Source organism: Paramisgurnus dabryanus, chromosome 6 (assembly GCF_030506205.2).
Source record: "Paramisgurnus dabryanus chromosome 6, PD_genome_1.1, whole genome shotgun sequence".
In the NCBI taxonomy this organism is placed as follows: Eukaryota; Metazoa; Chordata; class Actinopteri; order Cypriniformes; family Cobitidae; genus Paramisgurnus; species Paramisgurnus dabryanus.
In genome coordinates this window covers 11,935,203-11,996,150 of record NC_133342.1, presented here as the reverse complement: position 1 = coordinate 11,996,150, position 60,948 = coordinate 11,935,203, and the positions used below count along the sequence as shown (strand labels likewise).

Below are 60,948 nucleotides of genomic sequence, written 5' to 3'. Positions count from 1 at the left end.
AGATATATTTAGTTTCATTTTGTGCAGCTTGCTGGATACTTTGGAGCTTAAAGCATCAGTTTATAATTTATGTAAATTTAGCATACAGTTATTTTAATGTGTGTCATTTAACTCTGTTATGCAGTTCATCTATACCTAGCACAGATAATAAACAAAGCTTTTTCTGTATTGTTGAGTTGTATTATTTATTTGTATTAATACAAATAATGTAATGCCCGAGTAAACACAATGGGTCTGAAAATAAAACAAAAGCAATTGGTTTGAAAATGCTTTATTTCTTATCAATATTGGGAAATCCCCTACAGTAAACACAAAGCTTCCTTTTATAACATGTTATAACTACTGTACATTTATTCAAAATAAAAACCTGAAGCACCACACTGATATTCAGGCCGTTTGCTATTATGTTTTTTTTTGTCAAGATCGTTCAGATGTACAACTTGGCTGAAGTCTACCAATGGTAATTTCATAAATGTATTTGTCCTAAAAAGCAGACAGCCATCTATGAAAGGTCTGAATGCCTATGATATCGTAATATTTTTAGTTTTATACTGTATACGTTTGCACATAACTTAATTATTATCACTTTATCATTATAGTGTACTGAGCATAGAATGTGTAAAGCCAATGTATATAATTCATTTTAGCCTTAAACTGCAAAGACTCACTCCACCGCCTAAACCTAAACTAGCTAAAAGTATTCGTGTTAAAGGACTTTCATTTACTTGGATGACACATTATCTTAAAGAACTGACAAAGAGTACTCACAACAGACATAAGTGTATTTCTGTCAAACACTAACAATATTTTGTTTAATGATATTTAATTGTCTAATATTTGCCAGCTGACGGTTATCCATCCTCTCCTGCACGACTATGCAGCCGGGAGTCGCACTGGAGTGACGTCAACTTCCTCTTCAACTGATTGGCTAAAGGAGCTGTCAATCTGCAACTAGCGGACCAATGGTGACGCTTAAGTCCGCCCTGATTTGCATGAAACTCTAACGGCAACTTTTGGAAAAGCAAGCGCAGAGTGTGGAAATAAGAGCGAGAGAAAAAACAGCACAAGCATACAAAACAAATAAATATGAGCAGAAAATATTAGAGAGAAGAAATAAAGGAGTAATATAAACAAAGAAAATGTCATTTTGTATGCAATTTGGATAACTTTGCATTTGTTTTTCAGTTTTGTGCAATTTAATTTTAATTCTGTTTAAAGATTAAATTTGCGCTTATTATTTTTTCATTCACGCATATTATTTTTTGATCCGTGACCTCAATACATTAGGCGGGAAATTTATTCCATACTATTCAATTGGTGGCCCGTGGGCCAAACCCGGCCCTCAATGTAATTTGATCCAGCCCTTTATGTAGTCTGTAAAAAAGACATCTCAAGAATAAATTTAGTTAGTTAGACAACGGGACCTACAGTTACGAATTGATGCCTGTGGGTCTGTTACAGGTATGCACTTGCTACGTTATAAGCCTATCTATGTGCTGGTTGGATTGTGAATAAAGTTAAAAAAGGATAATTGGACTAAAAGCTTGTTTGTGTATTTCATAGGCTTTTACTGAGCCGCCAAACTCATCCTGTTGAGACGCTAACATAAATACAGGGAGAAGCAGGGAAATCAAAATTCAACATTATGTAATGGGGTGACCCTTTTTCTTATTGGGGTTTTCTTTTTCGTTCTTGGTGGATGGAGTTGGGCGGAAGTTAAGCTCACGGCCCCTTTAAAACCGTGGAGTTTTCCTTCCATTTCCGTTTATCCTCTGGCATGGTATGCGGGTTGCGTTCGTTTGTGTCGCAAGAATTATTTATTATGCGTTAAGGATTGAGCGCTGATTCAGTGGCATAGACCTGCATAAGGGGGAAATTCCCTTTACCTCTCGGCTTGGCAGAGGTGTAAAGTACTTGAGTAATTTTACTTGATTACTGTACTTAAAGGACAAGTTCGGTATTTTAGACTTAAAGCCCTGTTTTCAGATTGTTTATGATGAAATAGAACGGTTTTGACTGAAATTTCGACATTTTCGGCTGCCCTGAGAATTTTCGCTTGTTTGTGTTTCAGCTCAGACCTCTACAATGGATTTAATGGTGCACTGGAACAATCCTTCCTAAAATGCATAAAACTTTCGTTTACAAAGACGTGAAATTCACCGAGTGGTCAGGGGTGTTCACTGGTATGCTCACACAAAAATCGCTCCAAAAGACGCATTCCAACAGGTTTTATCGTAGTTTTTACCACCTCCATTGACATGTATTAGATGTGCTGTGAGGTACGGTATTACTCCGCGACGGGAACTTTGTTTCTATTCTTGCAATTGGCAAAGGCGGATTAGCGCCACCACCTGGGCTGGAGTGTTTATTATTCAAGCTCTAAGCGGAAGAATGTACGGGTGTGAGGCGTTTGGGAAAATAGGTCCACAAGTTAACAACGAATGCTAAAACAGCTGTTGGAAAGCATCTTTTGCAGCGATTTTTGTGTGAGCATATCAGTGAACACCCCTGACCACTTGGTGAGTTTCACGTCTTTGTAAACGAAAGTTTAATGCATTTTAGGAAGGATTGTTCCAGTGCACCATTAAACCCATTGTAGAGGTCTGAGCTGAAACACAAACAAGCGAAAATTCTCAGGGCAGCCGAAAATGTCGAAATTTCAGTCAAAACCATTCTATTTGACCATAAACAATCTGAAAACAGGGCTTTAAGTCTAAAATACCGAACTTGTCCTTTAAGTATTATTTTTGGGGATTTTTACTTTACTTGAGTACAATTTAAAATCAGTACTTTTACTTTTACTTAATTACATTTTTTAAGGAAAAAAAGTACTTTTTACTCCTTACAATTTTATGTACAGTCAAAAGTACTTATTTTTTAGAGATCACCTCATTCTATTTTCCCTTGCTCTTACCAAAACAATTGAATTGGGCTGATGGCCAGTTTAACTTAAATGTATTTCATTCTGGATCCTTTGGACCATTCTAAGGAATTGGCCAACAGTTCATCTGATAATGAAGATTTTTTCGCTTCTTTGAAACCGTCAACACATGAAGTGTGTTCCCGTGTGACACGTTCCCTGCTATTTGCAGCCTTTCTATCAAGACTAAGACCTTGTTCACACGGTCAGTCCAAATCTGATTTTGGTGCATATCCAATTTGACAGATTCACTGTCCATATTGTGTATCACAACTGTTGAGATCTGATCTGTGCATCCTGCAGCGTTCTGCCGTTTTCCAGATAATCTGCACTATGGCAATGACGTCGCACTGGCTCGGCAATCTGCCTCGACGTCTGATGTGTTTACATGACGCAACAGCATGACATAACCAAAAAGCTACACAAATGTGATCAGGGCGGTCAGACTGAAATGGATTTCCGGAAACGCGATTTGAAAAACAATTTCAAACTACCACTGGATGTAGCCTGAAACGGATTAGAAAAAAAAGTATTTCATGTGGTTTTTGGCTGTTCACACGTTCTAAATGTGATTGGATTCCTATCGGATATACCCCAAAATCGGATTTGGACTGACAGTGTGAACAATGTCTATAATACACATCTTCCTGCATCGGCTGCCTGTGAGAGACTTGATAGAGCTTGAATTTTGAAAATAAGCTGCTGCTTAAGTTAAATTTGAGGTTTTACAACTTTGAGTAGCATGTTGCATACTGAAATTAGGTCTTATAATGTAGTTCGATAAGTAAGGAATAATTGACGACGGGCTGTTGAATTATGAGAAAATAATGCGCACCCTAGGTGGTAATGCGTTACACCGCGGGTGTGCATTATTTTCGAATAAATCAAAGGACCGGAGCCATTTATTCCGCTTATACCATGGTTACCACAAACATTGCTCTGATGCCTATTTTTAAGACATTTTAAAGGTTAGGTGTGCGGTTATTAAAAAATAATCAACACCCATGGAATATTTCTCAGCCAATCAGAATCAAGCATTCAACAAACCCGTGGTATAAATAAATACAATTAAATACAAACAGTTGTAAAGTAGGATAAAACCTTGTGTTTCATTCACATGTTTTTAGAGATTAAAAGCTTAAACAAGAATCTCTTCCTGATACTTTTACTTTTTTAATACTCAAGTACAATTTTTATGTGGTACTTTTTTACTTTTACTCAAGTATGATTCTCACCAGATACTTTTACTTTTAATTGAGTAAAATTTACACTCAGTACTTGTACTTTCACTTGAGTAACATTTTTGAGTACTTTTTACACCTCTGCGGCTTGGGCCTGTGGAAGTGCAACTGCATAAATTAAGGTACATTATTATACTGATATGATGCTGCATGGGTTTTTTAGTAGTGCCGTTTAATGATGATTCATAGTGTGATCAAGGCAGTATTGGTGGTTTGTTCACCGTGTGATCAAGGCAGTGTTGGTGGTTTGTTCACCGTGCTTACCGAGGGTCAGTCAATTGTGCTGCAGGTACACAATTGAGTTTCCTCAAGTCCAGCCATCTTCCAAAGAACAATTGAGGGGGTGTTGCAAGGCATTCCACATGTAGCAGTGTTCCTGGATGATATTCTGGTGACTGGTCGGAATAGTGAGGAACATTTACAAACACTTGCCCTCGTATTAAAGAGATTACAGGAAGCTGGATTAAGATTGAAGCAGAGTAAATGTAACTTTATAGAGAAAGAAGTAATGTTCCTGGGCCATAAAGTGGATGAAACTGGTTTGCACCCTGAGAAGCTAATGGCTATTCAGAATGCCCCTACACCAAGAAATGTGACACAGCTGAAGGCCTATTTAGGACTTTTAAATTACTATAATAAGTTCTTACCCAAATTGTCTACTATTCTGGCTCCTGTATACAGGTTGTTATGCAAAAAATGTAAACTGGAATTGGGGTGTAGAACAAGAGGTATCTTTTACTCAGTCTAAGAAGATGATTCAGTCTGTACAAGTTTTGGTTCATAACGACCCACAGAAAGATGTACAACCCCAAATCATAAAAAGTTGGGACACTGTAGAAATTGTGAGTAAAACAAGAATGGAATAATTTACAAATCTCATAAACTTATATGTTATTCAAAATAGAATATAGATAACAAATCAAATGTTGAAAGTGATACATTTTGAAATGTCATGCCAAATATTGGCTCATTTTGGATTTCATGAGAGCTACACATTCCAAAAAAAGTTGGGACAGGTAGCAATAAGAGGCCAGAAAAGTTAAATGTACATATAAGGAACAGCTGGAGGAGGACCAATGTTTAGGAATAGGAATGTTGTCCTATTCTTGTCTAATGCAGACTTCTAGTTGCTCAACTATCTTAGGTCTTCTTTGTCGCATCTTCCTCATTATGATGCGCCAAATGTTTTCTATGGGTCAAAGATCTGGACTGCAGGCTGGCCATTTCAGTACTCAGATCCTTCTTCTACGTAGCCACGATGTTGTAATTGATGCAGTATGTGGTCTGGCATTGTCATGTTGGAAAATGCAAGGTCTTCCCTGAAAGAGACGATGTCTGAATGGGATCATATGTATCTAGAACTTGGATAAACCTTTCAGCATTGATGGTGCCTTTCCAGATGTGTAAGCTGCCCATGCCACACGTACTCATGCAACCCCAAACCATCAGAGATGCAGGCTTCTGAAATGAGCGCTAATAACAACTTGGGTTGTCATTGTCCTCTTTAGTCCGGATGAAATGGCGTCCCAGTTTTCTAAAAATAACTTCAAATTTTGATTCGTTGGACCACAGAACAGTTTTTCACTTTGCCACAGTCCATTTTAAATGAGCCTTGCCCAGGGAAAACGCCTGTGCTTCTGGATCATGTTTAGATATGGTTTCTTGTTTGACCAAAAGAGTTTTAGCTGGCAATGGTGGATTGTGTTCACTGACAATGTTTTCTGGAAGTATTCCTGAGCCCATGTTATGATTTCCATTACAGTAGCATTCCTTTATGTGATGCAGTGCTGTCTAAGGGCCTGAAGATCACAGGCATCCAGTATGGTTTTCCAGCCTTGACCCTCACGCACAGAGATTGTTCCAGATTCTCAGAATCTTTGGATGATATTATGCACTGTAGATGATGATAACTTCTAACTCTTTGAAATTTTTCTCTGAGAAATTCAGAAAACTATTTTTCGCTGCAGCATTGGGGGAACTGGTGATTCTCTGCCCATCTTGACTTCTGAGAGACACTGCCACTCTGAGAGGCTCTTTTTATACCCAATCATGTTGCCAATTGACCTTATAAGTTGCAAATTGGTCCTTCAACTGTTTCTTATATGTACATTTAACTTTATATTACATTATATGTACATTTTAACTTTTTTTACTTTTTTACTCACAATTTCTACAGTGTCCCAACTTTTTCTGATTTGGGGTTGTAATTCTCTCATGTGATGCTTCTCCTTACTGTTTAGGTGCCGTTCTTTCACACAAAATGCCAAATGGCAGCGAACGGCCCATTGGGTTCATGTCACAGACATTGAATAAAGCTGAACGAAATTACTCTCAAGTGGACAAAGAAGGGCTTGCCATCATGTTTGGTTTACAGAGATTTCACAAGTATTTGTATGGTCGGAAATTTACTATTGTTACAGACCATAAACCTTTGCTGTATTTGTTTAATGAACTGAAAGCTGTTCCACAAATATCCTCTCCTAGAATTCAACGCTGGGCTGTGACATTAAGAGCATATGAGTATAACATCATCTACAACCCCAAAACAGAAAAAGTTGGGACACTGTAGAAATTGTGAGTAAAAAAGGAATGGAATAATTTACAAATCTCATAAGCTTATATTTTATTCACAGTAGAATATAGATAACATATCAAATGTTGAAAGTAAGCTATTTTGAAATGTCATGCCAAATATTGGCACATTTTGGATCTCATGAGAGCTACACATTCCAAAAAAGTTGGGACAGGTAGCAATAAGAGGCCAGAAAATTTTAATGTACATATAAGGAACAGTTGAAAGACCAATTTGCAAGATGGGCAGAGAATCACCAATTCCCCCAATGCTGCAGCGAAAAATAGTTTTCTGAGCTTCTCAGAGAAAAAATGCAATGAGATTGAAGTTATCATCATCTACAGTGCATAATATCATTCAAAGATTCAGAGAATCTGGAACAATCTCTGTGCGTAAGGGTCAAGACCGGAAAACCATACCCGGATGCCTGTGATCTTCGGGCTCTTAGATGGCACTGCATCACATACAGGAATGCTACTGTAATGGAAATCACAACATGGGCTCTGGAATACTTCCAGAACACATTGTCAGTGAACACAATCCACCGTGTCATTCGCTGTTGCCAGCTAAAACTCTGTAGGTCAAAAAAGAAGCCATATCTAAGCATGACCCAGAAGCGCAGGCGTTTTCCCTGGGCAAGGCTTATTTAAAATGGACTTTGGCAAAGTGGAAAACTGTTCTGTGGTCCAACGAATCAAAATTTGAAGTTCTTTTTGAAAAACTGGGATGCCATTTCATCCGGACTTAAGAGGACAATGACAACCCAAGTTGTTATTAGCGCTCTTTCAGAAGCCTGCATCTCTGATGGTTTGGGGTTGCATGAGTGCGTGTGGCATGGTCAGCTTACACATCTGGAAAGGCACCATCAATGCTGAAAGGTTTATCCAAGTTCTAGATACATATGATCCCATTCAGACGTCGTCTCTTTCAGGGAAGACCTTGCATTTTCCAACATGACAATGCCAAACCACATAGTGCATCAATTACAACATCAAGACTGCATAGAAGAAGGATCTGAGTACTGAAACGGCCAACCTGCAGTCCAGATCTTTCACCCAAAGAAAAGATTTGGTGCATCATAAAGCGAAAGATGCGACAAAGAAGACCTAAGACAGTTGAGCAACTAGAAGTCTGTATTAGACAAGAATAGGACAACATTCCCATTCCTAAACATTGGTCCTCCTCCAGCTGTTCCTTTATATGCACATTTAACTTTTCTGGCCTCTTATTGCTACCTGTCCCAACTTTTTTTGGAATGTGTAGCTCTCATGAAATCCAAAATGAGCCAATATTTGGCATGACATTTCAAAATATCTTACTTTCAACATTTGATATGTTATCTATATTCTACTGTGAATAAAATATAAGTGTCATGGTTCTGCCCTCCTGTCCTTTATTTAATCTAGTCTTGTGGCAGAATCATGACAGACCCTTGTTTTGTGTGAAAGCACTGGCCTTGTTTATTTAGGCCATGTGCTTTCTGTCTCGTCTCCTGACCCCGCCTACTTGTTTCCCCATTAATCATCCCATTATCATTTGATTCATGTCACCTGTTCCCCCCTTGATTTGCTCCCTTATATAATCCTCTTGTATTCCTTGTCCAGTGCTTGTGCATTTGTATCACTACCTGTGAGTAAAGCTGTCAAGTCTTGTCAAGGTCTTTTGTATATTTAGTGTGAAGTAAAGTTTATTGTTAAGTGTATCCAGTTTAGTGTAGTTTGGTATCTTGTCCTGTTTAGTGTTTAGTCCATCTGTCTATAGTTATCCTGTTTATGTTGTTTTGCCCCCTCGTGGGTTTTGTTTTCTGTTTTATTTTATAATAAAAGTCTTCAGTGTTCATCCCTTGTCTGCTTTTGGGTTCGTCCTACATCACCATCATAACAGAATGCACAAGCCAACTATGAACCCAGCAGACAGAGTGGACCCGGCGGAGCGAGCTCGCCAAGCCCATCGTCTTTTTGGCCTCCGCCAGAAGGAGGCAGAGGTCTTTCCCTTTGCGGTGGACTTCGTGCGAGCAGCTAGAGACTCTAATTTCACGGAGGACGAGTTAAAGGTCATCTTTAGTCGTTGCCTCAATGAGCCTCTCAACCCCGGCGAGATGAGGATGGTGAGGTACCTGGGCTTCGAGGACATGGTGCGGTTTATCAGTAACCGGCCGGAGCCCAGGGCCTCAGTCAAGGCCGTACCCCCACCTCCTTTGTCCCCTATACCGGAGGGTCTTGTCATCGGAGTGGTGACGCGGGAGGACCCAGCGCTCACCACTTCGGTCCCCGTAAGTTCTGTCCAGCCTGCTGACCTTCGAGGGAAGCGCGAGCGGAGGATCTCGTGGGAGTCGGCGTCCGAGGGGTCCTCCACAGATCTTGCCACTCCCACCACGGCGCTCATCCCACCTGCCCCGTTCACTGCACCACGCCCGAGAAAGAAGAGGAGGAGAAGGGGGTTGACCTCACCTCCGCTGCAGCCCCTGCCGTCTGCGCAGCCACCGCTGCAGCCCCTGCCGTCTGCGCAGCCACCGCTGCAGCCCCTGCCGTCTGCGCAGCCACCGCTGCAGCCCCTGCCGTCTGCGCAGCCACCGCTGCAGCCCCTGCCGTCTGCGCAGCCACCGCTGCAGCCCCTGCCGTCTGCGCAGCCACCGCTGCAGCCCCTGCCGTCTGCGCAGCCCGTCACAGCGCCCCCTGTCACGGACCCTGTCTCGTCTCCGCTGCCGGACGCAGCGCCCCCTGTCACGGTCCCTGTCTCGTCTCCGCTGCCGGACGCAGCGCCCCCTGTCACGGTCCCTGTCTCGTCTGCGCTGCCGGACGCAGCGCCCCCTGTCACTGACTCTGTCCCTGTCTCGTCTGCGCTGCCGGACGCAGCGCCCCCTGTCACTGACTCTGTCCCTGTCTCGTCTGCGCTGCCGGACGCAGCGCCCCCTGTCTCTCCAGCTCCTTCAGTTGCTTTCTCCCCTGCACTGTCATCCAGTTTGTCTGCCTGTTCCCCTGTTACTGTCTCCATGTCCTCCCTGAACTCTCTCCCCTACCCTGTGAGTCCTGGCTCGTCCCCTTCTGCTCCCTCATCTACCCCTACCACGCCCTGGAACCCTGCCGTGCCTCCGTTTGTACCCCTTACCAAGTCTGCATCCCCCACCAAGCCTGTTGCCTCCAAGCTCCCCACCAAGCCTGCCCGGACTCCTCGTCCTAAGCCCTCCACTACCCCTGAACCCAAGACCCCTTGCCCACCCAGCTCCACCCTACCTGGACTTCCTCCCTTTGTGAACTCTGTTTTGCCTCCGCCCCCCCTCCCTTGTTTGTTGTTTTTATTGTGTCACCCCAACCCCTTTGTAGTGTACTCTTGTCTGCCCCTCTGCATGTTTGTCATGTTTTCTTGGTTTTTGTCTGCCTGTCAGTCTGTCTTGTCTCCTGTCTAGTGTTCCCCTGGGGAGCGTCTGGTAGCCGCTCCTTTAGGGGGGGGATTCTGTCATGGTTCTGCCCTCCTGTCCTTTATTTAATCTAGTCTTGTGGCAGAATCATGACAGACCCTTGTTTTGTGTGAAAGCACTGGCCTTGTTTATTTAGGCCATGTGCTTTCTGTCTCGTCTCCTGACCCCGCCTACTTGTTTCCCCATTAATCATCCCATTATCATTTGATTCATGTCACCTGTTCCCCCCTTGATTTGCTCCCTTATATAATCCTCTTGTATTCCTTGTCCAGTGCTTGTGCATTTGTATCACTACCTGTGAGTAAAGCTGTCAAGTCTTGTCAAGGTCTTTTGTATATTTAGTGTGAAGTAAAGTTTATTGTTAAGTGTATCCAGTTTAGTGTAGTTTGGTATCTTGTCCTGTTTAGTGTTTAGTCCATCTGTCTATAGTTATCCTGTTTATGTTGTTTTGCCCCCTCGTGGGTTTTGTTTTCTGTTTTATTTTATAATAAAAGTCTTCAGTGTTCATCCCTTGTCTGCTTTTGGGTTCGTCCTACATCACCATCATAACAATAAGTTTATGAGATTTGTAAATTATTCCATACTTTTTTACTCACAATTTCTACAGTGTCCCAACTTTTTCTGTTTTGGGGTTGTATAAACCTGGTAAAGATCACGGGTGTAACATCTGGCTGGACGTCCACTGGAGGTCTCTTCAGTCTGGGTCGTTAACGGTTTCATGCTGTGACCTTAGAATGAGTTTTGTCACCAGGTCTGCTCGGACGCTTTCATCAGAAGATCCTGATAACGCACATTTCCAGACCTATTGACTCTCTCTCTGGCTGTTTTATTGTGCCAATCTAAGCAAATTAACACCTCAAAGCAAACTTCAAACCGTGAGTAGAGACGAAGCAGCCATGACACAAAAATGTGTCTGTCTCACAGCTAAGACCAAAATAAATTGGTTTAAATTGTATATATTATATATCCTTGTATTGCATGTTTGTATCTGTAATGAACCACTTTCTTGTAACACTATAGGGACGCTTTGTTCATCTTAGCATGTCTCATAATTCACATTCATGAGATTACTATTTGATGTGTGTTTCAAACCATACCTTGTTTACACTCTTAATAATCCCCTTTTCCTTTCCTGATCAATGATGTGCATCATCTTACCATAACTGATATCAAACTTGTTAAATATTAATCCAAATTATTACAAAATCTTTAGCATAGTCCATCTATGCAAATGAGTCTGGTAAAACAAAGACAAAGTTTTCCTACTCTATCAACACCCTTTTGGATTGGTCATCTGAACTTCAAGGGGTTGGTCTAAACTCAGGTTAAGAGGCCCGCACCCCAATTCATCGATGCTCACAGCACACAGCTCACACACAGCACGCCACCCGGCTGTTCAACAGTGAGGCCACGGCGCCCAGCCGGGCTCGCTGTGAGACCTGTCCCTCTCTCGGATAGTTTTCACGGGCACCCTGACACTTGGACAAACTTTAACAAATTGGACAAATTAATCGCCACAGATTAACCAGACCGACGGATTAACCCAAAAAGGAACAACTCCTACGGACACCTCCAAGGACTCCGTCACGTGACCACAAACTCAGGAACTCTCTTCCTCGCATACGCGCCCATACAGCTGGACGTACACACGTGCCTCACAAAAGCCAAACGCAAGTATCGCTTGTTCATTCGCTGTAAAAAGTTATTGCCCCTTTTAATTAAGGTGATTCTTAGAGTTCTGATGATTTGTGCAGAAGTTAAGTCTATAGTGATATTGCCCTTCTTTTACTCTCTCTCTCTCTCTCTCTCGCTCTCTTAATTTTCCATTCTTTCTCTTTCATATATGTTTCTTGTTTGTATGTATAGTTAGTCTTGTGTGTTTTTGTAGTGTAACGTAGTTTAATAAACCGGTTTTGCATTTCACAATTGAATTGTTTCTGTGTTCAATGCTCATGAAATAAATGTCACTCAATCTGCCGTTAAGATCTTAAAGCTACATGCTTAAAAATACTTTATAGCAGTAAGAATGTTATTTTCTAAAGGCCACGGAATTAACTTCTTAAATGTACAATTATGAGTATTTGCTGGACAAATACATTAATTAATTGTTATTATTATTCTGCTAAATCAGTTTAAAATCTTAATAATTTGTATAATAATAATTTGTATAATTAATTACAGTTAATTGTACTTATTATTCCATTTGAGCTAAATATGGAAATTTCCCCAAATTCCCTTAAATTCCCGTAGTGTTTCGGTCGGAGGTTTATGGTGTTTTAAATAACGCCGTTCTCCTCCTCCCGCTGATTCGCTACACGGGAATGCTGACGCTTTAAGTCGCTTACCATTACCTATGGAATCTAGCATCGAGCAAGAGGAAAGAGTCCTAATGTTGGAGAATGCCGATGTAACATTGCTTACAGCAGAACAGGTGAGAGGATGGACCCAAAAGGATCCTGTATTGTCAAGGGTAAGAGAAATGTTGCAAAGAGGATGCTTGGAGGAATTAAAGGGGATGGAATTTGAACCATTCATATCAAAGAAGGATGAACTAAGTGTACAGGATGGTTGTTTGCTTTGGGGAGCCCGAGTAATCATCCCTAGTTCAGGTAGACCAGGAGTTCACGAACAATTACACCAAAGTCACCCAGGGGTTTCCAGGATGAAAGCTCTGGCTCGTAGTTATGTGTGGTGGCCTAAGCTCGATCATGATGTAGAAATGGTTGTGAAGACTTGTCAGATTTGTCAAGAACATAGAAATGTTCCAGCTGTAGCTCCATTACATCCTTGGAATTGGCTAGAGAGACCATGGCAAAGATTGCATGTTGATTATGCAGGACCATTCATGGGGAAGATGTTTTTCATCTTGATTGATGCTCATTCAAAATGGATGGATGTGTATCCAGTGAACTCAGCTACATCTGCTACAACTATAGCTTCAGCAACCATGGATTACCTCAATTGATTGTATCTGACAATAAACTTGTTTCTTGAGTGCTGAATTTAAAGAGTTCCTGGATAAAAATGGAGTTCAACATGTAACTTCTGCACCGTATCATGCTTCTAGTAATGGTCTAGTAGAAAGAGCTGTGCAAATTTTCAAAGGGATGATGAAAAAGATGATGGAAGGAACGGTGGCAACAAAAACAGCACGAGTTTTATTTAGTTACAGGATAACTCCTCAAACTACTACAGGACTTTCTCCAGCTGAAATGCTTAATGGACGGAAACTGCGTTGTTCTTTGGACTTTATACATCCTGATTTAACTAGAAAAATTCAAGCACAACAACAAAAGCAAAAGTTTTATCATGACAAAAAGGCTAAGGAACATAGTTTCTGTGTTGGAGATCCAGTACTTATTCGGAATTTCAGCTATGGACCAAAATGGATTCCTGGATTCATGGATACACTTACAGGTCCACTTTCTTATAAAGTAATACTGGGTGATGGAAATGTAGTCAGAAGACATGTGGATCAAATCCATGCAAGACAGGAAGGAGTGGATGAAACCCGAGAGAAAGTTAAGGACAGTAAAATTCCAGATTTTGAATTCTGGGGTAATCCCCCATCTTCCCTGACAGAAGTAAGTGAGAACCCAAACATGGAGTGTAAGTCTAATGAAGGGATGGAGTAGTATGAGCACAAAAGGAATGGAGACACCTAGTAGTCCTACTCAGGTAGCTCTTGAGAATGCCACTGAATTAACTGAACAATCAACTAAATCTGTCAGTCCTGTGGTGCTTCCCTTACGAAAAAGAAGTTTATTCAAGTGTGCTATAAGTGTACTTCTTTTAAACTTAAAATAAGAACGTATATGTAACACTTTCCAATGTATAAATGATAATTCACAGTGGGGGTTGCATATTTATTGTATTTTCTTTTAAATCTGTAACACAGATAAACACAACCATCAATGGCAGTCGCACATGTGACCGTGAAAATCACTCACAGAAGGTCTCATTTCACAAAACACGTTATATGAAATACATTTATGCATACAACTAAGTCACCCAATCTATTTGATCAAATATTCAAACACATCAAAATCAGACAAGATACTATTTACTTGCTGCATAGCAATATGATAGGATAGTTTAACTTTCACATGAACTCCCATTAAACTCATCCAACTTTGGATTGCAACACCATTGTTCAACTATGTGCATTTAATTTATCTCTCTCAAAGTTACTTTAATATATGACACAATATAATCAACAGAACGATTAAAACATTAGAATAAACTTCCATCAGCTTACCTGTAACACAGATAAACACAACCATCAATGGCAGTCGCACATGTGACCGTGAAAATCACTCACAGAAGAGGCTTGTTCGACTTCCTGCGGCGCTGCGCAGACCGATCGGCGGCTGACTTGAAGCAGTGCATTCCGGTTAGTATTTTTGTCCGACTTCAGCTGGCGCTGCATGCACGTGACTGTGTCATATGGTTTTTAAGTACCGCGAGAGCGTTTCGAGAGTAGCCGGCTATCTCAGCCGGTGCAGCTTCTCCAGAGCGGCTGCCCGGAGTTGTGATAACGTAACAGCTTTACGTAATTGGTCGCCTCATTGATGACAACGATCACGTGCGTTTCAAGTTTAATCCAACCTTTAGTTCCACTAGGCTTGTTTCCCGTTATTTTCGGGTATACAGTATAGGCAGCAATTATAATATTCAATATAAAATGTTTCTGGTTGCAACTTTTATTAAAAGGTTTGTTTTTATCAAATTCAGCTTTTAATTCACTTCATTTGCGATTAAAACAAGGAAACACGCCGCACATGTCACTACGGCAAGCAGCAGGTGTCCGGCTTAACGGCTCCGTCTTCAGTTCCTCCCTCGACTGCAAGCGGCAAACCTCGCCGATCGGTCTGCGCAGCGCCGGATGATCTCGAACACACCTATTGTCTCACTTCACAAATCATGTGAGACCTCGCGAGAGTGCGGTTTCACGACAGACACAGCGCTGCTGCCATCTACTGGCAAACACTTCAAACTGCAGCCCTTTAACATTATGCTCTAATATGCTATATCAAACACTTTTATTCTTCTATTAATTACCAATGTATGTAGTGCAAATACTGAACACATTTATTGCGCTACACTCTCCCCTACTAATTTCAAATGTATACAACATTTTGGATTCAAACATTGTTTCATCCTGAACAACTCTGACCTTTTAAAAGTTATTAGTGACTTAAATTTCAAAGTGATTAAAATTCACCCTCTGCATAAGGTCAAAATAACCATTACTTCTATTATATATTGTCACGTAGATACTTTCAACAACAGTAAACAGTTATCTAACTAATACTCCATTGTAATAGACTCGCAATTCCCGGCCAGACAATTCTTCAGTCCATTACCAATCTTTGTCGTTTACCTTACAGAGTTAATCAATGATGTTTAGTTTTTTTTCTTCAACCAAAGAAACAAATCTTATTGAAACATTAACTTTCACTCACGATTTGTCCAGTGTTTTTATGAAGGGTCATTTCAACGGATTGCCTCTAAAATTGCCCATGGTCTCCATAGTCCCTGTGCTATTGGAGCATTACCCATGTCCAGTCTATCCACATCAATTTCCACTACAGACGGCTGACCCAGCGATTCATAAGTTAGAATTTTTGATTGAAGGAGGGGAGGTCAAGCCCATTATCCTCTAATGCTTGTCCTTCTGAAAATTCGGACTGTTCCTCAGATGTTTCGATATCCTCCTCAATTTGTTCCTCAGGTAAGTCCTCCTCTGTCTCCTCAGTTTGTTCCTCTGGTAAGTCCTCCCCTGTCTCCTCTGCAATTCCTTGCTGAAGTCTTTCCGACTGTTGTTCCATTGCTGGTGTAAATGGATCTGCTTCAGGGTTTAGACCACTAGGAGTTTTGCACTGATCAAGGTAAGAAGGAAACTGTAACACCAGATCAACATCTTGGAAGTCCTCACCCTCTGCCATGTCATCATTTTTTCTTGGTGTCCTTTCTTTAACTGCCTTTTGTTTCAGGTTTGCTTCCGAGCTCTCCAGTGGCAAGCTATCACAAGGGAGAAGGAGATTTCGATGGAGCACCCTCATCTTACCCCCTTTTTCTGGTATCACCTCATACACAGGGCTATCATTACTCCTCCTTTTGACAATGACATAAACTCTGTTTTCCCAATAGGATCTGAGTTTTCCGGGTCCCCCTCTTTGTGACAGATTGCGAACGAGAACCCTTCCACCAAGTTGAAGACCTACTCCATGGATTTTCCTGTCATACCCCTGCTTACTTCTAGATGATTCTTTGCCAGCTGTTCTAGAGGCAATTTCATAAGCCTGACGCATTCGACCTTGCCACTTCTCCACATACTCTGCATGACTCTCATTTCCTTCTGTTGGTTGCAGGTTAAAAAGCAGATCAACTGGCAGGCGAGGAGAACGACCATAAAGCAGGTAAAAGGGAGAAAAGCCTGTGGCCTCGCTACGGGTACAGTTGTAGGCGTGAACCATCTTCTCCAATGACCTTTTCCAGTCTGTCTTTTCTGTGTCAGTGAGTGAACGCAACATTGACAGTAGAGTTCTGTTGAAGCGTTCGACCTGTCCATTTCCCTGTGGATGGTAGCAAGTAGTATGAGATGCTTGAACATGACAGCACTTTTGCAACTGGTTCATCAACTGATTCTCGAACTCTCGACCATGTCATGGTGTATCTTTTCTGGGAATCCAAAGCGTAGAGCAAAATCATTTAAGATTTTTTCCACCACTGTCTTTGCTGACTTGTTTTTAGTGGCATACGCTTGTGCAAAACGAGTATAGTGATCAATGATGACCAGAATGTACTCATACCCTTGTTTGCAAGTCTCAAGGTGTAAAAAGTCTATAGATATCAGCTCAAATGGGCGATTGGTTACAATCAGGGTTCTAAATTAACACCCGCCAACCCGCCAAATGCGGGTTAAAATTCATTTTGGCGGGTGTTAATAAAAACTTACTAGCCAGTTTGGCCGGTGATGCATGAGGCATTGCATGCATGATACATTAAGCTCTGTTCTCGGTCATTTATCCCTCTGGCAGTACTTATTACATGAACACTGTGCCGTAATGCTACGTGATGATGTTTAATACGGCAATTGCCTGCGCGCAGTTTGCAGCGAAACCAGCACGAGAAACCATGGAAACGAACTGACCGCGTCCACCAGAAAACTAAAGGATGAAGGAGAACGAACGGGCAGAGCAGGGAGGATATACTGAGACACAGGGGTGGGGCATGTGCTCCGGTGTAAATCTTTCGTGCCCATGTGTAAATCTCAAGTTTAAATTTTAGCAGTTAACTAATGTATTCCTTTACAAAGATAATAGCGGCAAAACAGATCTATATGCAATGTAGTTACCCAATTTACGCTTGTAAAGCGACGAAGCAGTCGCACTGACGCGTGCACGCATGTATCCATGTCCACGCGCTTCTTTGCGTTCATCCGCGCACGCAACTGCATCCAAAAGCGTACGCCACGCGAATGAGTATTTATGAAAACATGACGAGAAGTATGTTTCTTAATAATACTGATAATCTTATTTTGACTCGATCATTATTGGCTTCTGTAGATGTACATCAAAAATGTTTTGTGCAAAGCAGGGAAATGGAAGAAGAAAGGAGAGATGATGAGTTAAAGGGAGGTAAGACAAACAACATCCTCAGCCTGTCAGGTCTCAAACATTAGAGGAAAAATCTCAGGAAACCTCTTGTCAAGTCTATAGAATTGCATTGTTGCTGAGAAAATCAACAGATTTATGTGTTATACTGTTCTATATTTTCAGATATGAAATTAATATTTAGTTTACTAGGACACTAACTTACATAACAGTTAGCAGTAACTAAGACTGAAATTATTTAATATAGCAGTCATAAAATGACTGGTTTCTTAAAATATTCTTGTAAAAATAAGCTATCAATCATTGCTATCATTGTATAATGTAGAAAATATTTCTCTGCTGTCATTATTACCAAACATGTTATGCCATTTATGCCTCCAAACATGTTAATAATGTTAGGTATGTTGAAGATTACACTTAAATATTTTTAACAACATATTTATCTTTCGCAGTACCTGTTGCACTGTAGAATAGTGGGTTAAGCAAAGGACATTGTAAAGAAGTGTTGCCCCTTTCTTGCACACAGCAGGCTTTCAAAAAAGTCAGCAAAAAATGGGGGGCCTGTGCCCCAGTAAAGCTTTATGTCTATCAACAGAGAAATGAAGAAAGCTTATGTTTCATCACAAAAATGTTGTCATGTTTTGTCAGGATTGTTGCATGCATTTGAAAGAAAAAATAATCATTGTTGCATTCAGTGGCACTCTAAATTTCTTTTATTTTCACCGGGAAAAATTTGGCTAGTGGAAATACTGATTGGCTGGTAACTTTAAAAAGTTACCAGCCACTTTGGCTGGTGGTCAAAAAAGTTAATTTAGAACCCTGGTTACAATGGGAACGAGAGGGGCTCTGGTTGGCTTATGTGGTTTCTTACGCATTAAGCACTCACATTCATTAGCAATGAACTGTTCTGTGTCCCTCTGCATATGAGCCCAATAGAACCGGTCACGAATCAAGTTTACTGTCCTTTCTACCCCTAGGTGTCCCATCTCTTTATGCAGTTCTTTGAACACTGTTTGGCGATACTCTTTTGGCAACACCAGCTGATCTCTTTCACCTGTTTTTCTGTAAAGTATGCCATGGTCATTCATGTATAATTTTGGCCATTGTCTCAACAGAATTCTTACATCTGGAGGTTCTGTTTTAAATGTCTGTTTGGATGGCTTCTGATTCTTCACTATGTATTGCAGAACTCGACCTATGACAGGATCTTTTCTTTGGCTTTCTAGAATCTGTTCCAGTGTGAGAGGTTTGCCTAAAGAGGACACCATAGCATCGCTAATCTGTATATCTTGCATTTGCATTGCAGTGACCCAGGCGAATGTTGTGTCTTTTCCTACCAGCACTCCTTGGATAGATGCACCAATGACCTCTTGACTCACACTGCGCGTGCACTCCTCCATCAACTGACTGATATCGACTGGCATTCGAGAAAGACCGTCTGCATCTGCATTGCTTTTCCCAGGACGATATTTGATGGAGAAGTTGAAATCTGCCAGCTCTGCAACCCACCGATGACCTGTAGAGTTCAGCTTAGCTGTTGAGAGAACATAAGTCAAAGGGTTGTTATCAGTATAAACAGTAAAATGGGGGGCGTGATATAGATAATCACGAAAACGTTCACATATTGCCCATTTTAAGAGATGGTCCTCACTGCGGAACACAAGATCCAGGGGGAGGAGTTGGATCCAGATTATTATATCCCCTCCCATTATATATACTTCGCCCTGCCGCCGCCCCCATCACCACATGGTGTGAAGTTGTAGCCTGCGGTCGCCATTTTGTTCTCATCAATGTAAGTCTGCATTTTGATTAATAATATAGTCGATAAAGATTAAAAATTTAGTGTGTGTTTTTAAGTAATGATTACAGTTACATATATGCTAAAGTTTTGACAATGTCCTGTCCATACTTTTTTGATAACGCCAAGACATGTTTAATTAACGTTAGTCTGCAAACTGCCACCCGTTAACGCTTTTAAACGCGCTAACGTTAAAACGCACATGTAACTTAGAGGTGGCTTATCTAGTTAGCTAAACTAATTATCTTTGGATAATACGTATGTTCATATGTTTATAGCTAGGGTAAGCTAACATGTTGTATTGTTACTCGGGTAGCTTATGCCCACTAGCCAGGTTAGGCATCGCTAACTTGGCAATAAATAACATTTGAAATGCATTTAACGTTCTTTATAGATGCACAGAACAGTATTGCGACATGGGCAGATTGTCCTTCAGAGATGCCAGAGCTGTTGCTCTAATTATCATTGCCCATTCTGCGGACCAAAAGTGTTCAAACCCACCACGAACTTTCACATGGTTAAGAATCATGTCTCCAACCACTTATCTTTGGCAGTACAGCATGAAGGCAAGTTGGCATTGTTTTTTATTAGAAGTCATTGTTAACATTATTCATTATTATAAATGTTATTAATGATATTATTTAACTGACGTTATCGGTTGCTTATTATCCTAATTTGGTTTATGTAACCCTTATTGGGGTGGTTTCCTGGACAGGGATTAGACTAGTCCTAGACTAAAATAAATGTAAGAGCTATCCAAACTGAAAACAACTAGCACTGACATATCTTAAAATCCATCAGTGCCCTTTGTTTTGCCTTTAAATGCATGCCAGTAATGTTTTTAGTAAGGCATATTTGTTAAAACTAGTTATATTTCCTTATTAAACTAAGGCCTAGTCCTGTTTTAAACTAATCCCTGTCCGGGAAACTGCATGGTGTTGTAATGCTTAAACAATACAATAACACATTGTTGACCTTTTTTTAGCATGCTTCTTTAGTCTATTTCATAAGTAATATAGTCATGCAAATAATACATCTTTGGTTAATGCAAATAATACATCTTTGGTTAATTTAATCAGTTACTTCATGCCCACATTACCATGACTTGCCACTTTCAGTAAAGTGTTATCCCTCTATTTACATAAAAATTCAAATATGTATATTTTGTTATCTTTTTCAGATTTCCTTATTGTCAAGTGCAACTTGCAGTGTAGAGAACCGGCACATTTTCACTGTTGTTACTGTTCAAACACAGTTATAAGAAAAGTCCAGCTTATAAAACATCTAGCATTATGCACAAAAAGACAAGTTCCACCTACAGAAACAGCCACTGTTGAGACAGCTGCAATCAATGAACCCATAGTCACCTGCGAACCTGTTGCCACCAGTGAACCAATACTTTCCAGTGCAGCAGCAGTTGCCTTCAAAGAACCAGCTATTGCTGAAGTCTCCTTGCCTGTAAATTCCCTGCCTGTAAATTCCCTGCCTGTTCTCAAAAATGTTCGTATTCCGAAAAAAGTGCAGTGCGTTCACTGTGGAGTAACCATCAACAAGAAAAATCTAAATGTTCATGTTAAAAGAAAACACACTAAAAAGATCTGTGATGTTACCGAAAATCGTCACCTACCTTCACAGTGCATAGACCCAGTTAGTGGCATATATGCAGTTGAAAAGTCATTTTACAGACCGTGTTCTGTAATCCATGTTCAGAAAAAAACCTCAGGTTCACATCCAGTGGTAGTATGTGAAACAGATGAATGCAGTACCAATGCAGACTTAGCCACTCGAAGTGGCTTTCAGCACTTCGAGTGTATACACCTCAAGTCGTTGCAGTTTTGTCCATGGCCTAACATGACACCTGTTGTCCTTGAGGAAGATGTTCTGTTAGACATGATAGCTGCAAATGTCTTTGGAGAACAGGCCAAAAAAATCTGCATTGATGCCAAGCTATCAGCAAGTGCAGCTGGTGTTCCACTGTCTGTTGAGGTGACAATCGGAGGTCCATCTTCAAAAAAATATATTTCCATCTATGAAAGCAAAGTCTCATACTACAGTAGACTTGGTAGAGTTATTGCCTCATATGACAGCACTCGTAACACATGGCATTGTCCCTGTGCAAAGCCAAGAAGATCGTGTTTGCACAAAAACATAGCTAAGTGGCATCTGTTCCAGGTACACAGAGAGTTGTTTACATCACCCATCGACCAACCTACTCAGGGCTTAGCTCAAGAACATGCCTTTCAGGAATATCCCCCCAGTGGTGAAGGTCTCAAAAAGATGGTATACTACCTGATGAAAAACAAAACTCTGCCAGCCGAACTCCCCCAGAAGTACGTCACAGGCTCAATTTCAATCAGTGACATTCCCAGACACCTTGTGCCAAAGGAGACTGTTTGCGCAGAATGTACCGGCAATGTGGTCCTAAGTGAGCCAGTGTTAATTACTTCCAAAGGAAAGTGTATAACATACACTGGCATTGTTGAGGGTAAGTATGAGTAAAATCTACCTAATAAGTGTAACATCACTATGTTAAAGGGGAATTCCGCCCTAAAACGGAATTTAGGGTGTTTTTTCGTTGTTAACGAGTCAAACTTTCATTTAAAAGCATATTTATGACTAAAGAGCAACATTTAAGATATTTAAGATTTTCGTTTTCTGGTAAACTGGCCTTTGAATGGGAGTGAATAGGGCATGTCGATTGAGCGCACAAAATCTCTATTTTTACAACACTAAGGAGGCTCGACACAACGTGATACTTTACTCGAAGTATCACGTGGGTCTCTACACATGAACGCGAGCATTGAGAACATTGTTTGTGTACACAGATTTTAGTAAAAGCGAAAAGTTTGGAACAACTTACCGTGCTGTTAAACTGCGTCCCGCCGCCATATTGCCAGTCATGAGCAATCGATTTCAGAATGCGATTGAATGGACTCCATAGGACGCTACTTTTCAACTACAGGGTCAATATTGTTTTTCACTTGAGACAAAACAACAAATTATCCGTGCATTTATATGGAACTATGCTTTAGGAGCTATCCATCTTTACTCTCCTTCCTCCTTATGTCGCATTCTGAGATCGATTTCTCATGACTGGCAAGATGGCGGCGGGACGCAGTTTAACAGCACGGTAAGTTGTTCCAAACTTTTCGCTTTTACTAAAATCTGTGTACACAAACAATGTTCTCAATGCTCGCGTTCATGTGTAGAGACCCACGTGATACTTCGAGTAAAGTATCACGTTGTGTCGAGCCTCCTTAGTGTTGTAAAAATAGAGATTTTGTGCGCTCAATCGACATGCCCTATTCACTCCCATTCAAAGGCCAGTTTACCAGAAAACGAAAATCTTAAATATCTTAAATGTTGCTCTTTAGTCATAAATATGCTTTTAAATGAAAGTTTGACTCGTTAACAACGAAAAAACACCCTAAATTCCGTTTTAGGGCGGAATTCCCCTTTAAGCTGACTGAATGAATACTTTTTTGTGATTTTAAATACTTTCACCATGTTCATGAATACTTTTTTTACAGGATTTTCTACGTACTACCGTATGTGCAGCAACTGTGGTCTAAAATACCGCTATCAAGAGTGGACTGAAGGTCTTCACAATTTTGATGACCATTTGCTGATGTCATTACACATGTGTGTTGTCCTGCCCCATTCACTCCAGGTTTGCTGGTATTAAAGGATTTCATTTTTATGGTGTTCTTTTAAATGATCGATATGCTAATAACTATTCTTGTCAAAACAGACTCATCATGCCATTAGCAGAGCTGTTGAGGTTTTGGAGACCACAACACAACAGAAATTTCCACGTAAAGACAAAATCCTTCATGCGTACATGCACTTCGAAGCACTAACAGACCATGACTATGCATACTCATGTGTTAAGTGCGGCTACCATCCAGCGGTTGTTGTGATGGATCTTCACAAAAAGGCGGCATTTAATATGCCTGGTAGGTCATATCAAATTAGAGCTACTTAATAATCTTAAAAGCCTTCTATACACACGTTCTTTGTTTCATTGAGAATTTTTATTACAGTGAGTGAGATTCCTGATCCACCACCTGAGTACGACGGTCAAATCAATCTGAAAGACTTTTGGACATCCGTGACTGCCGAAGTAGTTTGCCGTGGCCTGTTGGGCAGTAAGGAGTTATTTTGTTTCTGTTAGAGTTAGACATACAAGTTTAAAGAGTAACTAAACCCTAAACCAACTTTTTTAGTTAATGATCTGTAAGAATGGGGCTTTATTAGTGCTGTTCATTGATTTGAGTAACTTTTTTGACATTTGGGTATAAAGTGTTTCAATGCTACAATATATGGTGTAAAAACGTCTTGGTGCTGCCCCTCGGCGAGCAAGGGAAATTACTAACCAAATGTATATTCATATCGACTTATTCATAAAGTAAAAAAAATTCAGGTGCCTGTCAAAATCCTTTTTTGGTGTCACCATCATACCACTACTGTGCTCCTTGGATTGGTCCTAACACCAGAAGAGAAGATACAGTTTTGAATACTGAGTATGCCAAGATGCACGCCCCAAGACCAGCTACTGAAGATGCCGAACTTCAAGTTACAGAAGAGAGGCTAGAAGAAGTGCTTACCAATCTTAAGGTAATTATGTTGTTTGGTTTTCTACATATGTCAATATATTGGATACTTTTTTTTATTGCAACCTCGTATTTGCAGGTGGATGTGGTGCGGCGCCTTTGCAAGCAATGTGGCGTGGACCCATCAGGTTCCAAAATGGATCTTGTTCTAAGACTTAGACAGGAGATGAGAAACAGGTCATCTTATGACAAGGTCTTCCAGAAGGTTTGGGGGGCTTCAGGTAGGATTACTTTTGAGAAATATTTTAGTCCATGTAATGTGAATGGTGTTGTGTTTAATAGGGGTATTTTCAATTTAAATTTATTTATGTATAGCCTCTTGAGAGGCAACATCTCTTTTTCAAGAGACTTGCTGTATTGCTTTCAATGTAGATTTTGTTTAAGACAGCTTAGAATTTTATATTTATTGGCATAACCAAAACATAATGATTTTCTTTTTAGGGGGTTGGGCAGTCATCACATGCCCCTGTGGAGTTGTGTATTCCCTGAAGTTCCTTCTTCGGGCAGAGTCTCCGCGTGACTACGCAGATTGTCTTTTATCTTTTAAACATTTCCCGAATATCAATATCTATGACTTTGCAAGGGGCTTAGCCACACACACTAACCTAAGGCAGCCAGAATGTATCCCTTTCAGACCTTACGAGGGACGACTAAAAGAGCCTACATGTACTCCAGAAAATATCGCATTAGCCACTGAGGGTCAACTGAAAGTAAACCTCCTTTGGTTGAAGGAAAAGAAGGACAACGTGGACCAAAATTGTCACCCTGTTACAGGTTCTGCTGAACATTATGCACTTTACGATCTGTTTCATGAAAATAACACAAAAGATGCTCGAGATGCACTGCGTAAAATTCAGATAGTCCCAGAATTGGCTGGCTGGGTGAACAGTCAATGTCTGAACAGCTTTTTTCTGACATGAGAAAAAACAATGACTTTCTCAACACACTCACTCCATCTGGACACATTTTCCTGATGCGAAATATACTACAGCATTACAACACAAAACAAAATAAGAAGATAGAAGATGGGATCAGAAAGATTGTACCACAAAATTCTCAGTTGCATTTAAATGTACATGGCCAAATAATAATGGGTAACTCAGTTCATTTGTTTATACATTTTGATTCCTGTAATGACTTTTCTGTTGGTTATATTACAATTCTCATTTTATTGGTGTTACCCCAGTAGCCACAGCCTCGGCTGGGACACCTGCCGCCACAGCCTCGGCTGGGACACCTGCCGCCACAGCCTCGGCTGGGACACCTGCCGCCACAGCCTCGGCTGGGACACCTGCCGCCACAGCCTCGGCTGGGACACCTGGATCCGTGGTTAGGTTGATGCATGCGGAAAGGGAAATAAAAGACTTCCGGCGCTGGGAAGGCACGACAACTTTGGTAATTTTCTTTTTGACAGTGTTCAATGAACCTGTTGATTGTCATGATTTCACCAACACTTGTTCATTCACCACATAATAACTTAATTGTGGGATTGAGGAAATTGTGGAGAGTGCTGATATGTATTGTTTATTTTCCAGCATGACTGTGTGTTAGATTGCACAAAGCCACAGGACGAAGTAGTCTGTTCTATCGGCACAACAGTCTTAAGAAGAGCAGACTGTGTTGGTCTGGTAACCAATTGTGAACTGGAGGCAACGGTAAGTAACATTTATATGGTTCCATTAAGGTTTGCCTGTGCTAACATTATTCTTTTCCTAGGTTGTAAACTGCTGTCTTTCCTTGATATGCTACCTTGCTAGACAGAAGGTATGTTATGATTTCGTTTACATTTAATACCTTATGTGAAAGCAATAGGTTTTTCTGAAAGTTATGGTTTTGATAAAGCTATACTTAACCACTTTCATCTGATATTAGGGATTAGATGTCCTTGCTGTGGATTCCTATGTATTGGCATGTTGGAGTCCACCTCACTGCCTAGACCCTTTTGAGTCACTACCAGTCAGTGGTTATTACTTCATATAATTAAAATTTAAGCAAAGAGATGTGTTTGTACTCTACACTATCAACTTTGATCTGTGTAATTTGCTCACCAACAGGCAGATGCAGCACTTAAAGACTGCATCCTTTTTCCAGTATGGACACCTGGACACTGGCACTTGTGTGTAAGTTTTGACTGTCAATTGTGTCATCTTTTAAGCATTTTAAATGGGTGTTGAAGACAGACATGCTACAGTTTTACTAATAAGGAGTGAGTAAGCAGTAGGTTTGTAGATTCCAACGTGAGCTGTACAACACCAATGCACTAGTGTGTCAACATTGTTTTGATTGATTTACATATATTTACAGGTCATGAAGCCCAAACTTAAAAGGATGTACATTCTTGATTCATCCGACCCTTGTGGTTTTGGGCAGGCATATTATGTGTCCATGTTCAGGTTTTCTTCTAATATTTAGGGACTGTTCTTTGTCCCCTGCTCAGTGCGAGGTTTGGGACTGTTCTTTGTCCCCTGTTGAGTGCGAGGTTTGGGACTGTTCTTTGTCCCCTGTTCAGTGCGAGGTTTGGGACTGTTCTTTGTCATCTGCTGTTCAGTGTTTGTTCTTTTTAATGTTTGCATGTTTGTTGAGATGGTCCTTGCGTAAAAGATCCAACTCTCTTTATCATAAAGACTGAGCCAGGGTGGTTTATTTAGAAATGTAACTATTATTCTTATAATTCTTGTAAATTTCATTTTTTTTTAAAGTAAGCACTATGTGGGTTTAGGCCTAGTCAACCACTAGAATGGCATTGAAAGAACTATAACAGTAGAGAATAAAGAACGCGCCAAACTTGCTACTGCAATCCAAATAGTGGACCTATAGAGTTGGATCCTACAAGTTTTAACCCTGTATCTGTTCTCTTTTGAAGCATGATCGCAATAAAATTGGTAGCTGGAAACTGGCAACTCGTTAAGAACAAGGTACGTTGCCCTCAGCATTCAACACTGTTTTCTGACAACTGTCATCAAAAGGTATATATTATGTTTTTGTATTTTGTCAGAATATTCCATCTCAGAGAATTACCTTGGATTGTGGAGTGTTCATGCTAATGGTATGTTACAAATGAAGCTCCAAGTTAACCTTACTTAATTACTTAATGCCACTAATGCAATCCCCAAAGGCACTGGATATAGGAAGAATTTGTAAGTGCTAGGAAATATATAATTTAAAAATAAATGTATCTTATGTGTTGCAGTATGCACTATACATTACTTTTGAGTGGCCATTTGATTTTACCCAGGTAAGAGCCTTTAATTTATTACAGAAATTATTTGATGACTGTTTCATTTTGTCTTAGTTTTGGATGGTTTTTTTTTGTTTGTTTCCTTAGACTGACATCCCTTTAATTCGAGAGTGCTAGCTGAACCTAGCATTGTGTATGGGTCATGAAAGGTGAGAATCAGATTTGCAAAACAATGTTGTCTTTCCAAAGTTTTCAGTTTCTTTGTTTTATTTTTTAAACCATTTACTGTGTTATAGGGAAGCCTCAAGCCTCAAGAAGGATCAAGTGGATTACATGCATGGTTGTTCCAAGGACAACTGGATTCTTATGGTATAATGTCTGACAAGTCATTAGCAATTTTTACATTGTAGAAATTTTATCTCACAGGATACCAGTGTTTATATTCCTTGTACAGGGAGTATGTGGATTTTACACAACCTGACTTCACAATCACCCTGTTAGATTAGACTTCACAATAAAAACAGTCTGGCTGTCATCCCTTACTTTTTACCCACTACATGCATATATACCAAAAACTAAGACAAATACATAAATTGAAGAATTTGAGTTTTTGGCCAGTTTCTTTTGTTTTATATTTCTCTTTTCTGTTTATTGCTGACAGCTTCCAGCATCTGTTCTGGAAGACATTTTTATTGATGTGGTTCTCCAGGAGGGTGATGAGGCAATTTTGAAGCTGGCCCTTGTGTGCACTCGCTTCAGGGACCTTGTGACACGGGAAGGCTTCAGGAGACGAGCCCATTTTCTTTGGCTTGACAGTAAGTATTAATTGCTTGTTAACACTGTGCAGTCAAGAGTTTTTGCATAACTTAAGTTACATATTTTTATAAAAATCCCCTAAAAATGTATGTGATTTTTGCTTGATTGGCTGGTTAATGAGTTCAAGCATTGTGTATTTTTGAATTTGTGGTTTAAAAAGAAAATGTTTTATGTGTACAGGTGTCACAAATTGGACTGTTTTCTCCACATACTACAAGGCGGAGTTCTACAAAATGTACACGCTGGAAACTTGTAGTCAATGTAGAGACATCTACAAACACTGCACTCCAGGTATGCATTGTTGGTTGTTGCCATGGAGTGTGTGGCTTTCAATGATGAATTAAAACATTTAAAAAATAATGAACATTGAAATAATTTCCTTTCTTTGCTAACCCACAGGATATATAGGTCGAGGAAGAAGGGGGGAACTTTTTAAAATAATCAGCGAAGACACCCACCCAGGCTTCTGCAGCGAGTTCTGTGAAATCTGTGCTGACCAGTGTGAAAGGATGGATGGATGGACCCAGCAAGCAATAGCCGTCATTTCAACGTCTCGTTTCAGTATAGACCCGATATAGCCGGGCTGTGCCTAGCCCACTTCTAGCTCAAATAAATTTATTAAATTATTTGTGAGATGTTTGCTATTTAATCATGTAAGCAAAGTTAACAGCGATTACAAGGTATTTCGTTTCATTTCTTTAAAGTGTTTTATGCATCGTCTCTACGTAGTCACAATTTAGCTCATAAATAGACCGACTACGGATAAACCACGTTTAGCCCAGAAATAACCATAAATTTAACTACATGTTTTTTTGCCAAAATGATTTGTGAGATGTATGATATTTCATCATGTAAACAAAGTTCAAAGCGATTAAGGTATTTTGTTTCCTTTCTTTAAAGTGTTGTATGAATCGTCTGTACTTAGCCACTATTTAGCTCACGAATAGACCGACTACGAATAACCCACGTTTAGCCCAGAAATAGCCATTAATTTAATTACATCTTGTTTTACAAAATGATTTGTGAGATGTATGATATTTCCTCATGTAAGCAAAGTTAACAGCGATTACAAGATATTTCGTTTCATTTCTTTAAAGTGTTTTATGCATCGTCTGTACGTAGTCACAATTTAGCTCATAAATAGACCGACTACGAATAAACCACGTTTAGCCCAGAAATAACCATACATTTTATTACATGTTTTTTTTGCAAAAATGATTTGTGAGATGTATGATATTTCATCATGTAAACAAAGTTCAAAGCGATTTAGGTATTTTGTTTCATTTCTTTAAAGTGTTTTATGAATCGTCTGTACGTAGTCACAATTTAGCTCATAAATAGACCGACTACGAATAAACCACGATTAACCCAGTACGGTATTTCATCATGTATGCAAAGTCACCAGTAAATTTAAGGTGTTTGGTTTTATTTATTTTACATTCTATATACCCAACCTGTGACTAACACCGATTTAGCTCGTATAACGTTACAGTCCGTCCCCACTGATTTTGGTCCACCTAAATAAATCCAGTGAATTTAAATAAACATAATTGTGTTTAAAATGTTTCCCATTTTTGCCTTGTGTGATGATTGTCAATGATGTCATCATGTCATAAAACGCAACTAAAAATCTAAATTAGCGCTTTTTTGCTGTCGCGCATAGGCCTATGACATTCGATTACCATATTTCAAAGTTAAACAAGATGCAGTTAAAACTCCAGACCGCTAGATGGCAGCGGTACCGTAACATGCCTACCTGCAACGCGAGACTTGAAAAAGAAATGTGGCAAATCTAGCGAGGAACTTTCCACCATTTTAAAGTCTTTCGACATCATCAGAGTTATTGGAGTGTTATCCAGGTGGTATCTCTTAATCGTTATCTGCAAATTCCACGAAATTGGTAAGTGTTTTTCATTTAAATTTTACATGTGTTTAAAATGCATGTACATTATTTGTTTGTGGTAAGAATCGTGACATTCTAGCGGGTAATAGTACAGAGCAAGCCATGTTGTAGTTAGCTTAAATTGCTACATACACGTGCACCGTAACATCATTGTTTCCTAAGTGCTCCACATAGGACAATATAAAAAATATAAGAATGTATTGGCAGCGGCAAACAGTAAAGTGAAGTAACGTTATATGCATGTACTTTGCCCTAAACAATATCGTTCTTTACAAACAAACAGTGGTATATAAAGACTTTAACTTTTGAAGTTATACATAATGTTGTAGAGAAAGACAATGGTTATTGCAAGTTATCCTGTATAAAGGCCACAAAGCACAGCCATAAATATAACGTAACAGAAAACTTTAATTAACAGTAACGTTAAATAACTCCCACAAAAAATAAAAGCAGCTTTCCAATAGTTTATCTTGTTTTTCTAATAGAAAATGGTGGCTAAAAACATGTGTTTAAGCTCTATCTTAATCTGCTCAGACTCATTTGTTTCTAATACTTAAAAGAAACGTAACTTTTTAAAAACCATTCTTTATTACAAGTGAAATTAAAGAATTTTTCACCTTCAGTTAAATGATAATCATTAATATAAAATACTTTCTCATTTTATATCATTTGATGTTAGTAGTCAGACATGTTTTGTGTTAACGGTGTTACATGCTCAATGAAAATGTTACTTTTATTGTCATAATCAACAGTAATGGATCCACAATACCTTAGAGAGTGGCGTCGACTAAGGGACCGAGTTGATGCTCTTGCTGCATCCAGTAGCAGCTTGAATGAGTATCAAGATGTGCAAGGAGATGTTTCTGGGGAGGATACATTTACACAAGGACTTTCGTCTTAGGAGGGTCCTTTTTTGGAAGTTGATGCTGAAGAGGGTCCATCAACTGTAGATGATTCAGTTGTTCATGATACTGACTATGGTTACAAGGAAACTGTTGATTCCAGTGACTCTAATACAGACCTTGAACCTTCAGATTCAGACGACCCGCCATCATTAAGTAAAGATTTGGCAGAATGGGCAACAACAACAAATCAAACGCATGCTGCGCTAAACGGGCTTCTTGGAATCTTGAGAAGACATGGACATACACTTCCAAGAGACAGCAGAACACTCTTACAAACCCCATCAGGGCTTGAAGTAAAAAATATTTGTGGTGGTCAGTACACATACCATGGCTTAGAGCTGGGAATTCTCCAATACCTTTCCCATAACTCGTCATTTACCGGCAGTATAGACCTTACAATAAACATTGACGGTCTGCCTATATTCAAGTCCAGTAAAACCCATTTTTGGCCAATTCTTGCAAAATTTCATAAAGCTGATCCATTTCTGGTTGCTCTTTATTATGGCAATAGCAAGCCTGACCCAATTAATGAATATCTCAGTGATTTAATAGCAGAATTGCAGCATCTTATGCAAAATGGTGTCACACACAAAACCATAGTGCATAAGGTAACACTGCGTGCATTTGTATGTGATGCTCCAGCAAGAGCATATCTAAAGTGCATCAAAAGCCATAATGCTTTGCATGGATGTGAGCGTTGTCTGTCACTGGGCACTTCAGTTGAGGGAAGAGTTGTCCACTTAGATAAAGGATCTTGTGAGAAACCACTGATGAGAAATTCAGTCGTTTGCAGTATCCAAATCATCAGAAGGAACTTACACCTCTAGCCAAACTAGGAATCGGATGCGTCACACAGTTTCCTCTTGACCACATGCATCTTGTTTTTCTTGGAGCTGTAAAAAGATTACTCATCTTTTTATTGCGAGGCCCAGTAGTTTGCAGGTTGCAAAAGGTGCAGAGTGAAAAAATCTCTGAGACATTGGTACATCTGAAAGGTGCTATGCCGGCAGAGTTTGCCAGGCAGCCTAGATCATTGACTGAACTTGATCGCTGGAAAGCAACAGAACTGCGGCAATTTCTGTTGTATACTGGACCACTTGTGTTGAAGGATGTTCTGTCTCCGGACCATTATCATCACTTCTTGTCATTAACAGTTGGAATGTCCATTCTTTTAGATGAGAATGATGCCCGAAGAGGACACTACCAGGAATATGCCCAAAACCTGCTGGAGCACTTTGTGGATACCAGTGCTGAACTCTATGGGGACACTTTCACAACATACAACATCCATTCGATCAAACACATTGCTGACGATGTTTTTAACTTTAATTGCTCATTAAATCAGTTGTCCTGCTTTCCGTTTGAGAACCACCTTCAGTCCATAAAAAATTGGTTCGAAATAGCAAAAATCCAGTGGCTCAGGTTACTAAAAGATTGTCAGAAAAGGCAAACACACAGCAACACCCGAACCAACAGAGGTGCAAACCGTACTCCATATCAACAAAGGCACCAAATAACTGCTTCATGTTAGATTCCGAGCACATTGTCTTTGTGAGAGAAAAGCGGGTGAATGGAATGTTGGTTGTGGATGTTATTGACCCAGAGGTCACGAGGCAGCTATTTGATCTACCCTGCGAGTCAACGATGATTAACATTGTGTACGTGAAGAGCAGTGACCTAAACCGAATGAAGAGGAAGCTTCTGGAGACAACGGATCTGCATAGGAAGGCTGTGTGCTTACCACATGCACAGGGATTTTCCATATTCCCACTCCTTCATGACTTTAAGGATTAATTGATGATTGTTCCTATCTTGTAAGTTTACATTTCTGGGTGAGAATTTTGCCGGCGTCAACTAATATAATAACTTGTCTATTCCTGATATTTGAGTTTGTCATTGTTGTATTTACATATAAGATTGGCATTCGTTGTTGTTGTTTTTTAAAGAGTGAACACATTTTTACCAATCTTTTATTTGTCCCATCACAGGCCATTATGTCCCAAGGACTGAGACATGCTCCAAAAAAAAAACGTTATGAGGAGTATGTACAAGGTAATTACATTATTCATCTTTCAGTTTCCACAGCAACTTTGTTTATGCATTTTAAATGATCAATGTATTTATTAATACTATGACCATATTGCAATTTATTTTAGACATGAGCTCATCTGAGTCCGTGCTGCCATCTCCACCCCCAAAGAAGCCCCGTGGTAGATTTTTTTTTTTTTTTAAAGCTATTGTAAAAAAGAAAGAAAATGTGCATCAGAAAATCTTTAAGGATTTTCAACTTCTTACTAGGCGGTTTCAATCACCTAATGTGTTAAAGTTTATAGGATGAAATAATAACAGCCCAGGCTCTGAGCTCTTTGGCTGTTTCATCCATTAAATGATTTTGCATAGGATATGATTACCTTATAAGAATTGTTACCTTTTTTGTATGAAAATGTCAATGTTTACATTACATTTTGTAATGTTAAGTTTTTTTGTATTTCTTTCATTTTAAAGTTTCTACTTTCCCCCTACCGCCTAATAAATATGGCGCTGCCCCTGCCTCAAAAGCTGCCCCTGCCTCAAAAGCTGCCCCTGCCTCAAAAGCTGCCCCTGCCTCAAAAGCTGCCCCTGCCTCAAAAGCTGCCCCAGGTAAATGCAGCATTATGGTATAATAAATATTTTAGTTATCATTGTTTATTTTTAATTACCCTTTTCAAAATTAGTTAATGTTTCTTTAGAAACTATTAGTATTTACTAATGCCAAAAAATATTCTTTGTAGCAACCAGTGTTCATGGGAGTAAGGTGAAATCAAGAAAGAGTAAGTTCATTATTTATAGTTTTTCTCCCTAAGACAAGATGAAAGCTTTGCTTTTCAATCACTTGCCTTCTTATCGTATAACTTTCTGTCTTTGAGCAACAGAGAACTATAAAGCTGCAAAATTACAATGCCTTATTTGCATAACTTTAGTCTTCTTTCATGGCTGGCACTAGAGTGGGTGAATTAAAGACAGGTATTCTTGCTTAAGCACTTTGCTGAAACTAATTTCATTATTACTATTTATTTATTGCTAGACCCTCTTCAAAATTTTTCGGAGGATCTTTTTTCCACACTACCTTCTGCCATGACTAGTAAGTAGACTCGTGAATATAAATGCACATATTTCATATCATCATGACTAGTACTCTGAATTTACCTCCAGATTTGCATGCTATTCCTAATGTTACGATGGCCTGAGATCATATCTTCATTTGATTGACTTTTTTTCTTTGTAGGTAGTCAACAAGGACAACACCTTTCGCCAATCCTTGAACAAAGTAAAAAAATAAATATATCTATATAAATATATATATATATTTTTTTAATTATGCTTATTATGATAGTCGACAAACAATATTACTGAATACCAGTGTAAGACATGCAAGATTGGTGCGTAATTATGTATTTTTTAAATTTCCTCTTAAATTGTATTATTGATTTACATTTTAATATGTTGCTTTTCACTACTCTATAAGGCACTCCACAATCTATGGATTCCACAAAAATTGAAACGCCAAAAAGTAAGATGTGCCTTTCTATGTGACCTTTTTATTTTTTTGATAATTTAAGGAGAGTAGAAGTGCTTTATTTGGAAATTAATTAATGACTTATCTTGTTGTTTAACATTTTTTAGGTAACTTCAATACTCTGCTGTTACTTATGTATTACAAATGTAAAATTTTCTGTTACAGGGACAAAGCAAACATTTAGGGGTCGTTTCTTACCCTTACCATCGTGCACCTCAACCCCTTATAATTGCAACCCAAAAGAGATAGGTCAGTCTGACTGCATACACCTTTTTTTGTGGTGAAATAGCCCACAATTAATTGCAAAGACGCTTTATGAACAGATGTGAATTTTTCTTAATACTCAAACTTGATTTCAATTGCAGGGGACTTTGGCGAGTCTGAAGAAACACCACAAGGTAACTTGAAGGATTGCAAAGACTTAAATTTGAGATTTTATTAGGTGATCAAATAGTTCACAATTAATACTTTTTTTTGTCATTACAGCAAACAAGACCACACGCAAATCCAGAACTCCCCAAAGGAGATATTCCCAAGGTTAGTATGGACCTGCGTTTGCGAAGACGTTTTATAAACAGATGTGAATTTTTCTGAATAATCAAACTAAATTTCAATTGCAGGGGACCTTGGCGAGTCTGAAGAAACACCACAAGGTAACTTAAAGGATTGCAAAGATTTAATTTTGAGATTTTATTGGGTGATCAAATAGTTCACAATTAATAATTTTTTTGTCATTACAGCAAACAAGACCACACGCAAATCCAGAACTCCCCAAAGGAGATATTCCCAAGGTTAGTATGGACCTGCGTTTGCGAAGACGTTTTATAAACAGATGTGAATTTTTCTGAATAATCAAACTAAATTTCAATTGCAGGGGACCTTGGCGAGTCTGAAGAAACACCACAAGGTAACTTAAAGGATTGCAAAGATTTAATTTTGAGATTTTATTGGGTGATCAAATAGTTCACAATTAATACTTTTTTTTGTCATTACAGCAAACAAGACCACACGCAAATCCAGAACTCCCCAAAGGAGATATTCTCAAGGTTAGTATGGACCTGCGTTTGCGAAGACGTTTTATAAACGGATGTGAATTTTTCTGAATACTCGAACTTGATTTCAATTGCAGGGGACCTTGGCGAGTCTGAAGAAACACCACAAGGTAACTTGAAGGATTGCAAAGACTTAAATTTGAGATTTTATTAGGTGATCAAATAGTTCACAATTAATACTTTTTTTTTGTCATTACAGCAAACAAGACCACACGCAAATCCAGAACTCCCCAAAGGAGATATTCCCAAGGTTAGTATGGACCTGCGTTTGCGAAGACGTTTTATAAACAGATGTGAATTTTTCTGAATACTCGAACTTGATTTCAATTGCAGGGGACCTTGGCGAGTCTGAAGAAACACCACAAGGTAACTTGAAGGATTGCAAAGACTTAAATTTGAGATTTTATTGGGTGATCAAATAGTTCAAAATTAATACTTTTTTTGACATTACAGCAAACAAGAACACACACCAACCGAGAACTCCTCAAAGGAGATATTCCCAAGGTTAGTATGAAACTATTTGGCATGGTAAGCTTGAGTATTTTCTAAATTAAAACTGTGTGCTTTTTTACTTTTATGTATTTAAAGCGTCATGGAACCCGAACCAGCATTTTTTAGATGTTAACACTGTTAGTTGTTACACATCATAGAATACAATGTCAGCATCTTTTAATTTTAACATATTGTGAAAACTACGTAATTTTTATCTTTTTTGTGATATTTTTGTCTTCTGGTTTAAACTCCATATAGTGCTAACGTCACAAGCTTTGAAGTGGCATTGTAAAAATAACACGTTGTTGTTGTTGTTGTTTTATTATTATTATTATTATTATTATTATTATTATTATTATTATTTATGAGATGGTGTGTTCTAACCAATGCTAAGATGTTTCGCTTTTGTGTGTACACGCGCTCCATGCAGCCGAGAGGGTCTGAGGCTCACCACAATTGTACTTGGATACGCGATTCTGTATTGTAAAATAAAATGTAAACTCTGTAAATGCATTGGATGATTTCTGCTCGATGCTGTTAGGATTAAACTCACCATCAACTATGTATTTGTACGAAAGCTATGATAGGCAAATTAAATGACCTACGGGAGGTACCTGAGGACTCTTTCTTGTCTTCAAACACGCTATTATTTCAACTATGACCGTTTTATAGAGTTTTATACAGTTTTTCAACACTTAACCTTTATATAAATGAAATATATAAAATTTCATTATTTCTGAAATACAGCTATTCTTAGTAAATCTGTTTGTTACACTATTCAGGTGCCTTACACACTCCTCGCCGTTCTTCTCACAGCGTCCACGCCTATTGAGTTTGCTTTTTTAAATGATAGTTATACTGCAGCTGAAACAGCAGGATTTCATGATGCTTTAAGGGACAATTTCATCCCCTAATTATCGAGCATAGTTTAATGTTTATAGCAAATGAAAAACAATACAAAGTTTTCATGTTTAATGTTTATAAGACATACTGTAAACACGGCAGAAGTTTTTTCAGTGTTTGCATTGTACAAATGGATGTAAATTTAAGGGGCAACATAGCAGTACTATACTCTTAATTTGTTCAGAATAATTTGATAAAATTATTTTATTATGATATTTATTGTGTATCACATTTTTTTTTTGTTTTTTTTTAGAGAGGCAAGACAAGTTTCCCATGTCAGACAAAAGTAAGTATCAGTGAATTGTTACTGAAATATTTGTGTATTTTTGTGGATCACGACCCTAGGACTAAGTAAAGGGTCTCCACTTTGTTTCATCTGTTGGTTGATGCCATGCCCCTGTCCTTGTTACCTCCTACACATGTGGAGGCAGAGATTTTTTTTTCATGTAAACTTCTTTGGATGTAGGTGGCATAAGTGATGTGATGCTATCTTTTTAAGTTAATTGAAAGTAAAACAATGCTTTTTTGCATTTAGAATTACAAAGAAAGGTGCTTCTGCTGCTCGTGGAAATCAAGGAAGAATTAAGGAGAATTGGACGCAGAGTGGAACCTGACACAGATTTCCACCTGTCAACAATGGCCACCGAGGAAGAGTTCCAAAACCTCGAAAAGCAACTGGAAAGTCAGCGGACCCAGGCAGCAATGGTAAAAAAACACTCTTAAGCAAAACTCTTTAAAGCAAATTAAACAAAAATTTTATCAAACTGTGGCAGTAAATATATTAGTCTATGTACAATGAGGATCAACCTGCTTTTTAGTAACGGCAGTAGCTATAACTGTTACTTACAGTAATGTTGTCAGTTGTGCTTTACCATTACACATTTTTCCATATGGAGTTATGCGGCTTTCACATAGGATGCGATGCGCTGTGCTATGAAACCCATTCATTTCGATTGCCCAAATATAAACACTGTAGTAATTTATTGAAAACCCCACATACTTTGGTCTGCCAGCAGAGCACAAATCACTTGGCTGCTTGAACCCAGCGGTGAGCTTCCTATGTGAAAGCCGCATTAGAGGCCTTCAGTCTTTTGGAATGTTTAAATTGTGTTACTGACGGAAAACTTGCAGGTAGCCAATCAGCGGTAAGGGTCGTGTATACTAACCAACATCGTTGCCTGGTTTGTGTATGTCTGGGGCAAGTCACTCAAAAGAAGGTCCAGATTGTATTGGTGTAGGGGTGTGTATTTTAGGTGATTTTCAAATGTCAACATTGGCTTTCAGACAATATGGATGCTGCTGTAGTATTAGGTCCCAAGTACTAACAAAGGCATGTGCTATTCAGGTGTTTAAGCTGTGCCAAATCGGGGGCAGAAACCTGAAAGACAGTGCAAGGAGAATGCTGGACAGGTTAGTTCTAGAACAAATGCAATATTAATCGGACATTGTGGTCACAACACAAATCTGCAAATATGAATTCTTTTATCATTTTGAAAAGTCAGTATGCAACTGTTAATATTATTGTCTTTTGTATTTTAGAGTTTTAAAAAATTCCCTGATGTCACAATTTAATATGAAAGGGGGTGGTCCATTGCTTAAGAAAGCGTTCGAAAAAACGGCACTGTTCTCCGTTATTAAGGGTAAGTGTATTTGTGTGTGTTTTAAGGCTGAATGGTGTAAAATGTAACATGTTTTTTAACATGATGAAAAGTTTATTTTAATAGGATATTAGGGTGTGTGAGAAGTAAATGATGACAGTCAATTTAAAAAGGTGGTAACGCCTTAATAATTATAAGAACCACATTCAAATACTTTTTGCTTATACCATGGTTACCACACCCATACAAAAGTCTTCAGTAAAGTTACTGGTGTTAAGTGGATGTGAACTCGCTGTTGATCTATGATGCAAATTAAGTTCACAGAAGAGTAGCAAAACATACGTCAATGTATTGATTCCGTTCAGAGTTAAATTATTTGTTGAAAATGTTTTGGTCCACAGATACAAATTTGTGCAAATACATTAAGACAACATAACGTAGCGATTATTATCAGGATGTGCGGAGACTTTCAACCAGCATGATAACAATGATTCTGGATCAAATCCGATACCCTGCCTTTAAGCCTCTGTTGCTAGTTCCAAAACATAATTTAACACACAGAGCGAGAGAGATGCACTTGTGTTTGTGGTAATGCCTGTCAAAATTTATGAATTTCTTCATTATTCACTTTTTTTAGTTATAAATGATCAGGAATTAAATAAAAAAATAAAAAGCAGACAGTCACAAACAGTGTTTATTCTTCTCTTTAATCATTAAGTGTTTAATTTTACATAAATTATATAGTTTAAATCTTTACTTCTGCCCAGCCATAGTCATTCTATTTGGCTTGGGAGGCAGACTGTCATAATTAACAAAGTGAAAATGCTTGTCTTATACATTCTTTTCTTATTTGGCAGACGCAATACTAAACAACTATCCAGAAGCGACAGAGTTGGAAGTAAAGTCTGCAATTGGGGGTCATTTTAAACAAGCTCCAGGGAGGACGGGGGGCGGGGGATATAAAAGTAAATACAATGAATAAAGACAGTTAGTTGAGTTTATACGTAATTTTATAATTTATTTTGTAATTTATTCTTTTGTATTCATTTTTTTATGTTAGGCTGTAAAAGTGGTTAATTGTGTTTGTTATATTGACTAATGTACATTTATGTTGTATTAAATATATTTTTTTTGTAATAAATGCTTTAAATTCTTTGTATGATTGCCGTTTATGAGAACCTGTTATATTGGATTACAAAGATTTCTTTAGCCATTACAGTCTATTTAATTAGTAGTCTATTCTTGGGCTATGTTAGACGTCTACTAGATTTTCACTGACAGCCCAAATTTAGCCTTTTATTAGCCTAGACCTGCATTCACCGTCTATTAGACGTATACATGTAGACGTTTAATAGACGTCTATTTGATGACTAGTCTATTCCTGGGGCTATGATAGACGTCTACTAGATTTTCACTGACAGCCCAAAATTAGCCCTGTTTTAGCCTAGACCTGCATTCACCGTCTATTAGACATATACATGTAGACGTTTAATAGACGTCTAATTAATGACTAGTCTATTCTTGGGCTATGATAGACGTCTACTAGATTTTCACTGACAGCCCAAAATTAGCCCTGTTTTAGCCTAGACGTCAGGGGGGTGTTTAGACGGCTACTAGACGTCTATTAGACGCAAAATTGCTTGCTGGGGATGGATGAATGAATAGCTAATTGTGAATGTCCTGTGGTTTCCCTGTAATGTTGGTCTAATTCTGTGTGCTCCCAATGTCGTTTTCCTTATGTTTTGCCTTCAAAGTTTCCCTACTGTTTTCAAAATGTCTGTTTTACCTCGTGTGTTAATAAACTTTTTTTTTCCAATTTAATTGCGTTGGTAATACATTTTGCATGCATTTATGTAAGTGATATGCTCTTATGCTATTTAAATGAAGTCAGATGCTCTTGTGAAGTCACTTATAAGTATAATTAGTGCTGCTATAATTTAATCACATACAGTGTCATAATCAGTAGTGAAAAAAGCACATATTCTCTACTTGAATTTAAACTTGAATTAAGTGCCTACTAATTAATATACTTAAGTATTGGAAATCAAAGTGCATGTGGACTACTGAAAGGGGTTAAAGATCAGCCAATCAAAGAATACAGTGAATCTACGAAATTTGTAAGTAATCTTTTTTGTTTTAGATTTTATTTAAACGTTTCTCCAAATTAATAAAATACGTGGCTATTGTCCACCATTTTTTGTTTTAGATTAACGTTATATTTAAACGTTTCTCCAAATTAATAAAATACGTGGCTATTGTCCACCATTACGTGTAAGTACGTAGTGGTGGACAATAGCCACGTATTTTATACAAATTACCACAACGTATAAACTACAGTGTTTGTAACTATTAAAAACTTTAATATTTGTTTTCGGCAAGTTTGTTTTTACATCAAAAGAATAACTAACTAGTTACGACTCGATGCGGAAAAGATAGAGCAACAACAAGTACGAAGTGTGGGGAATCTGTTGACCAATCAGAATGCAGTGGAAGGAAATCCAACTCCGCCCCCTGGATCTGGATTTAACTCCGCCCCTTGGATCTGGATCCAACTCTGCCCCCTGGATCTCGTGTACTGCATTGAGGTGCTACTGCATTTTAATGCTAAGAACTCTAACTTCCCTGAGTGGAGGTGATAATTCTTCTCAGGTGGGGTTAGGGTTCTGGAAGCATAGCCAATCACCACCAACTGACTGCGTTGCCGTTGATATAACACGGCACCTAGTCCCTCTTGTGATGCATCACAATGTAAGATAAACGGTTGGGTCAGATCTGGATAACCCAAGATTGGTGGGGTCGTCAGTTTATTAACAAGAAAGTTCAGTATCTCTTGGTGGCTTTGGGTCCACTGTATCGGCGTGTTTGATGAAAGACCACCTTTGCGTTTGTTGTTGATGCATGTTCCTGTTACTCTATTTTTCACAGGTGATGCCAGTGGTGCAGATAACAGCTGATAAAAGGGGTTTGCCAGTTTGGAAAAATCAGGTATATATGCACGGTAATATGAGAGAAATCCAAGCAGTTTTCTCAAATCACCTACAGTTGTGGGAACTCTTTCTTTTAAAGCTTGTACAGAAGCCACTTCAGCCGGATCCATACTGTATCCATCACCTGACACCAGGCGTCCCAGGAATCGTACTTTTCTTTTGAAGACCTCACATTTACGCGGACTGAGCTTCACACCGTACTGCTGATATCTCCGTAACACAGCCCTGAGGTGGTCAACATGGTCTTCAAAACTAGGGCTGTGTACGAGATTATCATCAAGGTAGGGCTGACATATAACATCCCGAAGGCCTACGAGACACTCCTCCATACTTCGCTGAAACTCAGCAGGTGCCGAACTAAGGCCAAACGGGATCCTTACCCACTGATATAATCCCCAAGGGGTTATGAAGGCAGTCAGGGGCCTGCTTTCCACGTCCAAAAACCCCTGGTGGTATGCTTTACCCTGGTCCAGCACCGAAAACCAGGAACTGCCTATCAGGGAGTCCAGCATATCTTGAATTCTTGGAATTGGATGTCGGTCCGGTACTGATTTTCTGTTCAGCTCTCTGTAATCACAGCACAATCTTAATGTCCCATCCCTTTTTCTCACACAAACAACAGGTGATGCATAAGGTGAACGGGATTTGGTGATCCACCCACGATTCAACAGATCTTGTAAGTACTCTTTTACTTCTTGATGTAATGGTTTTGGGGCTGACATGTATGTTTTGTTTACAGGTGTGGTGTCTTTAAGTGTGATATGCAGGTTCAGGGAAGGAATACAGCCAATATCATCTTCATTGTATGCAAAGGCATGACACTCCTCTCTCACCGTTTCTTGCTGTGCTTCACTCAAATGGTCCAAGGGAACTGGGGGGTCCCATAGGCTAGGCTTTTGTGTCTTTGAATCATCACTGCTCACATTAGCCTTTACTTTTGGTTTGTCACTATCATTATCTTCATTTGCCTGTTCTGTGTTCACAGGAAGTGTACATTTTATGGTTTGGAGATGACCTATGACTGCTCGACGACCTAGAGTAACAGCATAGTTATTGGTATTTGCTATGGGCACTGGCAGGACTGAGGGTCTGTCAACAGGGACAGTAACTAATCCCTCTTCAATGACAACTCCTTCTGGCAGTGAAGGCTCTTCATTAGGAACTAAGAGTAAGCTGTGACCCTTGTACTGAGACCCTGCATTGACTTTGACTAAAACAGTAGTGACTTGTTTGGCTGCCAAATGGATTTGTCTTTTAAAAGGTGAAAAAAAGTGCACTAAAATACACTTTATTTAAGTACACTTAGTACACTTTTCCACAATATACTAAAAGTGCTCTATTTTCGCACACTAATTTTGAACTTAGTATACTAAAAAGTAGTATTTAGTACTTCTTAAAATGAACTTAATACCATCTTAGTGTACTCAACTGTGCTATTTTGAGACACCATGAAGTTGAACTAAAATGTATTTTTAACATACTATGTCTGTATTTAAAAAATATATATTTCATTATAACTTGAAGTACACTTGAACCCACCTTTAAGCATTTTTAAATATACTTTAAAGTATACTAATGATATGTTAAAATAATATTCCAAATGTATTCCCAGGTGAAACAAGTTCACTAAAATACACTATTTAAGTACACTTTCCACATTATACTAAAAGTGCTCTATTTTCACACACTAATTTTGAACTTAGTATACTAAAAAGTAGTATTAAGTACTTTTTAAGATGAACTTAAAACCATCTTAGTGTACTCAACTGTGCTTTTTTGAGATACCATGAAGTTGAACTAAAATGTAATTTTAACATACTAGGTCTGTATTTAAAAAAATATCTTTAATTACAACTTGAACCCACCTTTAAACATTTACGAATCTACTTTAAAATATACTAGTAGTGTTTATTTATATTTATATGTTAAAATAATATACCAAATGTATTCCCAGGTGAAAAAGTTCACTAAAATACACTTTAAGTTCACAACCTTAAGGTACCAAAAGCTCTTCATTTTCGTGCAGTAAATTGTGCTTAATATACTAAAAAGTAGTATTTACTTGTTAAGACAAACTTAAGACAATCTAAGTGTACTCAACTGTGCTATTTTCTAAAATTGTATTCAGTTACAACTTGAAGCACATTTGAACCCACCTTTTAAACATTTATAAATGTAATTTAATAATTTCAGATATAATAATATTACATAAATAATATAGCAAACAAAATGAAATAATAATATATTGCCCACACATTTGTATACATAAAATAAATCATTTCTAATGTACTGTATGTGACATTTGAATTACAGTCAAGTTTACTATTAGAATGTTATACATGTACTATTTTACCTGCATGTTTGCCACCAAAACATGTTTTAACTCATTCTAAAATGATACCTATTCTGTATTCATACATACGAACCGGTTTCTTCCATCATTAACAACTAAATGTTAAAGAAACAACTAAGTATGTATTTACTGCTATTGAAATGATTTTACAATATAAAACAAAGATCAGTGAAATGCAATGAGCTACTTTTATCAAATTGTGGAACATTAATACATCAATATGAAAAGTACACTATGAATATGCAACCATTGAATAATTATATAATCATAATGATGTAATTCTCTAAACAAAAAGTTACTGGACAAATGCAGAAGTGCATTTGAACTAACTCGAGATAAACCTACAAATGGCTGAACCAAAACACAGAGCAGTTTAAATGGAGGGTCACTTCTTCTTGCCATTCAGACACTGAAGACTTAATCACAAGGTCTGTGAAAAGGAAACAGAATATATACAAAATTAACCAATAATTAATGAACATATGCATTAGAATTTTGTTAACTTCTCAGTTTAGCTTTTAAAGCTTTGACTGTGTCCTCATCAAGCTTGACATGAGTGTCCGTTTGATCCGTCGCTACATGGCACTCTACAAGTTACATTGAACAAAGGGTTATAGGAGGCTTAACTCACTGACACTGATATAATGCAACCTGTGTGTATTACAGGATATTCTTTACTTTGATAATTGTGTTTTATTTTAACCAAGGGCATTTTCCATTGACATGTCTATTGTGGTCTTGCTTACAAGAAAATTTCACCTCTGTTTAAGGAGATTTAAGGAAATCAGAAGTCATGCCAATGGACTCTATGCACGCTTAACTTCCACAATTGACTCAAGGCTGCTCTTAAGTTTCTGATGCGGGAGATTTAAAGCAGAGTGACAGCAGAATCGCTAAAATTACTTGTTTGCTGGATTTACCCAAATTTACAACCTATGATGTGTGAAGAATTGTCCAGATGTGCAAACTGAGAAAGGTTGCAAGTTTTATGTGTTGTCTTATCTCTGTAATCATTAAGATATATTCAGCTAGCCTGTACTAGCAGTGCTTACATTGTGCTGTTTTTTTACAATTCGTCCAGCAGGCTAATCACGTTATTAATATATTAATGTCTTTTTTTATTATCTAAAGGTGTCTTTATTATCTTTTTTTGGACCCAACATCCAATAGGAAAATTCAACTGCAGTACAGGGCTCAAAATTAACTTTTTTTTGGTAGCACTGGTGCTCACAACTTTAAAGAGTTAGGAGCACCAGCAAAAATTTAGGCGCATCCATCCAAAAATTAAAAAGCACCACAACTACAATGTATATGTTAATAGATTTATTTTATTAAAATAAAATGCAACCACCAGGCTTTACATATCCTATGGCCAGCATTTAAAATTTGGTCTTCTATTTTATTTTTTTTACTGCATAGATTCCTAAATTAATACCCAACTGCTTTTGAAATAGTATAGCAATAATAATTTACCAATTACAGGTAAAATGATTAAGATTACAATAGAAAATCTAGCAAACACGTAAAACACTGATTAATTGGGACATTACAAAAGTGACCTTAATATAGAAGGCTAATATATATATATATAGGTATTGATAACTGCATTACCAGGATGCTATTACTACTAAATATGTTTTAAAAAATATATTTTTTTATAAAAACATACCATCAACATTGTCGTGTTCCACATCAACATGGACCACAAGGATGTTTGTCGGATGTCCATTCACCAGCGCATGCGCACATACACTATCAAACACTCTTTGACAGACAGGTCGGTGTCTCCATCAATAATGAATACATTTGTCATGACACTACTAGTGTTTTTAGCACTTTCGCCATGTTTAAGCAAGGTCTGGCGCTTAAAATGTTTTGATTCCGCCACCAACGGCGTTTTACAGGATTTACAGTAAGCAAAGTAAGTTACATCGAGCCATTTCCATAGCGGAGATACTCGAAATCTTTAAGCCACTCTCTCTGAAAGGTTTAACGTCAAGTCTTATTTTCCGGTGGTGGAGTCGCATTTGAATCCGTATCGTTGTCATTAATTACAGTAGTAACATTGGCTGTAGTCGGCTTGTTCTCGTCATGCTCGCGGTGCGTCTTATTTTCGCGCTTCACGTACCAACGTAGCACGGCAACAAGGAATGACTGACGCTCATATTAGCCAATCTGCGGTCTTCATTAAACGTAAGAACTTAATGGTGAAATTTGATTGGTTATGTAACGTTGGAGAGAACACTGAACCTGGGACAGCAGCACGCAGCATCACAATCTAAATCAGGGGTTCTCAAAGTCCGGACTCCGGTCCGGATCCGGACCCGACGGCAACTTGATCCGGACCCGCGTCCACTTCATATTACAAGTGCATTAATTTCTATGTGATTGATTAAATGTGTGCATTTGCTATTTTACAAATGCATATTAAACTTGTAAACCATTTGTTTAGTTTTTTTCTTTTTAGATTTAAGAGTATTCCTGGTCATAAAATAAAACGAGTTATTTAAAAAATTCCTGTGTGACGCTGTAGCCATCACACCCAGATATTATGCACAGCTACTTCATGTACTACGGCGTTTGATCAGTCCTTACCAATCACTGTTGGTTTGAGTCGTTTAAAACATGCATTTAAAAAAGCAACACTCGTCATATATAATCTTAAACATATTCTTTATTATCATGAAAATACCTGAAAAGGTTTGAAGAACAGCAATATAAATATATCCTTAAGACATTTCCTGGAGCTCCGTGTGACTAGTTCTTTGTCTGCAGCGCATATTAAGTTTCTGCCCGAGAGCGCCCCCTGGCTTTTGGATGTAGCGGCATTTCACAGTAATTCATTGAGAAGCATTGCAAGCATCATCAGCCAATTTATAGGTGCACCCCTAATTTTGGTCAGTGTCTCTGCCTACCAACCACACTTGTTTTGCCATGGTTTATGCATATGATGGAGAACATACTGTGCCATTTCTCTAATTAGGTTGCTCTGTATTTTGCACCTGATTACTTTTGGCATATTTCTTGTGTTTATTTTATTTTTTACTTTAAATGCAAAATACACTTACGTTTTTCCCAAACTATTTGTGTTGATTTGTTATATAAACAAATGATTTACATAAAGTTTTTCCGGACCTATGAAAATTATGGGAATTCAGATTTGGACCTTTGAATGTAAACTTTGAGAACCCCTGATCTAAATCAAGTCGCACCACAACAAAATGGGCAGTCGCAGAAATGCTCCCAAATATATTTTAAGGTCGCACAGAATAATTTCGCAATTTCGAGCCCTGCCCTGCCAGCAGCCACCGTTCAACCTGAAGAGGGCAGCACTCAGACGTTTTTACAACATATATTGTAGTATTGAAACACTTTATATCCAAATGTCAAAAAACTTACACTAATAAAGCATCATTCTTACAGATCATTAACTAAAAAAGTTGGTTTAGGGTTTAGTTACTCTTTAAACATTAGCATTAGAAAAACGTAAAAGTTATCTAAATGTTATACAAATACTGTAGAACTAAAAACTTACCACCAAGATTAAGTATTTTTATGGGCTGTATCTTCATCTGTTCATCTCTACTTCGACTTATTAGATATTCTCGGCTCTGATTGGTCAATTTGAATGCCGCTGTGCTAAAAAAGACAGGCTGTTATGAATTCTGAAATACAACAAGAGAAATGAAATGCCTAACTTTACTCACAAAAAAATGTAACGTTATGTTCTAAGAGCCACACAACATACACGCTTTATGAAGCTGGGTTAAAATTAAGACATACTGTAATACTAAATGTTCTACTTATTTAATAGTTCACTAAAAATAAAAAGCAAAAATCTGTCATCACTTAACTTACCCTCATGTTCTCTCATTCATCTTCAAACAAAAACCGATGTACTTTAATGAAATCCAAGAAACGTATATTTCCCCTCGATGTCAGATCCACTTGATACTTAAAAACTGCTCACATTTCAAAAAGTTAATCGCAACAGCAATAAAAAAACATCGCCGAAGTAATCCATGTGAATCGCGTTGTTTCAGCCAAGTCCTCTGATGATCACTATATATAATTTAACAGTTTTAGTTTCAACTTTTAATCCACATTTACCAACGATCACGCACGTTGTGTATCGAACAACAGAATCAGGAAGCCAATGTGACGTACTGAATCCCAAGAACCAATGAGGTTTAGTCAGGTCCGTCACGTGTGTTGTTTGAATATAAACACTAACAAATTTATGTGGATTAACTTTGTAAAATCAATATATAATGCAAGTTCAATGATATGATGTTGAAATTGCAATGTTAGCCTATTAAAATTGATGTACATGTTTAAAAAAATATATGTTTTTTTCTAAATACACTAAAACTTCTGTAAAAGTATGCTTGTGTTTAACATACTTTTTTTTTTAAATGTGTAATTGAACATATATTTTTTCCCAGCGTACCTCTAGTGCTCTTTTTAGAAATACGTTAAATGCATGCTTGAGTTTAGCATACTTATAAAAAGTGATATTAAAAATATATTTATTACCAGTGTACCTCTAGTGCACTTTTTAGAAATACATTAAAAGTATGCTTGAGTTTAGCATACTTTTTTAAAGTGTAATTAAAGATATAATTATTACCAGCGTACCTCTAGTATACTTTTTAGAAATACATTAAAAGTATGCTTGAGTTTAGCATACTTATAAAAAGTGTAATTAAAAATATATTTATTACCAGTGTACCTCTAGTGCACTTTTTAGAAATACATTAAAAGTATGCTTGAGTTTAGCATACTTTTTTAAAGTGTAATTAAAGATATAATTATTACCAGCGTACCTCTAGTATACTTTTTAGAAATACATTAAAAGTATGCTTGAGTTTAGCATACTTATAAAAAGTGTAATTTAAAATATATTTATTACCAGTGTACCTCTAGTGCACTTTTTAGAAATACATTAAAAGTATGCTTGAGTTTAGCATACTTATAAAAAGTGTAATTAAAAATATATTTATTACCAGTGTACCTCTAGTGCACTTTTTAGAAATACATTAAAAGTATGCTTGAGTTTAGCATACTTTTTTAAAGTGTAATTAAAGATATAATTATTACCAGCGTACCTCTAGTATACTTTTTAGAAATACATTAAAAGTATGCTTGAGTTTAGCATACTTTTTAAAAGTGTAATTAAAGATATAATTATTACCAGCGTACCTCTAGTATACTTTTTAGAAATACATTAAAAGTATGCTTGAGTTTAGCATACTTATAAAAAGTGTAATTAAACATATATTTATTACCAGCGTACCTCTAGTGCACTTTTTAGAAATACATTAAAAGTATGCTTGAGTTTAGCATACTTATAAAAATTGTAATTAAAGATATAATTATTACCAGCTTACATCTAGTGCACTTTTTAGAAATACATTAAAAGTATGCTTGAGTTTAGCATATTTTTAAAAAGTGTAATTAAACATATATTTATTACCAGCTTAACTCTAGTGCACTTTTTAGAAATAAATTAAAAGTATGCTTGAGTTTAGCATACTTTTAAAAAGTGTAATTAAGCATATATTTATTACCAACGTACTTGTAGTACACTTTTTTGAAATAAATTTAAAAGCTATTTAACATATTTTTAATACACTTTAAATAAGCACGTTGGGAATACAAATGTACTAAAAACATATTACTTAAATTTTAAGTATATTTTTAATACATTAAATACTACTTTTTTTCACCTGGGTTCCCTGTCTCTACAATACCTGCATCAACACAAAAATTTGGAGACTGGATTAACTTCAGTACCAACTTTGCAGTCTTGAATGTCACAGAGAAAGCTCTACTCACTTTGTAGATAATGTCTTTTCTGTCTGATGGTCCCTGTTTTGGCTGAGAACCGCTTCAATTACATTGAACCCAATGATAGGCTGTTCTGCCACCTGTGGGTCAGTCGATACTAAGATGGGTACCAGAAGTGATGGTGTAGTGCTTGAGTCTTGGCTTAAATTAAATTCAGCTTCAATCCAGCCTGAGAATGGCATTTCGGTTTGATTTACAGCCAGTCCGACCAGTGTGCAGGAATCTAAGAGTTCATGGAGAGGTCTTACGGCCCGGTGGGGTATGTTTGCTTTTCTCCATTCTTCATTGATTACACTTGCCTGTGCACCTGTGTCCCACAGCACTTCCACAGGAACTCCTTCTAGTAAACACTGAACAACACATTTTCTGCCGATGAGGTTTAAAAGTTTTGCATTTTTACAGGGAGACATGGTTTTAACAATCTTTTCCGTGTCCTCTGATTTTAAATTATGTACCGAGTGTTTTAGAGGGGACTCCAACTCATGGGCTACTGAGGGTCCCATCACAGCAGCCCTCTTCCATTTCCCTGCTGTTCTCTGGGTCGCCGGCAGCCTCTAGAGAGATGTCGCTCTTGTCCACAACGAAAACAATGTCTGCACTGCTCACCAACTTGGGCTTCCTGACATTCTCTGCATCCACGTGGTCTGTTGATGCTCGTAAGAGTTGCCCGTTCAGTTCTGCTTCGCAGTTTAGATGTTTCCATGGTCTCATTTACCATCTTTTTCATTTCTAGAACCTCTGCTCTGAGCTGCTCAATAAGCTGCCTGGTGCTTGAGTCTGTCCCTTCATGCCTCTCCTGGCTCCTTTTGCTGGTGGTGGCAGAGTCAACTTTCGATCTAACATCCCTTTTTGGCTCTGTGGAATTGTGTGGAAGTACCTGGGGCTCCAATGTGCATATATTAGTCTGTATTTCCTGCAGTCTAGTGGGTTTCATCAGTGCAGTCTTTTTCAACTTTTGCTGACACTCCTGTTCTTAGTTTGCGGCTTCATTTACTCGCTCAATCAGCTCCTCGTCCGAGACTTTAGGGTTGCTCAGGTAAGGCTTAAGTTGCAACTTCACAGCATCATTTAACAATCCAGTTTCGATGGAGCGAAGGAATTTCCTTTGAATTAATTCTGGGCTGAACTGCTCGTCCTCATCCTCTTCATTTAGTTTCCACAGTAATTTCTCTCTGAGCTCGATTCCTCTGAATAGAAAATTTTGTACTGACTCTTTCGGGTCTTGTGATATGTTCATTAGCTTTTGTAACAGGTCGGAGGGAGGATCAACTTTGAAATGGCCCCTTAGTAGGGCTGCAGCTATCGATTCTTTTTGTAATCGATTAATCTAGCACTGAATCGATCGATTAATCGAGTAATCGGATACATTTTTTGTGTGTTTTTAAACAACCAAAACAAATAATGCATAACGAAAATAACTTGGCTGTAAAATGTTCAAGCATTTGGCTTTTATTTCTAAAAAAACCCAGAGGTATTTGGCTCCAAGAAATAAGCCTATTTATTTCAATTTTTACCCATTTAGTGTTTATAAGGGCCAGTGCCAACAATTAAACACTTTAATTTATTAATACGCACAACAGGTTTCATGCTGTAATCTAGCCCTGACATCAAAGTAAATATCTGGTTTATATACATTTCTACACATGCAGCATTTACCATTAGGCTTTTAACATATAATATATAATTTCTGGGGTGAGCCTATTTGCTATGGTAACAACCTGTGTGTATGCGCGCACGCGTTCTGTGCGTGAGCAGACCTGCAAACTCCTCAGAGTAAAAAAGGTGACAGTGTCACACGCACGGGGGGGGGGGGGGGGGGTTTGTTAGGGTTACCCCAGCTCTATATTTTTGTGATTTTAATATGATTCTGAGCGTGACTTAACAAAAATCAGTATAGGAGCCATTGCATTTAATTTGGCTTATTATAAAAATTCTAAATGTATTGTGGTAAATTTAACGTGAAATGATATACTTTTTATTTTATATTAATTATCCTGAATTTGTGTTGTGTTAGTGTGCATGGGTTTCCCTCTATAGGTAGCAGTGTCGCAGTGTCCTGTTATCTATTTAAGGTGGTGCAGTGACGCATACCGGGTAGCGTAGCAGGTGTATGCGGAAACAGTCATTGACCGTGTCACCACCGGGTCATCACGGGGTTTCCGGGTCAACGTGTCAATGGGACGCGTTTAGCAACTACTTGGGACAAAAGAACTTTAACTACAAGAACCCTCTTAAGTTTACGTTGTCAGCATTATGTTTTTGTGTTTTTTCTCTCATTTTTACAATAAATCCACTCATCAAGAGGAAAGAAATAACCCTTTTTTATCATCCTCATTGAAACACGCGTCAGACACCAGCTAAACACCAGCTACACTCAAGGAAGTAACAAAGATTAGGAAAGTTTAAGGACACAGGAAACAGAAAACTTAACCTGTTTTTGTCACTACAATAGTCAATGACTACGCTAAGGATTTAAGGATGGATACTTTGTGGACTGAATGAGCACGAGAAGACCGACGCTTCGCATGAGACGCAGCAAACAAAGAGAGCGTCTCAGCAGAGGTATGAGCTTTAAATTCAACTAATAAAAAGGAATGCGGACTTTAATCGATGTAACTGGAATGGAAACTAACTACATTTAACAAAGTTTATTTTGAATGTATGAACAATCGTACAATTGAGAGGCTAATTTATTAAAAAGGCTGGGAGAGACCGTAAAGAACAGTGTTTGAGGGTCTGAGTGAAGAAAGTTTGTTTTTACTCGGGGAAAATGATTAATTGTTTTGAGGAGCATAATGGGTGACTCCGACTCAGATTCAGGAACGGTCTCAAAGCAACTTGAAAATAAGTTAACATTAGAAGAAGAAAGTGCGCGAATGCGGGCTTCAAGAGCTGGTAAAATGTCGCATTTAACAAGGCGCATGAACATTGTTAAGTCTTTGACGGCTGATAAAGAATTCGTTGATGAAGTAAAACAGAACATTATGAAATTCAACGAAATGTTTAGTGAATTTAAAGGTCTTCAGGATGCTTACATTAAAACTTTGAGTGAAGAGGACCGCGAAGAGGACGTTAAAAATTGGTATGAGCCTAAAGTGAAGCAAATGAATACTTTTCTTTCAAATGTGAAGAAGTGGGTTGCTGCAGTTGAATATCCTGACACTAGCAGCACGATTCCAAATGTTGCTACTGACCCCATTTCTATACCTAAATTAAATACAAGCGTTTCTGATGATGATGACAATTCTTCATTTACCTCTTCCAAGGGTAGCCAGCGTTCCATGACCTCAGCAGCACGCATTGTAGCTGAGGCAGAGCGTGCAGCACTACGTGCCAAGGCTGCTAAGCTACAAGAAAAGCACACTTTAGAAAAGGAACAAGAGGAACTTAGGAAAAGAAAGGAAACATTGGAAATCAATACTGAAATAGCAGCTAATTCAGCAAAAATCAATTATCTCCAAAAGGCAGAATGTTCTGTAGATCTACTTGAGAATTACGCAGAAGAAGAACAATCTAATGCAATGAATGAATATTGTGATACAGCAAAGGAGAAAGTATCACTGTTTGATGAACCCAGTGGTCCATATGTAAGGCCAAAGCAGGGTGTACAGGTACAATTTTCTACCTTGCAGGGCGGATATGATGCTCAGCCTTCTGTTTTTACCAGTGGCTATGACCGACAACATTATTTAGCTTCTTTAACTCTGTGGACCCTGTACCGGGTCCAGAATTATCTTATTTTGACTTAATATAAAATATTCCTGTAATTTGTAATGGTTTGTCATGGACCCAGTACCACATATGAGATACTGTTTGAAAGCTTAGACTCTCTACTTTCTGCAGATATGCATCACTTTGACATATCTTTTACTGTAAGAAAGTTATTTACAATTAATCTACACCATCACTCCCCCAATATTTTTTAATATCTTTTAATATTCATATATTTCATGTTTTTCAAGTATGACAAACATGGGCAAGTCTTATATCAAATGAAAGCGCTCCGTCTCAGGAATAAGTCTGCAGCGTTATTTTTGTCCTATTATCATCACCTATCTAACAATCATCGAATGAATAATGAGGTAAAAAATTGTCTTTTGTAAACATATGGGAAACTTGAGTGTGGACTGCCTCAGATAGCACATATAGCCACAAATGATACACCATCTTTTATCTTAGGTCCTACTCTAAACAATGAGTCCATTCACAGCATTTTCTTTGGTTGTTTGCATAATTAATCCCTTGCTATTTATTATATGTGCAAAACAAAAAATTAATATTTTTATGAAAAATGTATTTTCGCACACTTCAGTAAAATGAGAATAACTTTTGAATGCGACATGCTTAAGAGTTCATTCTTTTTTTGGGTGTTTACTGTCTGCTGCTGGTAACAACCAGAACTGTCTGCAGTCTGCTAGAGCACCCAGAACCAGAGTTATACACTATCAAAGATAGTATTTACAACATAAAAAAAGAAAATTTGGTGTTTTAGCATATGAAAAACCACATAAATAACACTATTTGTCACAAACAGCAGCTTTTTATGTAACTTCAAAGGGTTTTCTGCAAAATGATATAAAGATATTGCATTTATTCCACTGTATGTGGTTATGGGAGCACTTCAAATATTTTTAGGCAGAAATTGTATACCAAAAGCGTATTAGTCCTCCCATCAGTTGGAGTAAAATAACTTTTGCATTTATTATGATAGAGAAAAAATTCCTTTTTCCTCTGTAAGCTGGCAATTGCTGGAATCAAACAAAACTGTCTGGAGGTTTCGTTACCACTCAGGGCCAGAGTTATACACTTTTAAATACAGACTTTAGAAAAAAAACATCAAAAAGCGCCTATTTATTTTTGTGCTTATTAGAGAACTGACAACACATACAACCATGTTTAGCACTTTTAACAGTGTTTTATGTAATTTCAAAGGGTTTCCTATAAAATGATACCAAACTTTTGTATGTGCACCTCTGCATGTGGGTATGGGAAGCTTTTGAAATTGGGTAGGCCAAATCCAGGCAAAAATCCCCAAAATAGCCTCAGAGTGTAAGAAGTTAGAGCCTCTGCACCATGCTTTCATGCAGACTACTCAAAGCTCAGCTCACCCAGCTCAAACAGACAGTCAGGAAACCAGTCAAGCCAGTGATCAGCCGAGTAGTCGGGACAGACAGTCCAGGTCTGTTCCTTTACCTAACCTATATCAAGAGTCTGCTAATCTTTCTCGTATTCTTACCAGGCAGAACGAATTGACTAATATTCTTGTCAAACAACAAGTTCTTTCTACTTTACCCCAAGGGAATCTTTCACCCTTTGAAGGAGACATTTTCCAATACAAGTCTTTCATTCACTCTTTTGAGCACACAATCGAGAGAAAAACTGATGACAATCAAGATCGTTTACAATTTCTCATTCAGTATACTAAAGGACAAGCTCAGGAGCTAGTGAGAAGTTGTCAACATATGAATCCAAACAGAGGTTATCAGAAAGCAAAGGCTTTATTAAGAGAACACTTTGGAAATGAATATAGAATTTCTTGTGCTTACATGGAGAAAGCTCTTAGCTGGCCCTCTATCAAATCTGAAGACTCAAAGGCATTAAGTAACTTTGCATTGTTCCTTAGAACTTGTTGTAATGCCATGGAAGAACTAGAGTATATGGAAGAACTGGATACCATTTCTAATATGAAGAACATTGTTCTAAAGCTCCCGTACAAGCTCAGAGAAAAATGGCATGCTAAGGCTTGTGAGCTGCAACGTACTGGTAGAGTGCGAATGGTCAGTTTAGTTTCTTTCATTGAGAGACAAGCCAGCATCATGTCAGACCCAATATATGGCAACATACAAGACTTGAGTTCTGTTAAAGCTAAGCCCAAGTTAATGTTGAAACCCAAGCCAAAAGGAACTTTTGCTACTAATTTGAATGTTAAACCACACCAGGAATCTAGAAACCCAGATAGAAGCCCAGATAATTCATGTCTGTTCTGTAAAGAGGATCATGAACTGAAGTCGTGCATTGAATTTGAGAAAAAGGTACACAAGGAAAAAATCACATTCCTAAAACAGAATGGAATCTGTTTCGGATGTTTAGTGAAGGCTGGACATGTAAGCAAAGATTGCACAGGGCGTCTAAATTGCTCAACATGCAAGAAAAGTCATCCAAGTGTACTACATATTAAGTCTGAACAGTCGTTAGTAAAAGCCCCTGTTAGTAGTGCGCAGGTGTCACTCAGGGGTGGTGAGCATTCTGGGGCCGGGGACAAACACAACACCAAGGAGTGCATGCTTCCCATTGTGCCAGTGAAGGTGAAACACTCCAAAGGAAGCAAGGTGATATACACATACGCTTTTCTTGATGCAGGGAGTTCTGCAACCTTCTGCACAAAGAACCTCATTGACAAGCTGAACATAACAGGGAGAAAAACCAACATCTTGCTCCGAACCATGTCCCAGGAAAAGTCATTGAGCTCAGATATAATCACAGGCTTGGAGGTTTCAGCTATAAATCAAAACACCTTCATTGCACTGCCAGAGGTTTACACCCAAAGGAGCATGCCAGTAGACACAAATAGTATTCCCACTAACGAAGATCTATCTAGATTTACTTACCTTAGAGAGGTGAACATACTCAGAATAGAAGCTGATGTAGAATTGTTGATTGGCAGCAATGTTCCAAAGGCTTTAGAACCGTGGGAAGTGGTCAACAGCCAAGGAGATGGACCATACGCAGTAAAGACCATATTAGGATGGACTGTCAATGGCCCTCTGAATGGAAGTGGCAAGGCCAGATATGCTCATGTGACTGTAAATAGAACTTCCATTGGAAACTTAGAAGAGCTGTTGCTGCAGCAATACAGTCATGACTTCAATGAAAGCCAAGACAAAGTTGAAATGTCGCAGGAAGACAAGAAATTCATGACAATAGCAGAAAAATCAGTCAAACTGCAAAATGGCCATTACACTTTGGACTTACCATTCAGGAGAAAAGATATCATTATGCCAGATAATCACCAGGTGGCAGAGCAGCGGTTGTCTAGTCTTAAGAAAAAATTCCAAAAGAACGAAAAATTCAAAGATGAATATACAGAATTCCTCACAGAAGTTATAAATCGAGGACATGCAGAAGTGGTACCACAGGATGAACTGAAAAGGTGTGATGGTAAAGTCTGGTACATCCCACATCACGGTGTATACCACAGCAAGAAGGGTACAATAAGAGTAGTCTTTGATTGTGGTGCAACATACCGAGGCACATCTTTAAATTCTGAACTTCTGCCAGGTCCAGACTTAACAAGCTCTCTTTTTGGTATCCTTACCAGATTTCGTCAGGAGCCTGTTGCAGTGATGACTGATATTCAGACAATGTTCCATCAGGTCAAAGTATCAAAGAATGATGTTGACTTTTTGCGATTTCTTTGGTGGCCTAATGGAGACATAAAGAGACCTCCAGGTGAGCATCGCATGTTAGTGCACCTGTTTGGAGCCGTTTCGTCTCCAAGTTGTGCAAACTTTGCACTTAGACAGACAGCTAAAGACAACAAGAACATGTTCCATCCGAACATAATAAGCACAGTTGAGAATAACTTTTATGTTGATGACTGTCTGAAGTCCCTGTCCTCAGAACACGAAGCAGTGCACCTGGTCAAGGAACTTACATCTCTCTGTCAAAAAGGAGGATTTCGTTTGACCAAATGGGTGAGCAACAGCCGAACTGTCCTAATGCATATTCCAAAGGAGGACAGAGCCCATGAGATTAGAGAACTGGACCTAGACAGAGACAAATTGCCAGTGGAAAGAGCACTTGGTTTGCTATGGAGTGTTGAGGATGACCTGTTCAAGTTTAACATAATTGTGAAAGAGAAGCCTCACACACGAAGAAACATGTTATCCATTGTGAGCTCGATCTATGATCCACTAGGATTCTTGTGCCCCCTCACATTATCTGCAAAGTTGCTGTTACAGGAGCTCTGTAGGAGCAAGCATGACTGGGACAGCAGAATACCTCAAGCTGCATCTGACAAATGGAGTGGATGGATCAATGATCTATGTGTGCTGGAAAACTTCGTGGTGCCTCGGTGCGTTAAACCTTCTGGTTTTGGACCAGTTAAACAGGCTGAGTTACATCATTTTTCCGATGCCAGTGATCATGGATATGGCACAGTGAGTTATCTAAGAATGACTGCAGACAATCATGGTATAAATGTTTCTTTCATGCTTGGTAAAGCAAGAGTGGCTCCTTTGAAACAGATGGCCATCCCTTGCATGGAATTGGCAGCTGCAGTGCTGGCAGTTAAAGTGGACAAGATGCTAAGAAAGGAGGTCGACTTCAAACTCTGTCAGTCTACCTTTTGGACTGATAGTCAGTCTGTTTTAAAATATATAGCAAATGAACAGGCAAGATTTCACACTTTTGTGGCGAATAGGATTTCTGTCATTAGAGACAACACAGATATATACCAGTGGAGATATATAGGAACCAAACTAAATCCAGCTGACATGGCGTCAAGAGGCATGAGTGCGAACACACTGGTGAAGTGCAAAGAATGGATCCAGGGACCAGAATTTCTATGGAAGACAGAAGAGGAATGGCCTCAAAGCTCCATAGATTCTCTTTCACTCTCTCAAGATGATCCAGAGGTGAAAAGGAGCACAACCGTGTTTAGTGTTGTCACAAAGGAAGAAGAAAATCCAACAAACCAGCTACTGGAACACTTTTCTAGCTGGCAAAGGTTACAGAGAGCAGTAGCATGGTATTTGAAATTTAAAGATATTCTTAAATCACTCAGAGCAAAAAGGAAAGACATCGTTGCCAATCTGCTAACAAAATTTGAAACAAGAATCCAGAGCAAGTTGATACGTGACCAAATGCAATCTTTTAAGAAGACACTGGGAAGATGTTCCATAAGTCTGGAGGATCTGTCAAATGCAGAGAAAGCCATCATTGTATTTTGCCAAAGACAAAGATATTCAGATGAGATGGAACAACTACAGAAAGCATCTTTCATTGGAAAAGCTTTAAAAAGACAGAGCAACATCAACAAGCTTGATCCAGTGCTTGATGAAGGAGTCCTGCGAGTAGGAGGTAGATTAAGTAAGTCAGCAATGCCTGATGAGGCCAAGCGACCAATGATTATACCAAAGGATCATTACATATGTACTCTTCTGCTTCGTCACATACATGAAAATCTTGGGCATGCCGGCAGAAATCACATCCTCTCAACGCTCCGACAAAAGTATTGGATTGTTAATGCCAACTCTGCAACCCGTAAGGTCCTAACAAGATATGTTCACTGTAGACGCACAAGAGGCAAGATGGTAGAGCAGAAGATGGCAGATCTTCCCAAGGAGAGATTAAGAGCAGATCTTCCACCATTTAGTAATGTTGGAGTGGACTACTTCGGACCCTTTGAGGTAAAAAGAGGAAGAAGTCTTATGAAAAGATATGGAGTTTTATTTACATGCATGTCAAGCAGAGCCATACACCTGGAAATGGCTCACTCCATGGACACTGACTCTTGTCTTAATGCCCTAAGAAGATTTGTGAGTAGAAGAGGTCAAGTGATTCACATTAGATCAGACAATGGGACAAATCTGGTTGGAGCAAGGAATGAGTTGCAAAAGGCCATCTCTGAATGGAATCACAACAGGATCCAGAAAGAAATGTTCCAAAAAGGAATTCAGTGGAGTTTTAATCCTCCAGCAGCTTCCCATCACAGTGGTGTTTGGGAGAGACTTATCCGCATGGTGAGACAAGTTCTTTATTCCATCCTGAAAGAACAAGAGCTTGATGATGAAGGTCTTGCAACACTATTGTGTGAGGTAGAAGCCATTCTAAATAGCCGCCCCATAACCACTGTGACAGAGGATAATCAAGACCTTGAAGCACTGACTCCGAACCATATCCTCCTTTTAAAAGCTCATCCTGTTTTCCCGCCTGGATTGTTTCAAAGGTCTGACTTATACATTAGAAGACGTTGGAAACAAGTTCAGTACTTGGCTGAATTGTTTTGGAAAAGATGGACCCGTGAGTACTTACCATTATTGCAAGAAAGACAGAAATGGCTCACTGTGAAGAGAGGATTCGAAACAGGAGATGTCGTAATGGTGGTCGACAGCACAGCTCCGCGAGGATCCTGGCCTCTGGGAAGAGTACTCCAAGTCCATCCTGGTTCACAAGGTCTAACAAGAACTGTTACTCTCCAAACCAAGTCTGGAGTTTTGATAAGACCAGTATCAAAACTTTACTTGCTGCTAGAAGCTTCAGAGTTCCCTGAATGAAGATTGGATGACATAATTAGATATAAAGATAAGTGTATTTTCTGTTTACTTCACTTTAATATTTACTTATTATACAAAATGATAATGTGTTGAGAGTACATTAACGGCTCCTTATACAGTATTTCTGTTATTAATTGATGTTTAGAGACACAATTAGGGGCTGGTGTATAGGAGCCATTGCATTTAATTTGGCTTATTATAAAAATTCTAAATGTATTGTGGTAAATTTAAGTTGAAATGATATACTTTTTATTTTATATTAATTATCCTGAATTTGTGTTGTGTTAGTGTGCATGGGTTTCCCTCTATAGGTAGCAGTGTCGCAGTGTCCTGTTATCTATTTAAGGTGGTGCAGTGACGCATACCGGGTAGCGTAGCAGGTGTATGCGGAAACAGTCATTGACCGTGTCACCACCGGGTCATCACGGGGTTTCCGGGTCAACGTGTCAATGGGACGCGTTTAGCAACGACTTGGGACAAAAGAACTTTAACTACAAGAACCCTCTTAAGTTTACGTTGTCAGCATTGTGTTTTTGTGTTTTTTCTCTCATTTTTACAATAAATCCACTCATCAAGAGGAAAGAAATAACCTTTTTTATCATCCTCATTGAAACACGCGTCAGACACCAGCTAAACACCAGCTACACTCAAGGAAGTAACAAAGATTAGGAAAGTTTAAGGACACAGGAAACAGAAAACTTAACCTGTTTTTGTCACTACAATCAGCATACTTTAAGCTTGAAGCTTAAAGAGAATGACACATTTAATATTTTACAAATGTTTTTATTTACAACTCACAGAAACGCCTGGAGGTGCTGTGAAGCATGACACTGAAATAAAAAACAACAAGAGACAGACAGAAATGAAAAAAATATATTTTGCTGATGTTCGTAAAAG

General features: G+C 38.4%; 3 protein-coding genes and 1 long non-coding RNA gene across 5 annotated transcripts; all 4 read left to right on the top strand.

Moving 5' to 3' along the window:
• Positions 1-19,511: 19,511 nt before the first annotated feature.
• Positions 19,512-24,670, top strand: LOC141279832 (uncharacterized). Its single transcript, XM_073815104.1, has 9 exons — positions 19,512-19,562; positions 19,963-20,134; positions 20,749-22,053; positions 23,099-23,238; positions 23,320-23,524; positions 23,612-23,716; positions 23,992-24,185; positions 24,261-24,386; positions 24,623-24,670. The coding sequence occupies exons 2-9, from the start codon at positions 19,963-19,965 to the stop codon at positions 24,668-24,670; spliced, it is 2,295 nt and encodes a 764-aa protein (XP_073671205.1). The 5' UTR covers positions 19,512-19,562.
• Positions 24,006-28,697, top strand: LOC135748635 (uncharacterized). Of its 2 annotated transcripts, XM_073815071.1 has the most exons (16): positions 24,006-24,185; positions 24,261-24,402; positions 24,623-25,275; positions 25,368-25,576; positions 25,717-25,836; positions 25,898-25,945; positions 26,054-26,137; positions 26,236-26,301; positions 27,045-27,096; positions 27,177-27,227; positions 27,372-27,416; positions 27,507-27,568; positions 27,656-27,728; positions 28,021-28,174; positions 28,356-28,466; positions 28,575-28,697. In XM_073815071.1, exons 3-9 carry the CDS (start codon positions 25,074-25,076, stop codon positions 27,087-27,089), a joined length of 774 nt encoding a protein of 257 aa, XP_073671172.1. In that variant the 5' UTR covers positions 24,006-24,185; positions 24,261-24,402; positions 24,623-25,073; the 3' UTR covers positions 27,090-27,096; positions 27,177-27,227; positions 27,372-27,416; positions 27,507-27,568; positions 27,656-27,728; positions 28,021-28,174; positions 28,356-28,466; positions 28,575-28,697. The 2 variants fall into 2 exon arrangements, with proteins under 2 accessions (XP_073671172.1, XP_073671171.1); XM_073815070.1 differs by having other exon boundaries at positions 26,236-27,096.
• Positions 28,698-34,488: 5,791 nt separating this feature from the next.
• On the top strand, positions 34,489-35,077 carry LOC141282328 (uncharacterized). Its single transcript, XR_012336924.1, has 4 exons — positions 34,489-34,533; positions 34,705-34,788; positions 34,905-34,937; positions 35,026-35,077. It is a non-coding gene; the product is annotated as an uncharacterized lncRNA (long non-coding RNA).
• Positions 35,078-35,082: 5 nt separating this feature from the next.
• Positions 35,083-39,686, top strand: LOC135747761 (uncharacterized). The gene is made up of 14 exons (XM_073815103.1): positions 35,083-35,092; positions 35,160-35,192; positions 35,280-35,330; positions 35,414-35,446; positions 35,535-35,585; positions 35,669-35,701; positions 35,791-35,841; positions 35,925-35,957; positions 36,045-36,095; positions 37,240-37,272; positions 37,522-37,691; positions 38,332-38,396; positions 38,526-38,626; positions 39,442-39,686. The coding sequence occupies exons 1-14, from the start codon at positions 35,083-35,085 to the stop codon at positions 39,564-39,566; spliced, it is 840 nt and encodes a 279-aa protein (XP_073671204.1). The 3' UTR covers positions 39,567-39,686.
• The last annotated feature ends 21,262 nt before the right edge of the window (positions 39,687-60,948 follow it).

Excerpts from the sequence above, each read along its gene's own strand:
- LOC135748635 (XM_073815070.1), top strand. The coding sequence starts at position 25,074 with ATGTCTGAACAGCTTTTTTCTGACATGAGAAAAAACAATGACTTTCTC. Across the intron at positions 25,276-25,367 it reads ACATGGCCAAATAATAATGG|TAGCCACAGCCTCGGCTGGG; the intron begins GTAACTCAGTTC and ends GTGTTACCCCAG. Across the intron at positions 25,837-25,897 it reads ATTGTGAACTGGAGGCAACG|GTTGTAAACTGCTGTCTTTC; the intron begins GTAAGTAACATT and ends TTCTTTTCCTAG.
- LOC141279832 (XM_073815104.1), top strand. The coding sequence starts at position 19,963 with ATGCACAGAACAGTATTGCGACATGGGCAGATTGTCCTTCAGAGATGC. Across the intron at positions 23,239-23,319 it reads TCCTGCCCCATTCACTCCAG|ACTCATCATGCCATTAGCAG; the intron begins GTTTGCTGGTAT and ends TTGTCAAAACAG. Across the intron at positions 23,525-23,611 it reads GGCGGCATTTAATATGCCTG|TGAGTGAGATTCCTGATCCA; the intron begins GTAGGTCATATC and ends TTTTTATTACAG.
- LOC135747761 (XM_073815103.1), top strand. Across the intron at positions 35,586-35,668 it reads CCAAAGGAGATATTCTCAAG|GGGACCTTGGCGAGTCTGAA; the intron begins GTTAGTATGGAC and ends TTTCAATTGCAG. Across the intron at positions 35,842-35,924 it reads CCAAAGGAGATATTCCCAAG|GGGACCTTGGCGAGTCTGAA; the intron begins GTTAGTATGGAC and ends TTTCAATTGCAG.